The sequence below is a fragment of the Mesocricetus auratus genome, unplaced genomic scaffold, assembly GCF_017639785.1.
Source record: "Mesocricetus auratus isolate SY011 unplaced genomic scaffold, BCM_Maur_2.0 Super-Scaffold_100014, whole genome shotgun sequence".
In the NCBI taxonomy this organism is placed as follows: Eukaryota; Metazoa; Chordata; class Mammalia; order Rodentia; family Cricetidae; genus Mesocricetus; species Mesocricetus auratus.
The window spans coordinates 9813324-9882380 of record NW_024429197.1 but is presented as its reverse complement, the minus strand read 5'-3'; the positions used below and the strand labels follow the sequence as shown (position 1 = coordinate 9882380).

Genomic DNA, 69057 nt, shown 5'->3' with positions numbered 1-69057 from the left:
TGCCCACCCGCCATTCTCCAACAAGTGTCATCTCTATGTATCCCCCCACCCCCACCTCTAAATCAGGTCAAAGCTGATTACAAGAGTCCGCCCTAACTGCAATGGTAGGAAGCTCTCTATGCCTTTAGCTTCTCCAGATCCAGTGCCATCCCTGCAAACCCGAAACCAGGCGGCCCTGGTGGCAGCCCAGAGCTGCAGCCTGAACACCAACTATGTCACCTCCAGGGAGTCCTGTGTTCTCAGCACTGTAGATAACCTGAGAGGCCTCAATAAGTCCTCCCTATCCGGGGAGGCCAAGACATGCCAGAGTCCTCACGGCCCTGGCCCCACGGCTCCCTTAGAAGCTCTGAGCTGGTCAACTAAGAAGGCTTCAGGAAGGTCTTCTGAGAACCCAGTCAGTAAGTCTGATATGTGTGGAGGGAAAGGCCTGGAGGGGGTGGGGTCAGCTGAGGACCCCTGCCTATGACAATAAACCTGACTACTGGCAGGACAATGGTATTGCTGTGACTCTGACATCTTCCTCTTCCTCAGGCCTGACAGAGAAGATGTGACTCAGAGAGGGGCAGTACTGTTCAGGGTCACTGTAGACAGGGCCCAGAGGTCAGCTCTCCTTAGCTGGGATACAGTGAAAAGAGCACACACAGGCTCTCTCTGGCATGTGACCTTGAGAAGTCCCTTTTCCAGTCTATAAAGTGAGGACTTTAAATCAGCTCCTGGCTGGACGAGCCAGCACCCGTCTCTAGGTATGATTTAAATGAGCAAAATATCCTACCATGACTTATAGTGGGGAAAAAGAATCCTTCACCCCATTTTTAGCCTCCCCACAGCCTCCTGAAAAGCGGATATACCCACTTTACCACTGGCAGTGGCTGCAGCCAGGTCACTGAGTGGGGACGGAGGAATGGGGCCTGAAGGACATCTGGTCAGGAAGAAGCAGGTGGCACGTCCAGTCTGGCCCTTGAAGGCCCCATTTCTGGAAGCTGATGCCAGGCCTGCCCTCTTGGGGCTGCTAAAGAGTGTCACCTGCCTCCATCCCTGGCAGAGCCATCTTAGAGATACTGGGGGAGGGGGGCTGCTAGGTGAGCAGGTGATAAACATTCCATTCTGGTCATCTACGTAAGGCTACAAACACAGGTAGCAAAATTATTAGAAGCAGGAGAAAAACTGTGTCCTAGAAGCAGAGAGGCCTAAATACTATGGGACCAAATCTTCAACCTCTATGGGATTCTGTCTCCTCTAATGGGAAACGGGCTCAGAGGAGGAGAATCCGGGCATACAGCCCCTTGGCAACCCTCCTTCCATCCTGGGACCTTATTCTTCCCTCCCCAAGAGATGGAGCTGGGCAGGACTTGACTTACAGTCCCAAGGGACCCAGGAGAGACCACACAACCACAGGTGAGGGTGGCAGATGTTGCAATATGGCAGCAGGCTCCGGCTGGCTAAAGTTTGCCACCAAACCCCTTCCTGAAGCCCGACCCTCCACTAGTTCTGCTCTATAAGGGAGGTTGGCACTGCCATCTAACCCAGCATGAGGGAAGAAACCACGAAAAAAACCGTTCGGTTCTATCAGAGCCCCACAGACGCCAAACGCCCCAGAGATGGGAGGTCCCGGGCGCTGCACCCCTCGACACAGACACACTGTACTCCAGAAAGCACCAGTCCGCACCACCTCACCTCAGTCTCACTTTCAGGGTCCCTTGGCCCCCGACTGTCTCCTCCGAGTAGACGATGCCGTCCATCTAGCCAGCACCCGGACCCGTCGGTCGGTCCGACCGTCCTTCTGCCCGTCTCCGGAGCCCAGGGGTCCGGGGTTCTGAGGTCAGCGCTGGGGGGAGGCGGGGCCGCGGGGCGGGCTGCGGCGGAAGGGCGAGTCGGGCTCCGGGCAGTGGCCGCGCCGCAGCCGCCCGGCGCCCCAGGGCACGCAGCTTCCCAGGCCGAGGGCGGATGCCAGCAGCGCGGGGGGACGACCCCGGCGACCGCGGCGCGCACCCTTCTTGAGACGCGACCCGTGCGCCGCCAGGTAGAGCTCGGCCTGGGCCACTCCGCCGCTCAGGCGGCTCAGGCTCTCGGCGCGGTGCGCCAGGCGCAGCTCGGCAGCCAAGAAGACTCGGTGCAGCTGCAGCACCCGGCTCTCCAGCTCCGACACCAGGCGCCGGCGGCCCTCCACTTCCAGCAGCCGCCGCCGCGCTTCTGCCAGCTCCAGCGCGCGGCCCCCGGCCCCTGCCGCCGCGCCCGCTCCCCCGCCCGCGCCCCCCGCCGAGCCCGCGCCCCCGGGACCCCCACTAGCACCCTGGCGCCAGCGCTGCAGCTCCTGCCCCTCCGCCCGTGTCTCCGCCGCTTCGGGCAACGACGGTGACTGAGCGGGTGTCGGGGTCGAGGTCGGCGATGGGGGCGGGGGCTGGAGGGACGGCAGGGGCTCCCGGGGTGGCGGCGGGGGGGACCCCGGTTCTGCCGTCCCTTCCTGGGCCCCTGGGCCACAGGCGCTGATGCGGCAGCCCGGCATCCCCCGCCCCGCGGCGGCCCCGAGCTGTCGGTGCGCTGGGAGGAGAGACGCTGGGCACGAGACGAGGGAGAGGTGGCTGCAGAGCCCACACCCAGGCCGCACGCACCGCCCAGCAACTTATAACACGTGGGGCGGAGCGATGGGCAACACAGCCAATCGAGACTTGCTCGTCCTCAATCGGCCCTGCCCTCCACCAAGAAGCGGGTCCCCAAGAGCCTCAGGTTCCCGGTCCTTCTTCCAGGTTGGCCCTATTTGGACATCACACCAAGTTTTGGGTGGGTAAGTGGCGGTCACTTTCCTCGCCTGGACTCTCACAGCAGTAAACTTCCAAGTGATGCTTAAAAGTCATACATTTCAGTCTCCACCCAGAGGAGGGTTTGGACTGAGCGTCACCCCCGCACCCCTTCCTCGTCAGCATGACAGTGAGAGCCTGGCCTAGAACTCAGTGCTCAGGGTCTCCTGGGCCACAAGGCTCGCTAGGACTCCCTCTCCCATCATTTTGGGGTTGTGAGAGTGATTAAGGCAGAGGGACAACTGTCGTCCACAGAAGGTTGGAGATGACTGGATTGTTTGAACACCAGGAAGGCACTTAACTTGCAAAGCAAACACTACAGCCGCAGCTGCTGGGCCCTCCAACTTTCGTGGGGGCCCTTAAAGAACCCCAAGGTGTCCAAAATTATGTTCTAGCTCCAGCCCTGCCTGTGTGTGCACCTGCCAGCACACAAAACACCTCCCCCATTCCTTTTACGCGGAGGGGGAAACTCAGAAGAAGCCGCGATGCTCAAGGTCACTTTGTGGGATAGTGGTCAGAATCGAATAAGCTCAGCCATTCATCAGAGCCCTTTGAGATACTTGGAGTCCTCCCCTCCCCCAGGCGCTCGACTCTATATCTAGGATTTTAATCTTCCTGACTCTACCCAGTTTCTTTCCACCACAGCAGAAGTAGCCCTGCTGTTCTCACCTTGACCCAGACTCCAATGTATCTATTTGAATGTGCCATCGAAGATGGAAGGGGACCGTGGTGGGAGGGGGCACGATCCGGAGGACGGAAAAGCAGTTTTAAATCCCATTAGGAAGAACTGCAGCGGCCCCTGGGTTTCAGAGGACCTGCCAAAGGTGTGGCCGGCGCCATGAATCTCAAAGAATCTGGAGAGGAATCTGGGTAGAGGAGGAGGAAAGCCTCGGTCCCTCCTTTCCGCTGACCTTCTCTAAGTGCTTACAGGCGCCTTTTGATTGAGTTACTCAGGAACTGTGGGCATGACAACAAGTCTCCAGAGGCAGCTCACCGAGCCAGGGAGGAATCGGAGATAGATTCAGAGAAGAGAGCCGACTCAAAGGTAGAAAGGGGGTGTTTAGTGGACTGGAGTAGCCCTCAGAGGCGATGACTCCGATGAGGAGGGGCCAGGGGCCGGTCAGCTCAGTGAGTTCAGTAACAGGACCCAGGGCTGCCCGTTAATCGATGCCTCGGTATAGAGACTGGGGAGGGGGCGCAACACGGCAAAGTGGGGGAAGGGAAACCCAGGCCATGGGAACTCAGAGAATCAGAGGGTTCAGTGAGAGTGAGGGAGGCTCAGCAAGAACGAATGCCCTCCCTCCCCCATGGTGGCATCCTAAACATGGATGACTCTGCTTTTGAGAATAGCTTTGGGCCTCTCAGTGCAAAAGCACCTCACTCAGAGAAGCTTGACTGGTGTTTTCTGCATCAGGTAAATATCTGCTGCCAACTCCCCAGATGAATGGAGGAACGGATGTCTACTGCCCCCCAAGTCCCAATATCCCTCCCACCCATTCCTTTATGGTGACACAAGCCGGTAATTCCAGCATTTCCAAGGTGGAGGCAGGAGGATCAAGAGATGAAGGCCAACCTGAGCTACATGAAACCCTAGCTAAAGAGAGAAAGGCCAGGAATGGCAGCCCGTGCTCTTCCTTCTAGCTCTTGACAAGCAGAGGCAGAAGGATCTCTATGAGTTCCAGGCCAGCCTGATCTACGTGGTAAACTCCAGGGCAATCAGAACAAAACAGAAACTCTATCTCAAACAAACAATAAAGATGGAAAGAGAGTGAGGAGGGTATAATGATGGTGAGGCTATCTAAAAAACAAATAGTAATAAGGAATCATTATTTATCTAAAATTACATATAATACATATAAGTCTATGTGTATACACATACATACATCGTTTAAATAAAAATTTCCTACCTGGTCTGACAATGCTACCCCCAAGAGTCATAGACTATCTAACGAAACTCCCAATACTAAGCTGGAGAAGCCCCTTTTGGAGTTGTTGCTCAGGGTAGTCCAAATGACTCCTAAAACATTGTAGGCCATGGCCATTGCCCTTGGTTGCTTCCAGGGGTTGAAGGAAAGTCACTATTACCAAAGGCACTATGCACCATAGACACAGGACCCAAAGTGTCCAAACTAACCCTGACTGGAAATCCTCATCTCTGAGGACTAACTTTCATAGCACCAGAAGGTCCCATGCAAGCTCCTGGGAGGGAAGCAACCAATAGTCCTACCCAGCTGTGATGCCTATGAACTGTTAGCACTAAGGCTGCAGTCATGGCACACATATCTTGGCGGTAACCAATAGCTTTCTGGAAACCTAGCCAATTACCTCAAGGTAATGAGGTCCTAGATCTTGGGGAGGAGAATCTGCAACTGCCATTTTACTAAAAAACAAAAAAGCACAATTTCTGACTGCATATTCTAAATAGTTATCCTTATTCCCACAGATAAGTGTAGCTCCCACGCCTCATCAAAGGAACTTTGACAGAGACTATTATAGATGGGAACAAGGATGTCGTTGGTAGACAACATGATAGGAGGAATCTCACAGGGTCTCAAGCCCAGGCAACTATGGAGTGCTGAGAGAAATAGACTTCCCCAGAGAAAACCTCCCCAATTAGTTATCCAACACCAAGTGGTCAGCCTGAAATCATATAAATACAAGCACCATATACAAACTGAGCAGGTAGTATGTATATGTTTAGGAATATATGTATATGTGCATTATAGTTATAATATAATATGTTATATTATAAATGTATTATATAATACATAGTATGAGATATATAATATATATAAACAATTCAAGAAAAAGAGGCCATGAATTTGAGAGAGAGCAAAGGGGAGTCATGGGAGGTGTCAAAGGGAGGAAAGGGAAGGAGAGAAATGATGTAATTATATTTTAATTTCAAAATATAACTTTTTATTCATTTTATTTAAATAAAAACAATCTTATTTTACATACCAATCCCAGTTCCCTCTTCCTCCCATCCTCCCATACCCCCACAAACACCCCATACCACCCCCTCAAAATATAATATTAAAAAAATTCATTTTGAGTGTGAGACTGTCAAGAACCTGCCTTGGGGACCGCTGAGGTGACTCCACAGCTAAAGGCCCCATGTCCAAGCCGGACTGTGTGAGTTCCAGCCCTGGGAGCTTCATGAAGGAAGGAGAGAACTGAGTTGTCCTCTGGCCTCCACATGTGTGCAGTGACACACAGATACAAGCACACAAAATAAACAAAGTATAATAAAAACGTAACTTCTTTTTTTAAGGAAAAGAGCGGATGGGTGTTTGGGGAGCAAATCTGAACCCCACCATTGGTCAGATCCAGCAGATCTGGGTTCCTTCCAGAGATCTTGGGCATTGGTCTTTCTAAGAAGGAGCATATCTACTAGGGGCTGGAAGCGTGACTCAGCACTCAGGCTGGGTTCAATCCCCAGTACCACATAAAAATGAAAACAACAAGCCAGCTATGATGTCTCATGCCTGCTGTCCAGCCCGTGAGAGGTGGTCAAGAGGATGCAGAATGCAAGGTCGTCTTCAGTTACATAGCAAGTGCCAGGCCAGCCTGGGCTATAGGATACTGTCTCAAAATCCAAATAACCAGCTAACTCACTGGATGGATGGATGGAAGGATGGGTGGATGGATGAATGGTATATAGAAGATAGATAGATAGATAGATAGATAGATAGATAGATAGATAGATAGCAGATATTCACTGAATGAATCAGTGTTCTCTGTCTCTAGGAATCATCCTTTAGACTTGGAGGTCAGCATACTTTTCTTTCTAAAAGGAAGCCAAAGTCCCTCAAAGTCACCTAATTTTTAGCTGAGCACGGAGGCTCACAGATATAATCCTAGGGTGCAAGAGGCTTAGGCACTAAGAATGCCATGGGTCAGAGGCCAGTCTGGGCAACATACTGAGTTCTAGACCATTCTAGTCTATAGTATGAGACCTGTCCCAAAAAAGGTGAGGACCAGGGCCAGCCAGATGACTCATTAGCTAAAAGCACTTGCAGCACAAGACTGACAATATGAGTTGGATCCCCAGAACCCACAGAGGAATAAGAGAACTCCCTGTGTGACTCTTTCTCTCTCTCTCTTTCTTCTCTCTCTCTCTCTCTCTCTCTCTCTCTCTCTCACACACACACACACACACACACACAGATATGAAACTTGGGGCATTGTGCACATTAGGTAAGAGTTCTGCCACAGAGATATTCCACCATCCTAATAAACATTTGCTTGAATTGGGGAATGATGGAAGCAGGCACCACCAGAACAGAGACATCCCCTCTGCACTCATTCATTCATTCATTCATTTTCATGTTTTCTCTCCCTCACTCCTCAGTTCGATGACCTCTTCCTCTGGTGGGTTGACTGATAGGCTAGGAGGTACAGCCACACTGGGATGAGTCCTGCCCTGGTGGTTGCAGGGGACAGGACACACAGACAGGTGACTGGATGACAGTTCAGTACCATTTGTACCTGCATGGGAGAAACACAGGCTCCAGGAACACATTGCTCAATGAGGCCAGCTGGGAAGATGAGGTGCGGGAGGTGGTATTTCAACTGAGAACTGCAGGATGAGTCAACGTGAATAATGCAGAGATGCGGTGGGGGCAGATTCGGGGTAGGAATACCATGTGTAGACCAGTAGAGGGAGGGATGGCAACTCTCTATTTTCTTGCCATCTTGTTTAACTCTGCATGCTCGGGAGTGCACAGGGACCACAGCTGTTAGTACCTTCCTAGCCCAACAAGCTGGGTGCTTTGAGTGAGGGCTTGAGGATGCGGCTCAGTTGGGAGAGCGTTTGCCTAGCTAGCATGCCTGAGGTCCTGGGTTAGATCCCAGCCCCAAACACATTAACCAGGTATGCTGACACAGTCTGTAGTGCCAGAATTCAGGAGGTAATTCAAACCAGATCTACACTCTTTTTTTTTTTCCTTTGTCCTTTGAGATAAGAATAATGTCTCGCCAGGCATTGGTGGCGCACGCCTTTAATCCCAGCACTTAGGAGGCAGAGGCAGGTGGATCTCTGTGAGTTCGAGGCCAGCCTGGTCTACAAAGTGAGTTCCAGGACAGCCTCCAAAGCCACAGAGAAACCCTGTCTCGAAAAACCAAAAAAAAAAAAAAAAAAAGAATAATGTCTCACTGAAGGGTCACCATGCAACTCTGGTGACCTGGAACTTACTATAAAGACCATCAGGCTAGCTTTGAACTCACAAAGATCTGTCTGCCTCTGCCTCCCTAGTCCTGGGACTAAAGGCATGTGCCACCATACCCAACCTGAAAAAGTGACTTTTAATTTTTCAAAGCTCTAAGAAGTAAATTTTTATTTACTTACTTATTTACTTTGTGTGTGTGTGTGTGTGTGTGTGTGTGTGTGTGTGTGTGTGTGTGTCCCCTATGGGGAGGGGACTGTGAGAGATAGAGCAGGGAGTAGCCTGTGGTCCCAGTCAGGTACCTCAATCAGCTGAGCATGGGATAAGACAAGGGATGAAGGCCTGAGGCGTCCACTTCTACTCCAGCCTAGAAGATTCCAGTCCCAGCACAAAGCTCCAACCCCACCCCCCACCCCTTATGCATCTTCCTGGCAAGCTGGCCTGACACCCTGGAGGATGTGATGGCAGTTTAATAATTTAGCAGATGCAGATAAAGATAGCAGTTCTGAAAATAAGGCAGTCAGGTCCCAGCCTCCAGCCCCCCCTTGCCGGTATATGTCCCCAAGGTCTCTGGTTGCCCCCACACCTGTCAGCACCCCCACCTGCCAATAGACACTTCATCCTCCTTCTCACCCTCTTCCTTCCTCTCTCTCACCTGCTCTTTCTTTCCATCTCATATAGAGAGCTTTGGAATCCATTAAGGCTTAAAGGAATCCTGCCTTGGGTTTCATTCACATTTGCTTAAGCACTGCCTTCTCACGGGCCTCTGTTCCTGCATTGGTAATATGAGGCCTTTGGTTCCTAAGGGAGCAGGAGATGGTATTTGGACAGGAGACTGGATGTCTTCCCCAGCAAGCCACAAGTACACTGCCAATGTCATGTAGCCCACAGCCTGCAGTCTGCCTGCTGCTGCATCCGGAGAGCTCAGGCTTTCTTTGTTTCTAATCTCTTCTGTGATGAAAATTCTGCCCTACTTATTTTTCCTGGAATAAAAGGGTGTGACTTCACAATAGGCAGCAGGTGTCACATGCTTTTGATATCTTGTCACATTTCTGACAAGTAGACATGGTGTTCCTTCCCTCTACAGGCACTCAAGTCCCCCCGTAGGATCTCAGGTTTTCGCTTTTTTCTTTCTTTGTTTCTTTTCCTGGGGAGGGCATTGTTTTTTTTTTTTAATTACCTTTTTGTTTTGCATCCAACTTAGACTCACTGCATGCTAGGCTGAGCTACATCTGCAGGCAGAGTTCCAGGTTTCACATCACTAAAACAGCCTGGTATTGAAAGATAAACAGGACAAAGGGGTGATAAAATGCCTCCTATCATGTATTAATTCAACAGCCCAATTAAACACCTCCTGTATGAACAGCCACTGTGTGATTATAGGAGATCCCTGTTTGACAAATCTCATCTCAGAAGAGAAAAAAAATCCCAGGAAATGTGCCTTAAAGGATAATGAAATATCTGATACTTCCTGAATGTTTCTTCTGTGCCAGGAATGGCTCCCAGAGATGCTGTTGCCGGTGGCATTCTATAGGTAAATCCACAGAAGGACAGAGAGAGTGGTGAGTGTCACACCCCAGGAGTGTTGGAACCAACCCTCGGTGCTTCCCAGGGAAATCAGGAAGAAACTAGTGACTTGATAGAAAGGGAGTAGGTTAGGGCTTCCTCTACAAAGGTGACATTAGCTGAGACCTGAAGGATGATGATGGGCAAACTGGGGAGAGAAACTTCCTGGAGAAAAAGTAATAATACAAAGTGCGACGACCGTGCCGGGCGTTGGTGGCGCACGCCTTTATTCCCAGCACTCGGGAGGCAGAGGCAGGCAGATCTCTGTGAGTTCGAGGCCAGCCTGGTCTACAAAGTGAGTTCCAGGACAGCCTCCAAAGCCACAGAGAAACCCTGTCTCGGAAAACCAAAAAAAAAAAAGAAAGTGCGACGACCTTGGGGCAGGAAAGTCAGTGTGCTCATTCATCTGGTGAGCCTGCAGGAAGATGGGAGGACACACACACACACACACACACACACACACACACTGGGAGGACCCCCCCCTCCAAGCTCTGAAATGGAGCCTGAACTTCAGGTGACTTTGGGCAGGCAGAGCCATTAGGCTGGGGATTGACCGGATCTGATTCATTTCTAATAGATGAAGCTTTTGCTAGGTAGAGCGAAGAGACTGGACTGGAGGGGGCAAGGGAGGGCTGCGAGGGGGGAGGGAGATTACTGCAGTAATCCTCGGGAGAGAGGACAGCACCAGACCTAATGGCAAGGATGGAAGCGGATGGGTTAGGGTTCAGTTTGGAAAGAGAGGACTTGAGAACGGATTAGTGGGGCGGGGGCGGAGGAGGGGGGAAGGGGGGAGGGGGAGGGGGAGCGGGGGCTTGACCTCTGGTTTTGCCTGAAAAACAGCAGCTAGATTATGGTGTTCTCTTCAGAGAGGAGAACGGGGAGAAGCAGGTTTGGTGGAGAAATCAGGGTCAAGGATTTACGTTACAGCTGGCTGATGGGTTCCACAGGTAAAAGTGCCTGCTTGCTATGCAAGCCCTATGGCTCAAGTTCAACCCCGAGAACCCATGTGAAGGCGGAAGGAAAGCGCCACTCCGTGATTGACCTCTGACCTCCACGTGGACATGCGCCCTGAATGACCCTATCCCTGGCAGGTAGGGAGTAGTCTGTGTCAAAGACTAAGTTGTGGAATACTGGGGTGGGGTAGCAGGAAGCAGCACGGAGCTGTGTAGGAGGGGCTGGGATGAGGCGGCTCTCACTGTAATCTCTGCACTGGTTACAACCAGACACGGGTTAGTGTAGCTGGTTATGTTTTACTCTTTTTGCTCTTTAGCGGCCTGCCACCCAGATCCCAAACAAATACACATGGAGAGAACTTACTTACTTGTGAATGCCTGGCCTTAGCTTGGCTTATTTCTTGCCAGCTTTTCTTAACTTAAATTATCCCCTCTACCTTTTTTTTTTTTTTTTTTTTTTTTTTGGTTTTTCGAGACAGGGTTTCTCTGTGGCTTTGGAGGCTGTCCTGGAACTCACTCTGTAGACCAGGCTGGCCTCGAACTCACAGAGATCCGCCTGCCTCTGCCTCCCAAGTGCTGGGATTAAAGGTGTGCGCCACCAACGCCCGGCCCCCTCTACCTTTTGACCTCTGGACTTTTACCTTTTTCTGTTTCTGTATATCTTCCTTTACTTACTCCGTGGCTGGCTGTGTTGTTGGGTGGTTGGCCCCCTCTTTTCTCTATCCCTGATCTTTTCTTCCCAGAGTCTCCTATTTATTCTCTCTGCCTGGCAGCCCCGCCTAGCCTTTCTCCTGCCTTGCTGTGGCCGTTCAGCTCTTTATTAGACCAATCAGGTGTTTCAGACAGGCAAAGTAACAGCTTCACAGAGTTAAGCAAATGCAATACAAAAGAATGCAACACATCTTTGCATCATTAAGCAAATGTTCCACAGCATAAACAATTGTAATACATCTTAAAATGATATTCCACACCAGGTGGTGGTGGCACACACCTTTAATCACAGCACTCTGAAGGCAAAGGCAGGTGGATCTCTATGAGTTCAAGGCCAACCTGGTCTACAGAATGAGTTCCAGGACAGTCAGAGCTGTCTTGGGAAAAAAAAAAAGAAGAAAGAAAAGAAAAGGAGAGAAGAAGGGAAAGAGAGAGAGAGAGAGAGAGAGAGAGAGAGAGAAGGAAATGCATCTGCAGCTAGACTCTGCACAAAGATAGAGGAACCTGTGGGAAGCCCCAGCTGGAAATCCATGAGGAGTAGGTGACAGGTAGGTGTACAGATTGGGTGGGGCCGGCCAGATGGCTCAGTGGATAAGGGCTGTCATCTCCAACCAAGCCTGACTCCCTGAGTTCAATCTCCAGAGCCTACCTAGTGGAAGAGAAGTGACTCCTGAAGGTGTCCCCTGACATTATGTGTGCCATTGCACTGCATGTGTGTGACACAATCAAATAAATATGATTTACAATAAAAAAAAGATTTGTGGAGCTGGGCGGTGGTGGCGCACACCTTTAATCCCAGCACTCGGGAGGCAGAGGCACTGTGAGTTCGAGGTCGAGGTCAGCCTGGTCTACAAAGCTGCACAGAGAAATCCTGTGTCTGGTGTGGAGATCTAAGTTCGGGTGGTATCAACATACAGATGGTACTTAAAGCTATAGGGTAGGATGGTGGCCGAAGGAGAAATGAGATAAGGGGACTGGAATGACAAAAGCCTAAGGCACTGTGCAGTGAGGTCAGGGGGGGTGCAGAAAGCAGCGGGGCCTGTGCTGGAGCGGCCAGGGCATAGTGGTGCACATCTGCAATCCCAGCACTGAGGAAGGAGGCAGGAAGATGTCAAGTCTGTGGTCAGCCTGGACTACATAGTGAGTTCAAGGCCAGCCTAGGCTACTTAGTGAGACCATGTCTCAAACTGAAAACACAAAATAAAACTTGTAGAAAACTGTTCACAGAGGCTGGGTGGTGGTGACACACACCTTTAATCCCAGTCCTCCAGAGGCCGAGGCAGGTGAGGGCTACACACAGAGAAACTCTGTCTCAAAACAAACAAAAAAATCAAAAAAGCAGAAAAATCAAACAAACCAAAGCTGTTCACAGATGTGGCCATCTTAAACTCTCAGCCACTGTATCTGTCAGAGACCTGCTCAAAACTGGACCCATTACCTTTCCTTCACAGAGGGAGAGAGGGATTTGGGAAGCTCTGCCTCTCTCTGAGGCTGTACAGACATTTTCTTCAGTGGTGTAGTTGCTCATAAGTCTCCCTGTTCCTACAAGTAACCCCTCCTGGTTGCTCCTATAAGCACCTCTAATTAAATGCAATGATTTACCAGACTCAACTATGATGGAATTGCCTCTTTGAACAAGTACACATTTGTTCATCTCCCCAAGCAAAGTTCACACAACAGAAACAAACACACACACCGCCGCCACCTCCTCACCTGCACCCTACAGAAAAACCCAAGTACCACTTCCTCACTCAGTGAACCCTTCCACACAAAGCACTGTGTCCCTAAGCTGCCAAAACAGTGATGGCTGGGAAAACAAGCCAGAGCTGAGGAAATGGACCACAGATGCCGTAGGTGGCACCAATTGCTGTCCTGTGAGGACAGCCATGAGGAGCCTCCTTAAGGCGACATTGGACCTAAAGCTTTATCTGACTGATTAACAAAATGAAAGCCCAGAATATTCCATTCACTTAGCTCCAGGTTGCCTGGACAAGACAAATAATGTGAGGCCTTGTAACCCCTTCTGTTGCCCTGGGTTCCCAAATTTCACTCTGTCCTCCTCACCCATCACTGCTGCTGGGATTCAGCTCAGCCAAGTCACCCCCTCAAAGCTCTGTGTGTCCCCTAACGACTTCTCTTTTCTTACATGTACCCTGTGAGGACCCAGCATCAGTAAGACGCCAACTGCGACACTTTGGCCAGTGACATTGGATAGGCTTCTGCGTTCTATGCCTTGCCATCTGCCTGAAATGCCTGACAGGCAGCTGATGATGGTGCCAGCCCACAGCTCTACTACCCCTGCCATCTGCTTTTAGGTCTGGCATTTGAGGCCTCCTCTGAGGCTGGCTGAGCCAGCTTCTCTTGACGTCTGATGCTGATTCAGACTCTATCGTGACAGGGCGCAGAGACCAGGCTCCACTCGCTTCACTCCGTGCGTCCTCCTCACTTACACGGCTGCAGGCTTCCAGTGGCGGTGGTGAGCTGGGGAGCGCTGTGGGAAAGAGCAGTACAAGGCTGTGAACCGTGCCTTAGGGCTGCTGGTGACTGGAGTAAAAAGCTAGGAGTACCTCGGTACACGCATGGGATCAATCAGGCTAAACGACTCAGGTGAAGTTTTCTTTTTTTTTTTTTTTTTTTTTTATTTGACAGGGTCTCACTATGTAGCCCTGGCTTTCCTGGATCCTGCTATGTAGACCAGGCTGACCTGGAATTCTCAGAGATCCGGCTGCGTCTGCCTCCCAAGCGCTGGGATTAAAGGCCACCATCCCTGGCTGAAAGGTTCTGAAGCAAGAGTGAGGCCAGGGAGATGTTTGGTGGATAAAACACTCAGCCTGGAAGCATTAAGAATTGAATTCGAGGGGACTGGAGAGATGGCTCAGAGGTTAAGAGCACTGACTGCTCTTCCAGGGGTCCTGAGTTCAATTTCCAGCAACCACATGGTGGCTCACAACCATCTACAATTCAATCTGGTACCCTCTTCTGGCATGTAGGCAGAACACTGTATATGTAATAAATAAATAAATCTTAAAAAAAAAAGACTTGAATTCGAATCTCCAGAACCCATATACAGCAGAGTGTGCTAGTACGTGCCTGTGACTTGTGCTCCTGCCAAGGGATGCTGGGTCACCTGGGAGACTGACCCATGGGATGGACACAGAACTTCTGAGAACAGCGCCCTCTGTCATGGGAGGGGGAGCCTTAGAGGGGCCCTTAACTGGGAGTCTGCTAAATACACTCTGGATGGAGCTTTATAGGGACCTGGGTGGTCCCTTACCCCTGCAGCTTCTGTTTAGAAACCCACACACACCTGTGCCTTCCTGCCATTTCTTCCTGCAATGTCTTCTGGGAGGAAGAAGTCACCGCCCCTCTCACTCTCCCTCACTCCTGTGGTGAGAGGGGAAGTAGGGACAAGGGAATCCCCTGAGGCTCACAGGACAGCTAGCCTGGCGGGCACTCCGCAAACCGCGAAGAGACCCTGCCTCAAACACCATGGAAGGCAAAGATAGACACACATACACTTGCGTTTGTGTAAGTATGAATCAATACATACTCTAAATGAGTATCCGGCCCCTGTCAGTAGTTTGGTAAGACAGTCCAGGCTAGTCCTTTCTTTGTTTTGTTTTGTGTTTTACGCAGTGCTGGGGATGCAGCCCAAGGCCTCCCCTGTTCCAGGCAGATGCTCTACCACTGGGCAGCATTCTTAGGTCCACACTTCCCTTACGAGGTAGTTATCTGTGTCTTACAAAGGTAAGTGTGTGGTTAACCCATCATTTTAGTTATTTGTTTTGGTTCTGGAAACAGTCACAGGTTGGCAAGGATGACCTTGAACTCCAGATTCTCCTCCCTCTGCTTCCCACATTTTAGAATTATAGACTTGTGCCACCATGCCTGGCCTAGATTTTATTTTCAGCTGAGACAGCAAAATAGGTTGCTTATTTACTTGTTAAAATAGTTTTTCATAGCCGGGCGTTGGTGGTGCATGCCTTTAATCCCAGCACTCCGGAGGCAGAGGCAGGTGGATCTCTGTGAGTTCGAGGCCAGCCTGGTCTACAGAGCGAGTTCGAGGACAGCCTCCAAAGCTAAAGAGAAACCCTGTCTCGAAAAACCAAAAAAAAAAAGTTTTTCATTTTTTAAATTTATGTGTATGTGTGTGCTTATGAGTACCATGTAACCATGCCTGTCTTCAGGGGCCGGAGGACACCAGCTCACAAAAAAATCACACAGAGACTTCTTATTAATTATGAAAGCTGGGCCTTATCTTAGGCTTGTTTCTTACTAACTCTTATAAACTTAAATTATCCCATTTCTATTAATCTACATGCCGCCACATTACCTCTCCCCCTGCATGTCCTGCTTCCTCCCCATCTCCTCTGGCATCTCTCGCGCACCTAGATTCTCCTCTCTTCCTCTCTCTGGCAGAAGTCTGGCCTAACCTCCTCCTGCCTAGCTGTTGACCATCAGCTCTTTATTAAACCAATCAGAAGGTGTCTTGGCAAAGACACATCTTCGCAATGTACAAAAAGATCGTCCCACACAGACTGGAGTTGCAGGTGCCTGTGAGCCACCTGACGTGGGTGCTGGGAAACGAACCTGGGTCTCTGGAAGAGCAGCAAGTGGTCTTAACCACTGAGACATCTCTCCAGCCTGCAAAAGTTCTCTTTTGACTACCACATGTGTGTCAGCACACATATATGCACACATGCACACACTCACATACATACAAAACAAATGTGCTTTTAAAAAACGAAGGCTTAAGGGGAAATAAGAGGATGTATCTGCTAACCAAAATGAAGAGTTCAAGGGGAGCACAGCGTACAGTTGGTGTGAGGTGCTCAACCCTTGCAGCACCCATCAGGTTTCTCTTGGTTTCCCAGCTCTCCTTGCTGGTGGCCTCATGCACAGACGCCTCCCTTGTGCCCACAAGTGCAAGGAGCATGTAGCTAGTTTATGATCCATTTAGTCAGCAGCCCCTAGGCAGAGGGTTTCTCTTGCCCATTAGTTTCAGAGAACATCTTCATATAGCTTCATTGGCCAGGACAGCATGACAGCATCAAAAGCAGGACAAACGGGGCCAGGACATATCTAAATTTTGAGCCCCAGCACTCAGGAGGTGGAGGCAGGAGGATCAGAAGTTCAAGGTCATCCTCAGCCACACAATGAGTAGGCCAGTCTGGGATACAGGAAGCTAACCCTCTGTGCTGTGGTAAACACCTTCACCAGAAGCTGCTTATGGAAGGAGAGTCAACGCTGGGTTAAGATTTTGGGGGGCGAGTTTCACGGTGGAAAGCGTGGCAGAAAGTGACAGGCGTGACCTCTGGAACAGAAAGCAGAGTGCTCACATCTTTCGGGGGTCAGAGAAGTGATGAGACACTCTCACTCTGTAGGCTGACCTGGAACTCACTCTGTAGACCAAGTTGGCCTCACACTCACAGAGATCCGCCTGCCTTGGCCTCCCTAGAGCTGGGGTTACAGATGTATACGACCTTTTTTCCTCTCCTCAGAACTCTCACCTTTTGACTTTACAGCTTCTGCGTGGCATGCCTGGATGGGCAGCATTGCTGTTCTTGTACCTTGGGCCTGTAATGAAGTAAAAGAGGATGATTTCTGCACAGGCTCTGCAATGTAGAGACAACTGATATGAGAGGCTACCAAGAGGCTACAGACAGGGTAGCATGCACACAGTGTCTGGGAACCAGGACAAAGCCTGCCGCTCAAAACAGCACCTAACTTACATGTAGGTGGACTTTTTCTGTCCCACTGGCCAGCTCCCAAATAACCACACAGAGACTTATTATTAATTATAGATCAGTTGCTAGCTTAGGCTTGTTTCTAACTAGCTTTTATAACTTAAATTAACTCATTTCTATAAATTTACATTCTGTCTCACGCCTTTATTACCTTTACTCTGTACTGCCCATACTGCTTCCTGTCTGTCTGGTGACTCTCTGCATCTCCACCCGTCTGCTTCCCAGCATCCTCTGTGCCTGAAACCCCTACCTAGCTATTGGCTGTTCAGCATTATATTAAACCAATCTGAGTGGCAAATCGTCACAGTGTACAAAAAAGTTATTCTATAGCACATAAAGTCATGAATTGACTGGAGAATGGTCAGTGGCTAAGGATGTATAGTGCTCTTGCAGAGGACCAGAGTTCAGTTCCCAGCACCCATGTTGGTTGGTGGCTCAAAAACACCTGTAAGTCAAGCTCTGGGGTATCCAGTGCCCTCTTCTGGTCTCTATGAGCAACTGCACTCACACATGCACATATACCCCCACATACATATACACGCTATTTAACATTTTTTTAATTTTTTTTTTTTGGTTTTTCGAGACAGGGTTTCTCTGTATTGTTTTGGAGACTGTCCTGGAACTAGCTCTGTAGACCAGGCTGGCCTCGAACTCACAGAGATCCTCCTGCCTCTGCCTCCCGAGTGCTGGGATTAAAGGCGTGCGTCACCACCACCTGGCTATTATTTTAATATTTTAAAATTTCTTAAAATCCGGGCTGGAGAGATGACTCAGAGGTTAAGAGCACTGACTGCTCTTCCAGAGGTCCTGAGTTCAATTCCCAGCAACCACATGGTGGCTCACAGCCATCTATAATGAGATCTGGTGTCCTCTTCTGGCTTGCAGACAGACATGGAGGCAGGCTGTTGTATTCACAATAAACAAATAAATCTTTTTAAAAATTTATTAAAGTTTATTTAGGGTGCATAGTGTTTTGCTTACGTGTGCATCTGTGTGCCATGTGCCCAGCAGAGGCTAGAAGAGGGCTTTGGAATCACAGACAGTTGTGATCTGCCATATGGGTGCTGGGAATTGAACCCAGGACCTCTGGAACAGCAGCCAGTGCTCTTAACCACTGAGGCATCTCCCCAGACCTTAAAAATACTATATAATTTTCTGTGTTTTGCCCACATGTATGTATGTATGTACTCCATGTGCATGCATTGGGCCCATGAAGGTCAAAAAAGGCATACAATTCATACCTGGAGTTATGAAGCCTTGTAAGATACTATGTGGGTGCTGGGAACCAAACCTGGGTCCTCTGCAAGAGCAACCATTGAGTCATCGCTCCAGTTCCAACATTTTAAAATATCTTTTTAATTTTTTGAGACAGGGTTTCCCTGCGGCTTTGGAGGCTGTCCTGGAACTAGCTCTGTAGACCAGGCTGGTCTCGAACTCACAAAGATCTGCCTGCCTCTGCCTCCCAAGTGCTGGGATTAAAGGCATGTGCCAGCAACACCCAGCTAAAATATCTTTTTAAAACACCCATGGAATACTTATTTCTAGATTTTGCTTTGTTTTTATTTGGGTTCTTTGTTTTGTGAGTGAGTATTTTGGGTGTTTTTGTTGTTGTTCATTGGTTTGACTTGGTTTGGTTTGGTTTGGTTTGGATTGGTTTGAGACAAGCTCTCATTATTTAACCCTGACTGATCCGGCATGAAGACGATCAGGCTGGGCTTCCACTGGCAGTAATCTGTCCGCCTCTACCTCTTGGGTATCCCGGTATTACAGGTATGTGTCACCATACTGGGCTTTATTTCTGAACTTTCTCTGTAATATCGTAATTGACCACATGTAACTGAAATTGTAGAAAATGAAGCCGCAAGCAGGGAAAGGCTAGTGTGCTACCACTTACGGACCCTTCAGAAGTACCGTGAAGTTCCGTGGTTTAACCAAATTCACAAATCCATTAAGGAGTAGAGCTGCGCGATCCAGGGCCCTCTGGCTTCAGAGTTCACACTGTAAACAATGTGCTATCTCAGCAGTAGCTGAACCCAACCGCTATGGGAAGAACCGAGGTTCAAAGCCTGTGTTCACACAGTAGCTGCAAAGGTGCACACCGACAATTCCAGCTCAGGGCCTGTGAGCCAAGTCTGGGCATTTCCACTGTTCTGTGCTGCCCCCTAGTGCTGCTATGGCAGAGTACAGCAGAAGCAGGCCGCCCTCCAGGGAAGGAGGCCTGATTGTGATGCCCAGTCATCCACAGTCCCCTGGCCCCCAAAGTTGCTGTGTGTCAGCTTCAAAACAGTCGTCCGGCCGGGCGTTGGTGGCGCACGCCTTTAATCCCAGCACTTGGGAGGCAGAGGCAGGCGGATCACTGTGAGTTCGAGACCAGCCTGGTCTACCGAGCGAGTTCCAGGACAGCCTCCAAAGCCACAGGGAAACCCTGTCTCGAAAAACCAAAAAAAAAAAAAAAAAAAAAAAAAAAACAGTCGTCCGTCTGTACAGTTGTAAGGTGCTTGACTGCCTCACGACGACCCTCAAACCCAACAGGTACAACCTAAGCTAGCATCGTTACACCTGAAGCTCTCTGTCCATCCAGTCGCACAAACCCAGGCGCCTGAGCTACAGACCAGAGAAGGTGACCGGAAAAGCAAGCGTAGCAGAGCAACAGTGGTGAAAAGTGAGGGTCAGGACAACCGCCTCAGGTCAAAGTCATCAGGCCAAAGGAGGGCAGGGGGCCCTGGTTACCGTAGGCTGGATGGGATGGGAGAGACCCGGCAGGTCGAGGACATACCCAGAACACACAGAGCTCTGGATTCCATTCCAGACGCTGTGAAGAAAAAAGAAACGCGATTTCAGTGCTGTGGTGTAGAACGCTCGGCAAGCACATACAAGGCCCAGGGTTTGGGCTCTAATACTAGAAAAGAATTCTTTTAATTAAAACAGAAAAGATGCTTTCGTTAGGTAGAGTGCTCGCCTCCAGGCGTGAAGTCTTGGTTCCATTCCAGCACAGCACACTACAGGTGGGTCTTTAACCCAGGCACTCAGGGGGTGATAACTCAAGGCTATCCTCAACCAACAGGGAGTCTGAGGCCAGCTTAGCGTACATGGAACTCTGTCTCAAAAGCACAAAAAATAAACAACAGCAAACAAAAAAAGGTGTTTGTTTTATAAACTAAAAAACATTTGGCCGACAGCCTCGAAAACAATACAGAGAAAACCTGTCTCATGAAAACCAAAAAAAAAAAAAAAAAAAAAAATTGGGGATAGAGAGACGGCTCAGTGGTTAAGAGCACTGACTGCTCTTCCAGGGGACCTTGGCCCAATTCCCAGCACCTACATGGCAGCTCACAACTGTCTGTAACTTCAATTCCAGGGGATCTGACACCCTCACACAACATATATGTGCAGGCAAAACACCGAAGCACATAACATAAAAATAAATAAATAAATCACTCCAGAAGAAAGTTCATCCGGGACCTTCCCCCAGAAATCTGTTTTTTTTTTTTTTTTTTTTTTTTTTTTTTGGTTTTTCGAGACAGGGTTTCTCTGTATTGTTTTGGAGGCTGTCCTGGAACTCACTCTGTAGACCAGGCTGACCTTGAACTCACAGAAATCCGCCTGCCTCTGCCTCCCGAATGCTGGGATTAAAGGTGTGCGCCACCAACACCCGGCGTGTTCTTTTCTTTGTCTTGTTGAATTCTAGACCAATGAGACACTGTTTTGTTTCCAGAATGTCCTCTTTTGTTTTACTTTAATGAGAATTAAAAATTGTGCATATTCTTTTAGTTTTTGTTTGTTTATTCTCATTTTCTATAGTTTTTGAAACGGAGTCTCATTGTATAGTTCAGGCTGGCCTTGAGCTCACTATACAGCTAGACCTACCCTCAGACCTTTCCAGCTCTCCACACACCCAGCTTAAACCATTTTCAGTCATTTTGGTGTGTGTGTGTGTGTGTGTGTGGTGTGTGTGTGTCGTGTATGTGTGTGTGCGCGCGCGTGTGCAGAGGCCAGAGGAGATTTGAACTGGGCCTCAGACTAGTGCAACGAGTGCTCTACCCACTGAGTTGTCACCCCAGACCCCTTAAAACACTGAAGCATCAATTTAACTGCAATAATTACATCTGTAGTATTACACAATCTCTATTTCAAAAATGTTTTCATCATTCAAGAAGAACTCTGCACCTATGAGGCAATAGTTGCCTGTGACCTCCAATCCAGCAGGGAGTCACATCTACTCTTTCTGCTTCTGTGAAGCTGACTATGTTTAGTATTTCACATATCCATTTTATTTTATTTTATTTTACACAATACTAGGAATTGAACACAGGGCCTGATACACTTTAGACAAATACTCTACTTCTGAGTTGTATACATAGACTTCAATAATTTTTTTATCTTTTTTTTTAAGTTTAAATTAGAAACAAGCTTGCTTCACATGTCAATCCCAGCTCCCTCTCCTTCCCCTCCTCCCTCACCCCCCCAGCCCTTCAACAACCACCCAACCCCCCACCAAATCCCTACTCGGCTCCCCAGGAAGGATGAGGCCCTCCATGGGGAAGACTTCAATATTTTATATTGGTAGAATCATACAGTGTTTGTCTTTTTTTTTCAAGACAGGGTTTCTCTGTGTAGCAGCTCTGGTTGTCCTGGAATTCAATTTGTAGGTCTTGAACTCAGAGATCCTCCTGCCTCTGCCTCCCATGTGCTGGGGTTAAAGGCATACACTGCCACTGCCAGACTCCAGCAGTTGTGATAGTCAGTCTCGGGGATGGGAGACCTGTCCTCTGTGGATGGCACCATCCCCTGGCTGGGATCCTGAACTGTGTTTTTAAAAAGAGGAAAAAGAGGGCTGAGCTCTCAGACAAAGTGACTTGAGCTTCTACTTGCATAACTTCACTGTGGTGAACTGTAACCAGGAGCATAAAATACGCCCTTTCTCTTATGTTGCTTTTCTTAGGTTTTCTCATTTGTTTGTTGCTTTACTTTTTTAATCACAGCAACAGGAAAAATAATTGAAACAGCACTCCATGAGGGAAATAACATCACCCCTGCTCTTTTGTCTCACTAGAAAGCTGAGGCTGACCATAAACCCATGATCTTCCTGCTTTACCCCCTGAGTACTAGGGTTAGAAGTGTATGCTACCACACTCAGTAATTTTCTCATTTGAAAGATTATTTACTTGGGCTGGAGAGATGGCTAAGGGGTTAAGAGAACTGCCCATTAGCCAGGTGGTGGTGGTACATTCCTTAAACCCCAACACTCGGGAGGCAGAGACAGGCGGATCTCTGTGAGTTCGAGGCCAGTCTGGTCTACAAAGTGAGTTCCAGGACAGCCTCCAAAGCTACAGAGAAACCCTGTCTAGAAAAAAACAAAACAAAACAAACAAACAAAAAAAAGCACTGCCCGTTCTTCCAGAGGTCCTGAGTTCAATTCCCAGCAACCACGTGGTGGCTCACAACCATCTGTAATGTAGTCTGGTGCCCTCTTCTGGCCTGTATGCATAATAAATAAATAAATCTTTAAAAAGAAAAATTATTTACTTAGCTGGGCATGGCAATGCACACTTATGGTAGTCAGAAGTAGGATTTAATTTCCACGTAGAATGACAAAACCTTTAAAGGGATTTTAGAAACTAAAGAACAGAGAGAAGCATGGCTTCTTTTTTAAAAAAATGTATTTATTATGTATACAATCTTCTGCTTGCATGCCAGCAGAAGGCACCAGACCTCATTCAAGATGGTTTTGAGCCACCATGTGGTTGCTGGGAATTGAACTCAGGACCTCTAGAAGAACGGTCAGTGCTCTTAATTGCTGAGCCATCTCTCCAGCCCAAAGCACGGCTTCTTGATAGCAGCATTTTTCTCAGGTGAGCTCTGTTTTCTAGAGACAAGCAGAGACTCACATGGCTCACTTAAGGGAGTCTTCCTGACTCAGCATAAAGAAAAAAAAGTTTTTTAAGAGGCTCTGGTAACAATTGAAAGGTGTGTCCGTGCAGCTGGAAGTGGCAGTGATCATATCTCCAAGGTGGCAGCTTTTGCTGGATGTCAGCATAGACTGAGGCCATGAGCTAAAGTCACACTTACGCCCACCATCTTGGAAAAACTGCAGTTTAAACAGCCATGGTTTTTAACAGATAAGACACGTGGCCAGAAAAACATAAAGATTTACAGTAAAGTCAGACTTGGATTAAGAAAAACCTCTAAAGGTTTACAGTGTGTTTAAAAATATATGTAGGATTGAGAGAGAAAAAGAAACGGCATAGCGATAAATAAATAGAGAAGCTGGTTGTGGTGGCGCACACCGGTAGGATTTGCTCCAGAGGCAGAGGCAGGCAGATTTCCAGAGATACCCTGTCTGAGAGAAAACAAATAAAAGTCAAAGAAATAGTGTAATAATAGATAAATAGATAAGCCACGTAAAGATGGAAAATACACAGAGAGTCTGGATACTGTATGCTATTGTGTTTTTCAGTTTTTTTGTTTGCTAAGGAAGGAACAACTACTAAAGTACACTTGATTATAAATGCTGCTGAATTAATTCAACTTATATTTTTTGAAAATGCCTTGACTTCAAAATTTAAGTATAAGGATATGTTACTTTGGAAAAGATATTTTATTTCTGTTTCCACAGAAAATGGAAAGCTATGGATTCCTTCTGTGGTTTGATGCACCAAGACCCCCGGAAGCAGTGGGCCAGGTGTTCCAACAATTAAGACAGCTAAGATGATGCAGCCTTACAGACCCCAAAAATAAGGACTCACACAGGTTTCTGAGTTTTGTCATGATCCCCATGGTATGAACAGCGCCCCCATCCAGCAGGAAGCAGTTTGGAATGAGCAACGTTCAAATACCCATATTGTTTATAAATCTTTGTTTTCATTTAAGTGGGGTTGCTTATAATTGGTTAATGATCACAGCCAATCTCTTTTTAATGGTAAAAGGGGGATTATGGTATGGAAACGAATACTTATTATGGGTATAGTTTTTCATTTATTGATACAAATTCAAGGTCAATTTTGTGATATGTATATTTCTCCTCTTGTTTAAGTATTGTGTTTATACTGATCTTTTAAAATGTAATACATAATTAAATACAGATTATAGATAGTTACTTATAATAGTCAGAACTTATAGTTAGGCAGGTTAGGTTTTCTAGATATATAGAGATGTATTTGAGATAGATAGTCTTCAAACCTTTCAAAGGCCTCCAGAAAATGGCATTTAAAATGGTTTAGGGTTTTTCTTGACAATGAGAAATGTCTGCTCCTGGCAGCATCAATTACATCTGAGAGGAAGATGGGCATCAAAGAAACTCGTTATGGAGTTTGCTTTCAACATGGCAAGTTAGCCATTTGGGCAAGAAATGCTCTTGCCTAGAGTGTTTGACTGTTGCTGTATAAACTGGACATGCAGGACCCACAGAAAAGTGACTGCTGAACTCAGTCTTACAGGGTTCCTGCTTCATGGAAGAGTCTGCCAGACTTTCTGCAGGACACAGAAAATGACTGATGGACTGCCAATGCAGATGGACAGCTTGAAATTTCCTGCTTTACTGAGAAGTCTTCCAGACACACTGTGGCCTATGGGCTGAAGATGGATGCCCCAACATTACAGAGGAACTTTGAGTGACTGTCCAGGTAGCAAGATGTCTCTGTCAATTCTAGTGTTTATATATTATCCTTCTGTGGTCTGGTCTTTGATAGAGTTGAAGGCAGATAGTTATAATCATAGTTTTCCTTAGTTATGATAAAAGATAAGTTACATATAAGACTTTAGACTCACAAAGATAGGATAGATAATACTTTCTTTAAATCTTACTAAATGTTAATGGACAAAATATTGTAACTATGTTCTTACTTGATAACTGTTCTGTTACATATAATTTGACTATGTTAAAGTTAAAATCTTTCAGGCCGGGCATTGGTGGCACACGCCTTTAATCCCAGCACTCGGGAGGCAGAGGCAGGCGGATCTCTGTGAGTTCGAGGCCAGTCTGGTCTACAAAGTGAGTTCCAGGACAGCCTCCAAAGCTACAGAGAAACCCTGTCTCGAAAAACCAAAAAAAAAAAAAAAAAAAAAAAAAAAGAAAAACCAAAAAAAAAAAAGTTAAAATATTTCTTTTTATTTAGACGGAAAAGAGGCGATGATGGGGAAGTCCTATGTATATGTCAATAAAGCACTGTTGGCCAATAGGGAAGCAAGATAGGTGGGACTAGGAGTTGAGGAGGATTCTGGGAAAGAGAGACTCAGGCACAGACAATGTAGCCCACCAGAGAAGTAAGATGTCCGGACCCTTTTCTCCGGTAAGAGAAATAGTTAGATTAACAATTATGGGTTAGCCAGTAAGAAACAAGCAAACATTCAACAGCTTCATAATTAATATAGCCTCGGGTGTGTTCATTTGGGACTGATGTGGCTCTGGAACCAGGCTGGCAGGAAGGCTGCACTCTACACACACTTTTAATCCCAACACTTGGAAGGCAGAGGCAAGTGGAATTCTGAGAGTTTGAGGCCAGCAGGGACTGCATAGTAAGACTCTGTCTCAAAAAAACAACAATGGGGCTTGAGAGATGACTCAGGGGTTAAGAACATTGGCTGTTCAATTCCCAGCATCCACATGGCAGCTTACAACTGTCTGTAACTCCATTTCCAGAGGATCTGACACCCTCACACAGACCTACATGCAGGCAAAACACTAGTCAATGCTCACAAAATTAAAAAAAATAATAAAAAAGCTAAAAAAAAGAGAGGGGCTAGAGAGATGGCTGAGTTAAGAGCACATACTGCTCTTCCAGAGGACCCACACCCAGGTAAGGCAGCTCACAACTGCCTGTAAACTATAGTTTCAGGAGAATCCAACTCATCTGGCTTTTGTGGGCATCTGCGTTCACATGCACATATTTACACACACACACACACAATTAAAAACAGCTTTAAAAATTTTAAACCACCACCAACAAAATTCATGTACCTACTGATTTATTCATTTAAGGGGTATGCCATGAGCATATGTAGTAGTCAGAGGACAACATACTTCCATGGATCTCTTCCCATGATTGGAACCAAGGTCATTAGGCTTGGCCGCAAGCACCATTACCCACTGAACCTTCTCATCTGCCCCATGGCTCTTAATTGTTTTGTTGATTTATGAAATAGGTTGGATTATGAATTTTTTGTTTTTTAAGTCAAAATAGTCCAGATACCAGCAACATCATATGATTCAGGCTAATATTATGCCTAAACAACGTGATCTTGGTTGGCTTGGGGCTACATGAAAAGGACCCCTCTTATATGGAATCATCCAGGACTGGCCTGTTAGGCACACACTAGCACATGCCTCTGGTCTCCATTTGTCCCCTGTGCTCTGTAAAGATTTCTCCAAATTTTCCTCATCTCCTGTTAGTGCTGTTTGTATTTCCATTTTGAGGCTACCAGGAACCATGGTTTTTGCTTGGTTTGAGATAATATAGTCCCTTGTAGCCCATGATGGTTTTGAACTCCTGATCTTGCTGGAATGATGAGCTGTGGCAACACATCTTGTTGAGGGTTTCTTTCTCTTCTCCCCTCTTCTCTCCTCTTCTCTTCTCTCCTCTTTTTTCTTTTTCTTTTTTTTTTTTGTGTGTTTTGTTTGTTGACTGATTTTTTTTTTCGAGACAGAGTTTCTCTGTGTAGCCCCTTATGTCCTGGAACTCACGCTGTGGACCAGGCTGGCCTTGAATCCACAGAGTGAAGTACCTCCCAAGTGCTGGGATCAAGGCTGTGCCATCAGCAGCCAATGAGCTGGACATTTCTCCCAGACCCTTGTACACTTCCTCCTGGCACAGCACAGCAAGATCGTCTTGTAAAGTACCCGGAACAGGCCTTACTGGTCTTAGAGTACACGGAAGTACCGTGCACACCATGGGACTCATTTTCTTAGTTCCAAATGAGAGTACACTGCGCCCCTTGCCCCAGAAGGAAATGTGGATGTCTGTGGTGGGAAGGTCTGTCGTCAGGGAGCAGCACACCTGTGTGTATTTGCCCCAGTGATCTCCTGGATCTGTCATCTCCTACGTGTCTGTTAGCTTTTTTCCTCCTCCCCAGTTAACAGAGGTTATCTTCTGTTTTTTTTTCTTTCTATTGTTTGTTTTTTAAGACATGTTGTCTCAGTGTAACAGCCCTAGCTGTCCTGAAACTCGCTGTGTAGACAAGGCTGGCCTCTGCCTTCCTTATGCTGGGATTAAAGGGATGTGTCACCACTGCTTTGCAGTTTTTTTTGTTTGAAACAGGGTCTCTCTACATAGCCCTGCATATCCTGGGACTCACTACATAGACCAGGCTGACCTGGAACACACAGAGCCTCTGGAGTGTTGGGGGGCTAAAGGCATGCACCACTATGCCCCCACAGAGGTAGCAGGCATGCCTCCTTATGTCTTGGTTTTGGTCTGGTTTTTGTGACAAAGTGTTCCCAAGTTCTGGGATTACAAGAGTACACCATCACATCTGGCTAGAGAAGTTCCATTATCTACAGAGAGGAAATTGAAAGACAGAAAGCACCTTGCTCACAGAGTGTCTCCCTTCTATGCATAGTTTCTACATCAGCAATGGCGTGTGTGTGTGTGTGTGTGTGTGTGTGTGTGTGTGTGTGTGTCTGTCTGTGTGTGTGTGTCTGTGTGTGTGACTCACAGCTACTTCCCACATTCCTTTTTCTCCTGTCAGTGGTATTTGTGTGGTTCCAGTTTGCAGCTACCATGAACAAGACTTGTCAGTTGAAGGTTAGTGGAAGATTGAACAATACGATGCAAGTGAGGGGTTTAGCATGGACCGTAAAGACCCTCTGCAGTCACGTCTGCAGTCCAGTTATGGAGCAGGTGTCAGGGGAGAGTAAGCCTCGACTTCATGCCACCCAGTACGGTTAGTTACCTCTTATGGGGCCTTCCTGGGGAAAGCAGCAGCCACCATGCTTTTTGGTCTCTGGGGACCTCACCTCCCATGTGTGTCTCAGGGCCATACAGCCTGACGACTCCTTCACTCTACTCAGGACACAAGGCCTCTGCAGTGAGGTAGGTGCTAATTCAGTGGCTCATTTGCATACACTGATGAACTGACCAGCCACCTGGGAGCCCCTAGCTCTGTCCCAGAGCAAAGAAAGAAAGCAGAGCCCATGTTGGGTGTGGCAGCACATGCCTGGAATCCCAGCACTCCCGACATGACAACAAGGCCAGCCTTGGCTACATAGTGAGTTGGAGGCTAGCCTGGGACACATGAGACACCATCTCAGAAAACCTAAACATTCTGTTGCCACGCCCTTCTACACACTCGTGGTCTAGTCTGATCTCGAAGCTAAGCAGGATAGGATCTGGTTATAGTTGGATGGGGAGACCTAACTAAGCGGGGCTGGAAAGGTTGCTCTTCCAAGTCCCAAGCACCCAAGTACAATTCTCTCGTACTAACTGTAACTCCCATGCCCGCTTCTGCTCCTCACCCCTGCGGGCACCAGGGATACAAGTGGCACACAGATGTACATGCATGAAGGCAAGAAACCCACACACATGAAAAAACTTTAATGTAAAAAAGAAACCTAAATAAGTGAGTATGCCGACAGACCCACAACAGATCACTGTCTACCTATTCAAACAGTGAAGATTATTTGCTGAGCGTCTGGTATATGCCAGACCCTGTACTAGGGAAACAAGACCAGACCTTACCTTCAAGGTCAGACGCTAAAAAGAGGAGACAGAAGACAAGAAAGAAACAACCTGCTGAGGACAGAGAATTATTCCACATAATAGAGCTAGGGACTCAAGGGTCAGGGACAGCTTCCCAGCAGCCATGCTCTTTGAGTAGGAGTTTTGAAGGCCGGTAAGGCACTCCAGGGCCTTTCAGAGACTTCCAGGAGCTGGACTACAGAGCAGAAGGGCCCTGAGCACGGCTGCTTGGCTGCCCTTCTCCGGGCCTCACTCTCCTGGCCTAGGCCGGGGCTGGGCGGGGCCTCGGCCAGGTGCGCGGCCGCGCTTCGCGGAGCCGGGAAGTGTGTCCCCAGCGGCGACCCGTGCCGCGCTCCCGCGAGACGCTCACCTGCGATCCAGGTGAGTGCCGAGAGGGGCGGGGGAAGGGCTGACTGGAGGCGGCTCACCTGGCGGGGCAGGTAAGTCCGGAGCGGACCCGCGGGGGCGCGGAGCGGTGCAGCCCCGAGTAGGTGACCCTGGAGGCCGCTCTTGGACGGCAGCGGGACGCGGGCCTGGCTCCTCGGGATCCGACGCCCACTTCCGGGGTGCGCGGGCCGGGCCGGGCCGCGGCGGCCCGAATGGGCGCGGGGCTGGACGGGCCGGGAGGCCTGGGGGCCGGGGCCGGGCACCTCGGAGCCGAGGCCGGGCACCTCGGAGCGGTGGCTGGAACCGTAAGTGGAACAGCCTTGGGACGCGCAGGCAATGGTGTTTGCCGCGGCGACAGAGGCGGTCGCGCCCCGACGGCAATGCGTACCCGGCCGCCTGGACTCGGTGCCTGCAGAGGAGGGCGGCTGAGGCTGTGCCTGGGGGAGTGGGGATGCCCGTGCCCTGCGCGCGAGATGAGCTGACCACGGCTTGGGGACCCGAAGCTTGCTTGGGCAGAGGCTGGTGCAGCCCGTCCGTCCTGTGGACGCAGGGAGAGGGCCCACAGAGAGCCCCGAGTGTGTGTGTGTGTGTGTGTGTGTGTGTGTGTGTTTGCGGGGACTGGCAGAAAGGCAAAGGCAGTGAGCAGTCAGTCCTGGGGCCACCAGACCCTGGAGCATCCTTGTGATGCCTTCGAATGCCCAGTGACCGAGCCCATCTTCTCAGGCTCTCGCTAAACACCAATACCTCAGTGCAGCGCTAAAAACACATTAATCTCTCCCATTTTGGGAGATGAGGTTTTCAAATGTTATTTGTATTTTATTTCACTTAATTTTTATGTATTTTTAAAATTATATTTAATTAATAAATTATATATTTAGTTTTTTGCTTTTGAGACGGGGTCTCATGTGGCTCAGACTCCTAATCATCCTGTCTTGTGCAGGAATTACGGACATGGGCCACCTCACTAATCTAAAGTGAACCTATTTAAAGAAGAGGAAACTGGAGCCAAGAGTCTTGTTCCAAGCTAAAATAGAGGCGAGAACTGGTACCACTAAATTAAGTGACCCGTGTTAATGGATTGGATTGGAGCAGGGACCGTGGTAGGGAAAGGAAGATGAAGCCTGGAGTGAATGGGCTGTTTGAAGGGACAGACACTCTCATACCACGAGTAGGGAGGCTGATTGTTGGTTGTTTGGTTTTGAGACAGGGTTTCTCTTGATAGCCCAGGCTGAAGATGGACTTAAGGGAATCTGCCTGCCTGGGTCTCTCTGGTGCTGGGATTACCTTCGTGAGCCACCCTCCCTGGTTTCTCCTAGGCTTTGCTCCCTTTCTCTCCATTCTTCCCTGACTGGAGATGTGGCACCGAACAAGGTGCCTGGGCTGAAGAGCCTAGCCCACTACAGCAAATCCTGTTCTTCCCAGCTTGCCCTATCCCCTCCCTTCTCTGAGCTTCAGAGTCCTGGGCTGTGGAGTGAAGATGAATTATTCACATGGTAGTTGTAAGAACTAAGTAATGAGAAAGGTCTCTGGCTAGAGCCCATTCACTGCTGTTCCCTCAGTCAGCACAGAGCTGGTAAATGTGTTGGATATGAATGCAATCTACAGTAGTCAGTCCTAAATCCTTGGTGGGGGAGAAAGAGACAGTGACCCAGCCCAATGTCAATAACCACAATATTCCCATAGACCCTCAAAGTTCAGCTTGGTGTCAATGAACAGCGTGTGGATGCTGGGGTGGATGGTTTGGGACTCCAGATGCAACCCCTCAAAGCTCCTGCTAGAAGCTTTAACTGGCCCTTTCCTCTCAAGTTGACAGAGGGATGGGGTACAGGAGGAGAGAAGCCCTCTTGAGGACTTGGATGAGGAGTGGATAAGGGTCTGAGCCAGGCCAGTGAGTACAAATAGAAGTGTGTCTGTAGGGGCATAGCTCTATTGGTAGAGCACCTTGGATGCATGAGACCCGGAGTTAGAGCCCCAGCTCTGCATGAACCAGCACTTGTGAAGACAGGAGAATCAATAGGTCACTCTTATACTGAGCTACACAGTGAGTTCGAGGCCAGTTCTCAAGAAACAGGTATGGCTTTGGACACTTAACCTTTCTGCTTTAGTATTGTGGAATAATACTAAGAATGCCTCAAGAATGAATAAATCTATTACAGGCAGTATGCTTAAAGTAATGTAGGCTGTCAATAATTACTTTCACTGGAATGTAAGCTCTTGAGACTAGGGGGTTAGTCTGTTTTACCACTGTGTCCATAGAGTTTAGGATGCACAGTAGGTCCTCAGTACTTGTTGAATGACTGAGTCCATGCCCAACCTCATGTCGATCAAATCAGGACATTTAGTTATCTCCCTCTGGATTATGGAGAACATTTTGTTTTGTTGAGGTGGGGTCTTGCTATCTAGTATATGTTGGTCTCAAAGTCATGACCCTCTTGCCTCAACCTTCGTGATACAAGGATGACTGGTGTGGGCCACCACATTCAGTTGTGAAAAACTTTTAAGATTACTTATTACAATTTCAGTTTGTATATCCCCCCCCTCTTTTTTTTTTTTTTTTTGGTTTTTCAAGACAGGGCTTCTCTGTATTGTTTTGGATGCTGTCCTGGAACTAACTCTGTAGACCAGGCTGACCTTGAACTCACGGAGATCCGCCTGCCTCTGCCTCCCGAGTGCTGGGATTTAACCATTTCTTTATTTAATAGAGCAGCAGGGTAGGAGGTTTTCCTAGGGGAAAATACCTCCTTCAGTTTATAGACTTCCAAAGATGGGATCCCACATAGGCACACACCATTCCCTAAGAGTTCTGGCTCCTGCTCTGGTCTACCTGGAGTCCAAGTCCTTTTCTTTCCATCCAATTCAATTGTCTTGGCCCTACCATAAAGTCAGTTAGAATGGATCTGTGCCATGATAACACCTTCCAGACTGACCCTGTTCTAGGCCTTGAGGCAGACCTTTAGGGTCAAAGTCCCTGGGGAATTAGGCTTATTCTGAAACTGGATACAAGGCTGACCCAGTCATCAAGAGATCTCAGCAGGCCTTGTGGGGGGTGCCTTTAATCTCAGCAGTCAGGAGGCAGAGACAGCTGGATCTCTGAGTTCAAAGCCAGCCTGGTCTACAGTGAGAGAGAGACAGAGACAGAGAGACAGAGAGAGAGAGAGAGAGAGAGAGAGAGAGAGAGAGAGAGAGAGACAGAGAGAGAGAGAGAGAGAGAGAGAGACAGAGAGAGAGAGAGAGAGAGAGAGAGAGAGAGAGAGAGAGAGAGAGAGAGAGAGAGAGAAATCACACTTTCTGACCACATAGAGCAAGGTCTAGAGAAGGAGAGCTGAGTGGGTCCCAGAGAAGGCTGTAAAGTTTCAGGAAGAAATAACTTCTGTGTCCTCATCCAGCACAATGAATATTCATTGCCTCCCTGTCTGCCTGTACACGAGCTCTCCAGGCATTTGCTGGTTGGCTAGTTTAAACCATTGATGATCACACTGCAGATATGTGTCCCTTAGTCTGCTTCCTAAACAGAGATAGTAGGCTATTCTGTTTCTCATAGAAATGTGTATATCTGGTGGAATTGGATAGATGGTTCAGCTGGCATACCTTTAATTCCAGTGCTCAGGAGGTAGAGTCAGGCAGATCTCTAAGTTCGAGGCCAGCCCAGTCAATTTAGCAAGGACAGCTAGGGCTACATAGGGAGACCCTGTCTCAAAATAAATAATATATACACACCTCAGGAGGCAGGAGGTAGAGGCAAGTGGATCCTTGAGGCCAGTCTGATTTAGAGTGAGTTTGTTTCAGGATAGCCAGGGCTACAAGGAGAAACCCTGACTTGAAAAATCAAAATAAATATAAAGTTATATATATATTGCATATAAACATGGCGTTTTCTACTTTCACTAGTTATTCACATTATCCAAGTTCCCAGTTGTTCGCCTGACCCCTGGCCCACACTCTCTGAAGCTGGCTGTCCGCCCTTTCCTCAAGTCCACATCCCAGTTCTGTGTTAGAGGCTGGAATCTTCACAATGTGTCCTCCTTATAATTTGATGTCATTTTATTTCACTGTTGGTGACATTGCCTTTGATCATTTGGTTAAAGAGCACCTGGGTGGTCTCTCCAGTCTTGTGGGGTTTAAAATTGTCACTGGCTGCATCATATAGAAGAGACCAGAACAGGAGTGCTGTTGGCATTTGGTGTTTGGGGAGGTGGTACTATTTTCCCATGATATGCAGTATTTGTTTTTGGTTTTTTGGGACTAAAAACAATAAATAATACCTGTTTCTCTTGTGTAGCCATGGCTGTTCTGGAACTTACTCTGTAGGCCACACTGCCCTCAAACTCAGAGATCTGCCTGCTTCTGCCTCCCTAGTGCTAGGATTAAAGGTGTGTGCCTCCACGCCTAGCCCTAAGCACACAATTTATAAGCACAAGAATGGGAATTAGAAGACAGATCCTGGTGTCTCCAACCTTGTTCCTTTCATATCACTAGTTCTTAGGACTCTGTAGTGATTAAATCAGGGGTACAAGGGTAGTGTCAGCATCTCAAAAAAGGCTAGAGCTCCTAGGTCAAATGTTAACAGCACTGGCTGCTCTTCCAGAAGTCCTGATTTCCATTCCTAGCACACACATGGTGACTTAAAATACAGACTAAGGTTTAATCCCAGCACTAGGGAGGTAGAGGCAGGCGGATCTCTGTGAGTTCGAGGCCAGCCTGGTTTACAGAGCGAGTTCCAGGACAGCCTCCAAAGCCACAGAGAAACCCTGTCTCGAAAAACCAAAAAAATAAAAATAAAAAAAAATACTTTGTGTGTTCGAGGCCAGGCTGGACCGATAGCCTCCGAAACAATACAGAGAAACCCTGTCTCGGAAAAAAAAAAAAAGGCCGGGGCGTTGGTGGCGCACACCTTTAATCCCAGCACTTGGGAGGCAGAGGCAGGCGGATCTCTGTGAGTTCGAGACCAGCCTGGTCTACAGAGCGAGTTCCAGGACAGCCTCCAAAGCCACAGAGAAACCCTGTCTCAAAAAACCAAAAATAAATAAATAAATAAATAAATAAATAAATAAATAAATAAAATAAAATACAGACTAAGGACAGTTACTGCCCAGCAAAGGCTTAACTGTGGTTAAGGTCCTCCTGAGTATGGCACTCCATCATCCCTTGGAGCCTCTGGATTTACTCAATCCCACATGCTTCATCCTTAGGAGGTTTTTGTTTGTTTTGTTTGTTTTGAGATAGTGTCTTACTAGATAACCCTGGCTGAACTAGGACCCTCTATATAGACCAGGTTGTCTTCAGATTCATAGAGATCACTTGTTTCCACCTGACCCTATGCCATGCTGGCATTAAAATTGTGAGCACCCCCAGGTGGTGGTGACACACACCTTTAATCACAACACTTGAGGCAGAGGCAGGTGGATCTCTGCAAGTTCTGGGATAGCCAGGACTACAGAGAGAAGCCCTGTCTTGAAAAAAAAACACACAGAAACAAAAAACTGAGCACCACGCCTGGCTAGGTGTTTTTTGTTTGTTTGTTTGTTTGGATAGAATCTCATGTACTGGGCTGGCTAGCCTGGAACTCACTTTGTAGTGCAGGATGACACCTTCACCTCCCAAATACTAGGTTTTCAGACAGGTATTATTGCACTCAGTTTGTCTTAGAAGCTTTTCTAGAAACTGAACCATGAAGATCATTTATCTTTGATTTTGCCTTGCCTGACACATGGCCAGGCTCAGTGTTCATCAAAAACAGTCGTAGTTCTGAGATACCCAGCAAAGAGGAATGAAGATCAGTGCTATTTTACGACAGAGCTGTTTTCTTTGAAGGTGTACACGTATGGAAGTCATAGGACAGTTTTTTGTTTGTTTGTTTGTTTGTTTGTTTGTTTGTTTTGGTTTTTCGAGACAGGGTTTCTCTGTGGCTTTGGAGGCTGTCCTGGAACTCGCTCTGTAGACCAGGCTGGTCTCGAACTCACAGAGATCCGCCTGCCTCTGTCTCCCAAGTGCTGGGATTAAAGGTGTGTGCCACCAACGCCCGGCTCATAGGACAGTTTTTAAGGGTTGGTTCTCACCTTCCACCTTGTTGAAGCAGGGTCTCTTATTTCTGCTGCTGTGCTATGCTGTGGTGTGCACTCCAGGCAGGCCGGCCTGTGATCTTCCAGGCAGTTCTTTCTTTCCCGTCTCATTGTAGGAGTGCTGGGATTACAGATGGTTGTCACCACAGCCAGCTTCCCACTTGGGTTCTTTGGTTGTCAGTGCGCTCACCCAGTGAGCCATCCCCGAAGTCCATGAGGGTTATTTTTGTGGCAAGGAACCAAGACTGCTTATTGTTGCCAGGCAAGGTAGTACAGTCCTTTAGTCCCAGGACTTGAGAAGGGAGTAGAAGGGCCAGGAGTTTAGAGCAGTTTTGGCTACCTAGCAAATTTGAGGCCAGAATGGCTACATGAGACCCCATTGTCTTAACAAAACCAACCCTTCCCTCTCCGAAAAGAACAGAGACCTGTTTCATGCCAAATGTTTCTTGGAGGGCAAATCTGAATAAGAGAGACCGGTGCCTAGGATGAAGGGTGGGAAGGAAGGAAGGATAGTGGTGATGATCATGGCCAGGCAGACAGAAAGGTATCTGTTGAGCAGAGGCTCTGCACGGGGCTCAGTGATGGCCGGGAAGTGGGACCAGGAAGTGAGGTCCCCATCGAGCTTTCCTGTTCCTTCTTTGTGGTAAAATATACATCAAAATTTTCACTTTAATCTTTCACGTGCCATTTTTAGCACACCATCCTGTGGCATTAAATACGTACATCTACATGCTTTGCAGCACTATGACGCCTTCCCAGCTGAGTCCTGTACGCATTCCACATAACTCCCATGCTCCTCTGCTTCAGCCCCTGGTACCCACCATTCTATTTTCTATGTCTGTTAAATTTGTAGTTGTAGCTATTTCATATAAGCTAGACTATAGAATGTTTGTTCTTTCTTGTATAGCTTATTTCATTTAGAATGTCTTCAAAGTTCATTCATGTCAAAGCACAAAAGAATTTCATTCTTTTTAAGATATCCCCAAAATGTTTCATTTTTATGAGTCCATTCACCCAGTGATTTACTTTTTTAATTTTTGAACCTTTATTTTTATTTGATGTACATGTTTTGCCTGCATGTGTGTCTGTATACCCATGTGCATTGTGGCCGCCAGAAGAGGATGGCAGATCCCCTTGGACTGCACTTGCAGAAGAGGGCATTGGATCCCCTAGGACTGGAGTTAAAGAAGGTAGTGAGCTACCATGCTTGGAATTGAACCCCCAGTCCTCTGGAAGAACTGCCAGTGCTCTTAACCATGAGCCATCTCTCCAGCCCTCATATACACATAATTTTAAAAAAAAGGACTGGACCGGGTGGTGGTGGCGCACACCTTTAATCCCAGCACTCAGGAGGCAGAGGCAGGTGGATCTCTGAGTCTGAGGCCAGCCTGGTCTACAGAGTGAGTTCCAGGAGAGCAGAAACTGTTACACAGAGAAACCCTGTCTCAGGAGAAAAAAAAAAAAGACTGGAAAGATGGCTGGGTAAGAACAGGTGTTATTCTTCCTGAGGACCTAGATTGGATTCCTAGCACCCATGACATAGCTCAAAACCTCAGTTCCAATAGCTCCTACGACACATGGTACACACACATATATACAGCAAAATGTTCACACAAATCTAAAAAAGATTTTTAAAAAGTTATTTGTGTATGTGTGTGGAGTGGGGAGAGGTTCCCTGTGAGTGCAGTGTGGGCAGAAGAGAGTGTTACAGCCCTCGAACTAGAGTTACAGGAAAGGTTATGGACCTGTCAAACAGTAACACATTCTTAACTGCTGAGCCATCTGTCCAGCCCGTTTTTATGTTTTTTGTTTGCTGTACTGGGGATGAACTTAGGTTCTCCTTTATGTTATGTAGGCCGTCTGTGCTACATTCCCAACCTGTGTGTTTAAATTTGAAGAAGTATTGTTTCCCACAATACTGACAGCATTTCAGATCCCCACTAGCAAAGTCCAGTTGCTCTGCACCCCACTGACACTTGTAATCTTCTGTTTTGTTTTCAATAATAGCCATTTATTGAGAAGTCCAGAGATTTTAAAGCCTAAGTTATACCACAAAGAGAACTTTCTCTTTGGGGCAAGAAGAGCTCAGCATTCAAGTGTTTACGGGATGCTTCATCTGTCCTCATCACAGACTTCCCAGAAGTCTAAAGCTCTTCAGGTCAGCCCAGAAGCTAGTCCCTGACCTCTGCTTCTGACCTCCTGGCTTCTCCTCTGCAGGTGCCTGGCTAAAGCAAGCCATGCTCTGAGCCATGCCCAGGCCGGGACAGCCTCGCCCATCATCTGGGCCTCCACGGTTGGGTCCCTGGGAGAGGCCAGCAGAGTTATGCCTGGAAACCAATGATGAGCGCTCCCAACCCCCACCAGGCCGCCGCACCCGCAGGCCAGACCCCAAGGACCCTGGCCACCACGGGCCAGAAAGTATCACCTTCATTTCAGGCTCTGCAGAGCCAGCAGCCGAGACCCCAACCTGCTGCCTCCTCTGGCGCCCTTGGGGGTGGGACTGGTGCAGGGCTGCTTTCTGCTTTCGCCGCTGCAGGGATTGCCTGCAGCGCTGTGGGGCTTGTGTGCGGGGCTGCAGCCCCTGCTTATCTGCTGGGGACCCCACTGAGAGATCTGCCGAAGCCACCTGGGTCAAGGAGCACAATGGTGTGCCACCCAGCCCGGACCGTGCACCCCCCAGCCGTCGGGATGGCCAGCGGCTCAAGTCCAGCATGGGCAGCAGCTTCAGCTACCCTGACGTTAAGCTCAAGGGCATTCCGGTCTACCCCTACCGCCATGCCACCTCACCAGTCCCTGACGCAGACTCCTGCTGCAAGGAGCCCCTGCCCGAGCCTCCTCCAATGCGGCACAGCCTGCCTAGCACCCTCCCCAGCAGCCCCCGCGGCTCCGAGGAGTATTACTCCTTCCACGAGTCGGACCTGGATCTGCCCGAGATGGGCAGTGGCTCCATGTCGAGCAGGGAAATTGACGTGCTTATTTTCAAGAAGCTGACAGAGCTGTTCAGTGTACACCAGATTGATGAGCTGGCCAAGTGCACGTCGGACACTGTGTTCCTGGAGAAGACCAGCAAGATCTCAGACTTGATCAGCAGCATCACACAGGATTACCACTTGGATGAGCAGGACGCTGAGGGCCGCCTGGTGCGTGGCATCATCCGCATTAGTACCCGCAAAAGCCGCTCCCGCCCACAGACCTCCGAGGGGCGCTCGGCCCGCTCTACAGCCCCTGCTACTGCCCCCGACAGTGGCCATGAGACCATGGTGGGCTCTGGCCTCAGCCAGGATGGTAAGTGGGCCCAAGAAGGGAAGCTCTGGCTTACAGGAGGGTTGGGCTGGGTTCTTAACCGGCTGAGAATTGTAGGGAGCATGCAGACTTTGGCCATTGCACTGTTCCCAGTATTTATTTACTTACTTAGTGCATCTGTCAGGCTCCTTCTTCCCCCTAGTACTACTTGACAGAGCAGCTCCCAAGCCTGGCCTAGATCAGGGCCCAAAACTCAAGAATTTTTTTTTAAGATTTTTATTTATTTATTACTTATTACATATACAGTGTTCTGCCTACATCCCAGAAGAGGGTATCAGATTGAATTGTACATGGTTGTGAGCCACCATGTGGTTGCTGGGAGTTGAACTCTGGACCTCTAGAAGAGCAGTCAGTGCTCTTAACCTCTGAGCCATCTCTCCAGCCCCAAAACTCAAGAATTTGGACCTCTGCCTTCAACAAGAAAGGCTAGTGATAGGATTTCATGCTTGTATTTCTAGAACTCTAGAGGCTGAAGTAAAAGGTCTGTCAAGTGTTACAGGCCAACCTGGGCTACAGAAACCTTGTTTCAAAAACAAAACAAAACCAAGAATTTGCACCACTTACCTGGCCTAGCCAAAGTCCCAGCTGCCCCCACACTCCCTTGTTCTAAGCATTTCTCTAGCCTGTGTACAGTAAGCAGCCCTCTTCACTTACCTACAAGAAATAGGGACTGAGCTTTATAAAATATGATAATGACCACTGCTTACTCATCCTCCCTCCCTAGAACTGACAGTGCAGATCTCCCAGGAGACGACCGCAGATGCCATCGCCAGGAAGCTGAGGCCATATGGAGCCCCAGGTGTGGTCCTGACCTGACCAGAGGGTGGGGAGCTGCACTAGGGCCCTTCAGATGACCTTCCAGCTTCCTCTGGGGTGGGTGAGGGTGGGATCAGAAACGAGAAAAGGCCTGAACAACCACACCCACTGCAACCTTGGAAGCTGGCTTGAAGCGAGGTCCCCAGAGTAGAGGCAGAAGTGATGGGGGAGTAAGGTGGAGAGAAAGCCGTCCAGCTTCAAAAACTCCTTTATGGTTCCTGCTGCTATCCTCTGGGCCTTCACCACCCCTAGGAGCAAGTCATTATTCTTTTACAGACTGCTAGGGTTTGAATATCAGGAGTGGGCTGCAAAGGCTATAACGGCTGAGCATGCTTAAGCCCTGCTCTGTCCCGTGTCAGTGGGCTTCTCCCTGCCTGTAGGCCTGGCTGAGCTCCTTCCCCTCTCTGAGCCTCTGCTTCCTCTCCAACCAGGGTACCCAGTCAGCCAAGACTCGTCCTTCCAGGGCACGGACACAGACTCTTCAGGGGCACCCCTGCTTCAGGTGTACTGCTAACCCACACTGGTCCAGCAGACACACACCCCCTTGGAAGAAGCACAGCCAGGAGTTGAAGAACCAGGACCCCTTTGTGAGGAGGCCAGATCCTGAGCCCAGAAACAGTGACCTCTGGCTTCTGCTTTCATTGAATGATATAGACCATGTACATTTCACAGGGCCGTGGTGCCTGTCCTCTGCCTCTCCAGCTGGACTGACCACTGCCTGGGCCTGCTTCTTCCTTTGGCCTGAAAGCAAATCCTTGGGAAGTCACTTCCCAGGTCCATTCCCATGGCACCCTAAGCAATCATGGAAGCTACATAGGTTGGGCTGGGGACACATGGCCTCTATATGTGATTATCTGGGAAATGCCCACTTGTTACATTGCTGAGCAGCTCATACTGGATCTTGGCTGTTCTATATTGTTAGCATGACCATAGTTGCAAGTACACACACATGCCTGGTCATCAGGGTTAGTTAAATGGGTCCTCCTGTGCCATTTACCCCAACTACTGTTCAGCATTATGGAGAAGAACAAGGCTGGAGCAAGACAGGCTAGCTTCACTTCCAAACAAAAAACAAAAAGGAACACTGGCGGCTTCGTCTGGACTGCCATTCCCCCAGTACATTGCTTCTGGCCACCCCTCAGTCTTAAGTACCTCATCACTTGTCAGTGACCTCTCACTCTTACTGGCAACTTGAGGGAGCCTGGTGTTCAAAGACATTGGGGGGCTGAGCTCCCTGAGTCAAAAGCAGGCTCCCCTCGTTTGGGCACAGGGCTAGCTCCATCCAGGGCCCTTCCTCAGCTGCTCTTTACAGGTGCTGGCTTGGGAACAGTTCTGTAATCACAGCTACTTGAGAGGGTGAAGCCACAAGTACAGGATCCACTGGGTTAGTGGGTTTAAAGTCAATTCCTTACCATGGAGTTAAGGCCCCATTTTAAGTTTCAGCTAGCCCAGTGACCACAGGCTAGCATGGGGAGCTAGTTTCCAGCTTCCTTTAACGACCTTGTTTACTGTCTGTTCATTTATCTAATTTCCTAAGAGATACAACAGATGGTCCCCTGGGGCTGTGACCACAGGACCCCAGCAGAGCTATAACAATCAAACTGGCCCTTTTCCTGGGAGCTGCTGTGTTACCCAGGTTTAGGCATAAGTAGAATAACCAGGTAGAGTTGTACTGTGGTGTTGCCTAGCATGTATGTGGGGTCCTGGCTTTATCTCCACCTTTGCAAGAGAAAAGGGGTGTGTGTTCACCTGTAATTCCACCTAGGAAACTGACAAAAGGGCCACTGAGTTCAAGGCTAACCAGGGATACATATCAAGATTCTGCCTCAAAAGGGGTGCAGCACCCACATAGTGGCTCATACCATCCCTAACTTCAGTTCCAGACAATCTGACGCCCTCTTCTGCTATAGGCACCAGCCACGTACATGGTGCATATATATACATACAAGAAAACACATTAATCTGTTTTTTTTTTTTTTTAAGGAAAAGATTACGGACAGGGGAAACCAGAGTAAGAATGTTAACAGTCCCTAAACTCTAGCCTTGGCCTAGAAGCCAATTTCCCAACAGCTCTGTGAAGTACTGTTTGCACTCCCAGAAAAGGGTTATCAAAACATCTGGATACTTACTTTAGCCTACACTCAGTGACCCCCCCTACCCTCTGGAGGAAGCAGATGTGGACAGAAATGTCTCCTTGGCCCTTTACTGTATAGATGCTGGCTCTGAAGAGGAGCAAGTCAGGGACAAACGGTGGGGTCCACTGGACTGCACCCCACTTACCCAGCTCCCACCCTCAGGCAGTGTCACCCCAGCTGTTACTCTTCTGCCTCTGCACACCATGCAGTCTAAATACTTGACTCTGGAACTGAGCTCCTGGTGACGTCTAAGCACAGCTGCTTTAGAGGTGCAGCAAAGGTCTGGGTCCCTTTGGGAATCTGTGGCCAGAATCACCTTCGCTCAGAACCACACATGTGTCAGGTTGAGACAGCTCAGACTGGCAAGTCTGGTAATCTGAATTCCATCCCTGGAGCCCACATAAATATGGAGAACACTGACCCACAAAGTTGACTTCATACATGTGCTGTATGTAGCATGTCTACACTAGCATGTTCACACACACAATAACAAAACAGGGCCAAGTGGTTGGGGTGCACGCCTTCAATCCCAGAATGAGGGAGACAGAGGCAGGTGTATCTGAGTTTGAGGCCAGCCTGGTCTACAAAGTGAGTTCCAGGAAATCCCAGGATACAGAGAAGCCCTGTCTCATAATAAATAAATACATAAAACCTGTGTCACAGTCCTCCCTATGTCATGGGGGTGGGGAGGGGCTGAGAACCAGAGTCAGGAACCTGGCCTGGTAGTTAGAATTCTACACAACAGAATCTGGGCTGGAAACCAAAACCCCAGCTCCCTGCAGCAGTCAGGGAGGGGCTAAAGGGAGGACACAAGCGAAGCAGGATAAAGAGCTTTAATGTGTAACAGGCCAAATCGGGAGAAGACCCCAAGACCCTGCCCATCTCCGGTGAAACCCCGGAGCTCACATGCCTGGGAGGTCCCATGCCTGTCCCAGCCCTAAGGTTCCAAGGTCCCAGGAAAAGGTGGGAAAGGAAGTTTAGGGGCTCAATCCCAAGAGTTCAGGAAGGCAAACATAGGAGCTAGTTGAATTTGGCTTTGGAGAAATCCATCTCTGGGTGCTGATCCATGAACCTGGGAAGGAGAAACATTAAGAGTGAAGGGGAGCTGTCCACTCTGAGCTAGCCTACTATTTCCAGTCCTGACATTGGGCCTAACCTCCTCAGAACCCTGAAAACATTGGGGCTAAGCCACATGGGGCCTCAGCTGAAAGCCTGTTTGGGCCCTTGACGCTGGCACCAGTTTCCAGTAGGTGGCAATGACCTCCTCTTACCTATTGCTTCCTACTCTTAAGTAGCCTTGTCCTGGAGGTGACCCTGACAGGTGGTCAGAGTAGGCAAGGCAAGGCCACAGAACCTTGAACTTGGCTGGTTTGTGCTGGATGGGGCAGGGCAGTCTAGAGTCCCATGGCGCACTGTCATGTGGTGAGATCTTGCTTCTCTGACCCCCAGACGGGTTTTATTTATACAAGCAAGATATCGCCACACTGTCGTCACCCAGAGCAATCCTCCCTGACCCTGAGTTACTTACTTCTTCAGGATTTCCTGTTTCTTCTGTTCATCAGAGGTGGGCAAGCCCATGGACTTCTGCCTTTGGTCGTACATCATTTTTTCCACCATGCTGCGAGTCTCACTGTCCAGGTCTGACAGCTAGAGAGAGGCAGGGAGACGGACGAATGGACCACCTAGCCCCTCAAGTTCCACAACAAACTTCCTGGGCAACCAGAACTCACCTTGGAGTTCTCAGGGTTAATCTTCTTGGTATTGATTTCGGGGTCACTGGTAACCAGGCGGTTCCACCATTCCATCTTATTGATCTGAGAGGAGGAAGCCATCCATGGGGAAAGAAAGCTCTGTGACCCAGGAATTACACCTCAACCCTTTTAGAACTGAACTCTCTCCCATCCACATCTTGTATCCAAGCCCCATGCAGGCCTGCGCTGGGAGCAGGGTACAGGAGAACAGGACCCCTCTCCACCCAGCAGCCGGGGAAGACACAGAGGCCAGCAGTTACCAATCAATGCAGCAGGGCAAGACTGTGCAATGGCCGCTCGCTGTGGCGGAGAGGCTAGAGTAACAGGTATTAGCAGTGAACAAGAAGGAGCGGGGAAGAGCAGAGAACAAGAAAGGAGGGACGCCAAGGGCACAGCGGTGAGTGAGCGGCAGCCCAGTCACCTGTGCCAGGGGAAGCTGTCCTTGGACTCTTGGCCCTTTCCAAAAGCCACCTTTATTTACTCCAGTAAATACCCTTCCTCTAGGAAGGCAATGGAGGAGACAATGTGGGCTCTATGAGAACAGCGCCTGGCACGAGGCAGGTATTCATGTGTGGAACTGAACCCACGTGCAAGCATGATGGGAAGAGGCTTGACATACAAGACCTGACTCTACCTGCCCTAAGCGAGTCACACAGCTGAATCGAAGCTTTTCCTGACTACGAAGCAAGGGCAGAGTGAGGAGTAAGTCCCCAAGGCCTAGTAACACAGTAGCGGAAGTCAGCAGGTCTCTCCCCAGCCAGCCCCGGGCTGGGCAGGGCCCCTCATACCTTCTCCAGATGCACCGTCACCACCTTGCCATCCTCGATGAGCCACGAGCTCTCCTCCACCTTTACTTCATTGTACAGTTCCCCGTCAATCATCGGTGGCTGTCCTCTGAGGCCCACCCGGAGGTGCCGCCGCTGGATGTCCACCACCACGTCCTTCCCCTTCAGCCGGAAGCTGACTCGGAAGGGCACCGCCAGGTCTAGCTCCGACAGGGTCTGGGTCCAGCGGTAGTTGGGCAGGTCAGCCCCATTGCCTAGGTTGGGCTTCAGCTTCCCTTTGTCCTTCTCATCTTCTTCCTCTTCCTCCTCCTCAGCATCCTGCTCATAGTCAGAGGTGCTCAGTGACTTACCGGACAGACCAGACTTCCACCACGTCAGGCCCAGAACTGCCACTGGACACAACACCCACACGACAGCAGACCTAAGCATCGCACACCCACACACCCCGGGTCACTGGGAGCCAAAGGTAAAAACAGATTCTGGTCTCTGCCAGGGGGGCTCAAAATGTATCCTGTGAGAAGGGATATGGCGGAGCTGACTGCCCCACCCCTCAGTCCACCCTGCATGGTGCCCTCTGACTTGTGAGAATTTTCAGATATATTTTAAGTATGCGAGTGTTTTGCCTACATGTAGGCATGTGCGCCGTGTCCATGCCTGGCACCACAGAGCACAGAAGAGTGCACCTAACTGAAGTTGGAGATGGTTGTGAGCTACCATGTGGGTGCTGAGGACCAAACCTGGGACCTTTGCAAAAGCAACAAGTGCTCCTAACCACTTTTCAGCCCACTTGTGGGTTTTCTTGTCCCAGTCTTAAGGCCAGTCGTAAAAAAAAAAAAAAAAAAAAAAAAATTCTTACTATCATTGACAATCTCTCTCTACAAAACCCTGGCTGACCTGAAACTCAGATCCGCCTGCCCCTGCCTCCTGAGTGCTAAGGTTAAAGGCGTGTGCCACTATGCCTGGGTTGAAAAAAACATTATTTTAATTTCTTCTGAAATAGGTTCTCACTATTATAGCCCATATTTACACCAATTTTTCTGCCTTCGCTCCCTAAGTGCTGAGGTTCCTGGTGTGGACCACCACACTAGATCTGTGTTTTCCCTCTCTTTGGAAAGAGTCCTCAAGGCTGGGGACAGGGGAGGGTGAGGAGGGAATTCCGTGGGAGGGAGGAAGCTCAGCCCCCGCTAGTCTATCTTACCTGTTTCCCTGGTGAGTCGAGGCTGCCATTCTTGAGCTGGACATCATGATTCTCTGCATGCTTTTTCTGTGACAAAGGAGCACAGGTGAGCAGATCCCTGCTTCCCAGGACCGATGCAGTCAGGGGTGGGGGCAGGAGGGGCGCCCAGCTCACCTGATCAATCTCCAGCTGCAGTCTCTCTGCCTCCTCATCAGTTAGCTCCTTGATCTGTGGCCCAGGGGGCTCTGCCTTGGCCTCCTTGGCCAGCCTGGCTGCCCGCTCTGCCTTCTCCTGACGCTCAGTCTCCTGCCGAGCTCGCTTCTCTCTCCGAGCCTTCTGTGCCAGCTGGTTGTGGTGGTTAAAGGTCTGCGTGATGAGCTGGGGAAGACAGTGAAACATCAGGACAGGGCTTTGTCTCCTGCCCACCTCTGCCTTGCAACTGGTGCCAGGTACACAGTTGAGCACTGGTAAGGACGGTGCTGGTACGGCTTCTGTTACAACCAGAGCTCAGGCTCAGTCCCCTTAGGAAGCCTACCCTAGTAGCCAGGTCTACACGTCTGCTCCCTGGCTGTCGGCACTCAAAGTCACACCCAGAATCAGCAAAGGAAGAGTCTATTTTGCTTCCTAAACAGAGAGCTTCCAATTTCAAGTCCTTCCATGTCCACTGAGCAAGTCTCCCATGATACTTCAACCCCAGGACCTACTAGAGGCCTGCCCTCCCTGCCACCCAGGATTTGCAACCCCCACCTGCTACAGGTCTGAAGAATGACCCAGAGTCATCCTCATCTCTCTGTCTAAACAAACAGTCTTGGCAAATGCTATTCTCACCTAGAATGAGCTCTTTGTCTTACTGGCCAGTCTCCAGGACCAGCTCAAACGACTCTAGCCGACTCTGAACAGAGCACTGGCTACTCTTCTAGAGGATCCCAGCTCAATTCCCAGCACCCACATGACAGCTCATAGTTGTCTGTAACAACTGTTCCAGGAAATCTGATTCCCACATGCAGGCAAAACACCAATACATATAAAATAAAAATAAGTTAATTACTTCTTTAAAAGAGTAATAACAGAAGTGAAAGAAACGAGGCACTCAGAGGCCGTGCTGCTGTGGAAAGAAACAGCAGGTCATCATGAAGCAACAGCAGCAGAGGCTGTTCCACCAGAGGGCTTTGCCCCCAGTTTCTCATCATGGGGACCTTGAACTCAAGCCATTTGACAATCACTGGCCAAGGAGGGACAGGAACCAGAGGGCCCTCCCCTCTTCCAGCCCCATAAATCATGTCACAATCCATTTGTCCTATTACTTCCTAGGCACTGGAGGTTAAAAGAGGTTCAAAGAGCCACCAGGCAAAGTCAAAGCCAACAAGAACAGCCTCTGACCCTTCTTCCCAGCCCCTCCCACCAAAGGGCAGGCTAGAGGTGGCCTACGCAGAGGCTGTGGAGGCTGCGAGTCAAGCTTTAGTCACCAACACATGGTTAGGAGCCACAGGTTGGCAGGTGGGACAGAGTAAGGTATTCTGAGCCTGGTTGGTTGACCACAGGTGTTTTCTTAACAGATGATGGGGACAAGAATGGTTCCTAGTCTGGAAGGGCACACTGCAGAGCCACTTATGCAGAACCCAAGGGCATGAGAGCCTGACCCTGCCCGCCCTCAGGTTAGTAACGCTTGACAAGCAGTGCAGCACAAAGGATGCATCTGGTCAGGGATGCTCAGGGAGAGCATCCTGTTGATTCTGTCTTTTGGCCCTGCCTACCCCATCTTTCTCCCTTTCCCAGATTGTGTTGGGGTGGCATACCTGGCCCCTGCCCTCTCTCAACTAACAAGTGGCCCCACAGGCCCCAGAGTTCTCACAAGGAGATGCCTAGAGTTGGGATGGAAGAGACACAGAGCTGGCAGCCCTCACCTAAGAAACAGGCAGAACCAACTTGGCTTCTCTCCAATAAAGAGCTGAATTTCCAATAGCTAGGCAGGAGAGAAAATGCAGGAATTCTGGGGAAAGAGAGAACTCTAGGAAGGAGAGGCAGGGAGATGCCAGGGAAACTCTGAAGAAGTTGGACACATGGTACAGAGCAGCAGTGACCAAGCCACGTGACAGAACGTAGATTAATACCGACAGGTTAATTTAAGTTAGTTATAAGAGCTAGTTGGGGGGGGGGGGGGCCTGGAGAGATGGCTCACTGGTTAAGAGCACTGGCTGCTCTTCCAGGGGTCCTGAGTTCAATTCCCAGCAACCACATGGTGGCTTACAACCATCTGCAATTCAATCTGTCTGGTACCCTCTTCTGGCATGTAGGCAGAACACTGTATATGTAATAAATAAATAAAATCTTAAAAAAAAAAAGAGCTAGTTGGGGAAAAGCCTAAGCTAAGGCCAAGCTTTCATAATGAATAAGTCTCTGTGTCCTTACTTGGGGGCTGGCAATCCAAAGATAACCCGACAAGGAAGCTTGCTACACTCCTACACTCCACAAACCAGTAGCCCAGCATCTTTCTCCTCCTAGGAAGCTTCTCATTGAGTCATCCAAGTAATCAAGGTCAGAGCAAAGAGTCACCTATGAAGACCCTCCTGGTACCACCTCACACAGAATGGCCCATCACTTCCCAGCAAGGAGCCTATGTGCTCAGCCTCTGCCCAGGCCCTTCTATCTGGCCTGCAAAGCCAGCATGTGTGCTTCATGCAACTTTGTCTTTGAGTAATTTCCACAGCGATACATTTTTTTAAACTTTTTTTTTTAGATTTATTTATTTATTACACATACAGTGTTCCGCCAGTAGAGGGCACCAAATTGAATTGTAGATGGTTGTGAGCCACCATGTGGTTGCTGAGAATTGAAGTCAGGACCTCTGGAAGAGCAGTCAGTGCTCTTAACCTCTGAGCCATCTCTCCAGCCCCACAGCGATACATTTGCTACAGTTGCTTCCTTTACTTGGGACAGCCCCGTCCCATTCAGGCAGCTTTCAGGTCACCTTCTGTTTCTTCCCAAGTCAAATCCCCTGTCCTGTGAAGAACAAGGCCCCTGACCTGCATCTAACCCTGCCATCAGCACCTTCCTCACCTGAGTGGCATCCTGAGGGTTGTGCCCCATGCAGCCCCAGGCCCTCCAGAACCAGATGCTGCCTCTTTTTATTTATTTATTTATTTATTTATTTATTTATTTATTTATTTATTATTAATACAACATCTTGCCTCCATGTATGCCTGCAGGCCAGAAGAGGGCACCAGATCTCATTACGGATGGTTATGAGCCACCATGTGGTTGCTGGGAATTGAACTCAGAACCTCTGGAAGAGCAGTCAGTGCTCTTAACCTCTGAGCCATCTCTCCAGCCCACTGCCTCTCTTTGTAGCATCACAATCACAACTACTTTTCTAAATGTAGACGAATTTTCAAACACTTTTTTTCTTTCCCTGTGTGGCTTTGGAGCCTGTCCTGGAACTAGCTCTTATAGACCAGGCTGGTGTCGAACTTACAGATGTCCACCTGCCTCTACCTCCCAAGTGCTGGGACTAAAGGCATGCGCCAATGCCACCACCACCACCCGGCAGTACAAAACACCTTGTATTAAGCAGCTAACTAGGAAGTATATCTGTTCAAACACTTACAGAATTTAAAGAATTTTTGTAAAGACTCAATGGTATAACCAGGCATAGTGGCTCCATTCCTGTAATCCCAGCACTGGGAGGCAGAAGAGGGAAGATGGAGTCTGAGGCCACTGGGTTTCTCATATCTAGACTTTGACTGGGGTGGAGGTGGGAATACACAAAGGGCATAGCACTTACCTAGCAAGGCGTCAGCCTAAGGGTTAGTCCCCAGTACCACACACAAAAGCAATTAGATGACAACTGATTACCCTTTATGGACAGCCAAAGACAAACAAAAAGGAAGTAGGGGTGGCTCACATAAGCAAGCTAGGTAGAGGGAATCAAAGAAGCAAGGTGACAATAGCATGACAAACTCCCAAGATGGAAGCTGACAGCAGTTTACATGGGGCCTGGGACAAGGGCTGATAGGCAGTCTCACACTAGGATCAAAAGCCAAAATGGCCTGTGTCCTTTGACACAGATTTCCCTCTTGATTCACTTGGTAATAACCCTGGAACATGCTTACTCAAGTCCATGAGTTTTAACAGTAGAGAAAAAACCCACCTCAAGAATCACCTTGGAAATGCACTAGTAATTATTCTGAAAGCAGGAGTATGGGCCCTTCCTGCATAGAAGCAAAGATGGGAAGCTTCTCCAAATAAAGGAAAGAGGTAGAACATCATTGGTGATAGGTACAGGCATGACAGACAGCCGACAGCGCAGGAGAGAAAGCACTCAGGGTTCTGGACTTCCTGTCTACCCACAGTGCAGTTCTAGGGAAGAACACTTCAGCCACAAGAAGGACGTGAGCTAACGTAAGAAACCAAGTCTTTGTCACAGGCTCCCGACACAAAGCTCTAAGTCCTTGGTATTTCTGGACGGAAGGACGAATCTTGTGTTGGACTGAGAAACCCTGTCTGTGAGAATCAGGACTGGTTGGTTGCTAGAAGACTCATCGAGATCTGAGGCTGGATCTTACAAGCCATTCCCCAGTGGAGAGAACCTGCAGACTGAAGGATCAGCAGCCAATGACTGGGCAGTCAATCACAGCCACACATGAAATCCCTAAACACTGGAGCCGGGACCGTTCCCAGTCGCTGAACATGAAGATCCTGGGAAGAAAGCAACTCAGTGCATGGAGGCGCCACACCCTCAATCCTGCCACATGCTCTGCTTCTGTGTGTGTGTGTGTGAGGGAGGGAGGGAGGGAGGGAGGCAGGGAGGGAGGGAGGGAGGGAGGGAGGGAGGGAGGGGAAGAGAGAGGGAGAAAGAGAGGAGGGGGGAGAGAGAGAAGGAGAACTGACCTAGAACTAACAACAACTACTACTACTATTACTACTACTACTACTCTCAAACTCACAGATATCCTCCTGCCTCTGCCTCCTGAGTGCATCCCACTACCTCTCATAATAAAAGTCAGTAGAAGAAACACTCTCCCCAAGCTCTCTTTCTAAATGAGCTCTTAGCAAACCTAAGTTTCGATAAGTCCTGGACTTGAATGGTGTGTCAAAGGATTGGGCTTTTAGTTTAAGATCTCATACTGGGCCGGGCGTTGGTGGTGCACGCCTTTAATCCCAGCACTTGGGAAGCAGAGGCTTCGAGGCCAGCCTGGTCTACAGAGTGAGTTCCAGGACAGCCTCCAAAGCCACAGAGAAACCCTGTCTCGAAAAACCAAAAAAAAAAAAAAAAAGATCTCATACTGGGCATGGTGGCGCATGCCTTTAATCCCAGCACTCAGAAGGCAAAAGCAGGTGGATCACTGTGAGTTCGAGACAAGCCTGGTCTACAGAGAGTTCCAGGATAGTCAGGGCTATACAGAGAAACCTTGTCTGGAAAAACAAAAACAAGTTAAAAAAAAAAACCCTTAATTATTTATGCACATGTGCATCTCTGAGCTGGTATACACAACTGAGTCCAAGTGGGCAAGAAGACTAGGAGAGGGCATCAGATCCCACGAAGCTGGCTACATGCAGTTGTGAGCCATCTGATGTGGGTGGTGGGAGCAGCTGCAGCCAGCCCTCCTACTACAGAGCCTTCCCTCAAAGCCCCACCCACCTCCTGATTGTTCTGAATGCTTGTTACCAGAAATGGAGGTGGGCAAGCAACTCTTTCCTGTCTTGCCCAGAAATGGAATGCTGGGCACAGTGACTCCATTTTTACACCCGAGGTGCCACCAGGCTCTTTGCCATAGTAGATGCACCACCTGACACCCCCGCTGCTATGCCCAGTGACTCCAATCTTTGTCACTTTTCAAGTGTACCAGCTGGTCTCAAACCTGCCACCCCCTGCCCCAGCCTCCACAGTAACCTTGTGTAGCAACATCACACACAGCTTTTCTTATCTTTCTGATGGAAGCTGTTTGAATGAGTCCGAGGTAGGAGTTCATCGTAACTTGGAGGAAAGGGGTAGTAATATAGCCCAGGGTGACTATATAGCCAAGGATGGCCCTGAGCCACCATCTCCCAAGTGCTGAAATGACAGGCCTGGGCAGCTGTGATTTTTTTTAATTTTTGCTTTCTTTTTTGAGATGGTGACTCATACCATAGATCTGAATTCACTGTGTAGCACTGGCTGGCCTCAAATTGTAGTATCTGTCCACTTACCTCCAGCCAGATAATTGATAAAACCCTGTGGGGGTGGAGAGCGATTCAGGGACAGAAGGCAAGCCTACAACAGATGGTCTCTGTGGTGTTTCTACAGTCCAGCTCAGGACTTTGCAGAGTGTACAACACCCGTGAGTAAACTTCCTCACCCCTAAAATGGGGCTGGCTGACACCCGTGAAACTGCAAGAGCAGAGCAAAGGACCCTTCCAGGAGTGGGTCCTCGGTGAGAGCTCACTTCCCAGCCCCTTCCTGCTAGCACTCTGCTCCTGCTTAGACAAGCCAGGCCAGGCTGGTCTTCCCAGCAACAGACACACCCAAGGAAAAGGAGTCCCCAGCACTGACCTTCTCTGCCATCCCCTCTTCTCCTCCAACGAAAAAGTCCGTTTTGCGTCGAAGGAAGCTGAAGAAGGTGTTCACGAGCTGAAAGACAGAGGGGGAAGCTAAGGCCTGGGGCTCAGGACGGGGCCCTCAGCAAGAGACGATGTTCTGGTTTAGGAGAGTCTGAATGAGTCTTTACCTCCGAACCTCCCACCCAACAGCCAGCGTCCCCGCCAATATTCAGGAAGCTGAAGCAGGAGGATCATGGGTTTACTTACGGTCAGGCTCAGCTCTCAAGTGAGACTGTCTCAAAAGAGCAGAGGGTGATTTTATTCGCCCAGTGTTGTTTTAGGTTTTTCCTGCTGCTGTTACTAAAAGCAAAAACAGAAAACCTGGGGGCTGGAGAGATGGCTCAGTGGTAAAAGCACTGACTGCTCTTCCAGAGGACCCAGGTTCAATTCCCAGCACCCACATGGCAGCTCACAACTGTCTGTAAATAACTCCAAGATCTGACACCCTCACACAGAAATACATGCAGGCAAAACACCAATGCACATAAAATAAAAAAAATTTTAAATGGAAAACCTGAGAAAAGGGAGTGGTGGTGACACAAGCCTTTGATGCCAGCACTCGGGAAGCAGAGTCAGGCGGGTCTCACTGAGTTCGAGGCCAATCAGGACAGCTAGGGATGTTACACAGACAAATGGGGGGGCATGACATGGGATGTCGGGACACCACAGAAAATCACTGTAAGGGAGAAAGGGTCTATTTTGGTTTATAGCCCAGGGTTTGGTACATCACAGACTGAAGAAATGGTCACATGGTATCCTCCATAAGCTGAGCACAATGAATGCTGGGACTTTCTCTATTTACACAGTAAACCCTTGGCAGCGAGCATCTGGCACAGAAAGGGAGATGGGCTAGAGGATGGCAGACTCTTCCTGCACAAGACTCAGGAGCCATGGCTCAGAGTACAGATGGTTACCAGCTCATGATGGTAGGCACCTTAGGGTTTACTTAGACTTCACCTTGGTACAACAGCAACATGCGCCAAGTAGAAATTGAATCTGTTTGGTCGTCCCTGGACTATGTGTACAGACGACGCCTTGCAATCCTAGGCAGCCGATACTCCCCACAAAAGCAAACCACCGGTTCTCTGCATTGCACCATGTTGCTAAGCTCTGATGTTCAGAAGGTTCACTGTTATCATTGGACTGTTCACTTACATTTTCAGCTTTTTGTAGTTGTTTTGAGATAGGGTTTCTCTGTGCAGCTCTAGCTGTCCAGGAACTCACTCTGTAGACCAGGCTGGTCTCAAACTCAAAGATCCACCTGCCTCTGCCTCCTGAGTGCTGGGATTAAAAACTTGTGCCACCACTGGCAGCGGTGTTTGTCTTTCTTATATGACTTATTTTTTCTTAGCATAATGTCTTCCAGGTTCGTTTATGGTTCTAAATTTGACATGAGAATTTAACCCACTGTATGTAATCCCTACTTCTAGGCACTTTAAAATAGAAAGTGAACTCACTCCCAAATCCATCTTATGTCGGTTTAGGAAATGGAGAGAAGGAGGTTGTTCACATTTGCAGATTTGACACACTCTGCCCCTTCAAGGGATTCAGAAGTCCCTGATCAACACAAGCACCTAGAGAAAAAGACTTGGAATGTGTAGTGACTGGTTTTATGTCAACTTGACACAAGCTAAAGTCATATGAAGAGGAAGCCTCTGTTGACAAAATGCCTACCATGTGCTGGGATTAAAGGCACACCTGACTCCAAATAATGTATTTTTAAAGCAAGTTCTCTTTGTACATCAGTAACTTTATGAAGGCAAGGCCTGGTCTCTGTCTGTGTCTGCATCCCCAGGACCCAGTCTTCTGTGTCTGGTACAAGATAATGACAAATACATGATGAACAAATCTTATTTTTATGAACTTGGTCTTTCCCTTCGAAGTACTACTTTCCTAAAACTCAAGAAAACTAGGCGCACATCTGAATCTCAGCACTTGGAAGAAAGAGGCATGCGGATGATCCTAAATTATAAGTCCACCTTGGTCTATATAACAAATTCTGGGCAAGCCAGGGGTACATAGCAAGACCCTGACTCAAAAAACAAAAGCAAAACCCGAGACCTGGGATTCCTAAATTTCACCTCACAGGCTAGATACCTGAGGCTAGACCATGCGGGACGCTTAACCTAGTAGAAGGCAACTGAGAAGACGTCTACAGGTCTCCAGTTCACTTCCCCGATTCAAGCTTAAAGAGGCCACGTGCTGACCTCACCCCGGTTCTCACCACCCCACGCAGTACGCGATAGGTGGTAGCTAGGCTCCGCTTCAGGTTAGGATGGAAATCACGTCTGGGAGAGGCGGTCCAGAGATGCTCTAGGGAGTAATCATTAAAAGGCAAGCGGAAGCCCGCGTGGAGCACAGAATGGATGCGGAAGCTCTGGGGTCACTCTGGGACAACGAGATTGCTCTTGGGGGCCAGGTGCAGGGCGCTGAGGGCCTGGGAGTGAGACTTCGCTCGCGGGGTGGGCGGACCGGAAGCTGGGGCGCGAGGACAATCTGCGAGGCCTCGGGGACCCGCGCGGCCGGGGTGGGGGAGGTCTCGGGGAACCACGGCAGAGGAGGGCTGGGGCGCGGGGCCACGCCGCTTACCTCCTGCACGCCGCCCTCGTGCTGCTGCGCCATGGCCAGCAGCATGCCGTCGAAGCGCTCTTCCTCCTGTTCCCCGCCCATCGCGCTGCACTCCCGAGCTCTGCACTCGCGCTCGGCGATGCCCGCGCTCGGCACGGTTCGCGTCGGGCCCAACGGTTCCCCTGGCCGGCCTTCCGCAGCGGAGCCGGAAACACGCACTGTCCCGGCCGCCGGGTCTCCGCCCTTCCCTGCTCTCTTCCCGCCTCCCAGCCCATCGGTGGCCATTGTGCTCCCGGAACACAGCCCGCTTCACCGGTCATTGGCTAACGGGAGGAGCAAATCAACAGGCGCGACCCTAAAGTGGTGGGCGGGACTTGCGGCCGCAGAGTTTGGTTTGAGTTGCTATGGTCACCGGATACCTGGGAGCCTTCTAGAAAGCTCTGAGCTGGAAGTTAAGAGAAGTTTTGATCAAGCAGTACCTTCTGCTGTCTTTTCCTACCAGCGACAGTTGAGACCCAGGAAGAAAGCACTCACCAAAGGGACAACCTACTCCATCATACTGGACCAGGCTTTTGGAAGAGCGCACAAAACTGTAGTTTGCATAGAGCCCCAGGTTTAGAAACCGTTTGCACTTGGATTAATGCTCTTCCCCTACTGTCTGGAAATTCTTAGCTTTTCTGTTCTTTTTTTTTTTTTTTTTTTTTTTTTTGGTGGTGGGAGTGATGGTGATGTCTTACTTTGATTTGCCATGACAGGGACGGTGTATTGGAGGTAAGGACGAACTTGTACTTCTGGTTCACCTGCCTTCATCTCCAAGCGCTGAGATTGCCCATGTGCATCACTTTAAGAGCCCTCCACCCCACGTGTGCATTTATTTTTCACTTCATAAACCTGGAAGTGCTATACTGCTGGAAGATTATCACCAAACATTTACTGAGAACCTGGCTGTATCTCCGTCCGTGGAATAGGGACTCCAGAGTGTTGAACCTCAGCTAAACACTCCGAAAGGAGCAGGACACATCTCCCTTGACAGACTCAGGTCTCTGAAGGCTGACCTGTGTCGTCTGTCAGTTAGAAGCTGTACTGGTTTATGTGAACTTGACACAAGCTAGAGTCGTCAGATAGGAGGGAGCCTCAATTGACAAAATGCCTCCATGAGATCCCACAAAAGGCAGGGGTGGTATGGGGGGGGGTGGCGCATGCCTTTAATCCCAGCACTCGGGAGGCAGAGGCAGGCGGATCTCTGTGAGTTCGAGACCAGCCTGGTCTACAAGAGCCAGTTCCAGGACAGCCTCCAAAGCCACAGAGAAACCCTGTCTCGAAAAAAAAAATCCCACAGAGGTAAACCTTAATTATCGAGTGTTGGGGGAGGGCCCAGCCCATTGAGGGTGACACCATCCTGGGCAGGGAGTCCTGAGTTCCATAGAAAGTAGGTTGAGCAGTCCATGAGGAGCAAGCCAGTAAGCAGCTCTCCTCCATGGCCTCTGCATCAGCTCCTGCCTCCAGGTTCCTGCCATCTCCCCCTCTGAGAGTCCCATTATTCTCTCTAACCCCCCTTGCTCTGGTTGAGCATATAAGCCTGTGGTGATATATTATGATTTATTAAAGCTTGCCTGAAGGTTCAGAAAGCAAAGCTAGTCACAAGTCATAGAAGTCTGGGCAATGGTGATACACACATTTGATCCCAGCAGCCATACTAGCAAACCATAGAACCAGGCAGTGGTGGCACACACCTTTTAATCCCAGGACTCAGGATACAGGCAGATGGATCTCTCTGAGTTCAAGGCTACCCTGACCTACACAAGAGTGAAGAGTAGCAGAGCTCACTCCTTTGATCCCAGAAGTAGAGAGGTGGAGACAGGAGTGATCTGCTGAGCAGAGAAAGGAATATTGTCACGTCTGCTGCTCGGCCTGTGTCCGAGAACGTGCGGAGGGTGTCGGGGATTGACAACACAGAGACTTGTTGAATGATGTAAAGAAAACTTTAAGCAGGCCCCAAAAAGGCTCAAGAAAACTTCCTAAGAAAGGCTCCCACCAGAGAAGTTTCTGCTCTCTCCTCTCCCCTGGCTGGTTCTGCTCTGACACCAGAGGTGGATGTGTGTGGGTTTGAAGGTGCGGTTAGTCTTTGGACAAGGTCGAGGTCAGGGCAGTTTCCGTGGGAAGGCCTTTTTCAGGAACTTATTGCCCCTGGCATTGTATCCTTTTTAGTAAACATGTTTTTACTAAACATTGTCTTACAGCTGCCTACTCCCAGGCAGAAGGGGAAGTGGGTCTCTACTCAAGGTCTGGTGTTCCCACAATTCACCCCTTTTTATTTTCAAATGAGGCACTCCTGGCTTAGGTCAAGTAGGGTCACCCTCCCTTTCCCGTCTTTGGGGGACCTTGAACCCCTGTCTTAGGTGGGAGGGGTCTTCCCCACAGGTTGCCCGTCGTCGGAGACGCCCCAACCTTAAATCATCTGTAACCAACCTTCATGGCTATCGGGATTGCCATGGGCTAAGCTAAGCAATACTTGGTTACGGATCTCTTGCCTCTGGAACAAGGCACATTTGAGCTCGGCATAAAGCCAGAATGCCAACTGCCACTGCCACCATTTCCAGGACCCCCATTGACATAGCGCCTCACCATCACCATACCCATCACCAGATCTGGGCCATAACATTCTACCAGCCTTCATCTGTTACAAGGGTAACATGCACGTGATTTACATTCTGTTACAAGGGTAACCTGCATGTGATTTACATTTACAATTTGATAAAGTTTACAATCGTTTCAAGATCTGCTCAGGAAAGCATTTAGAAAGTGCACTTGCACAGATACATTGGGCACAATCATTGATGTTATACATGTAGCATTATGAAAAATATGAACAATAGTTGTCGCATTAGGACAAGTTGCATTTCTCCAGAAAAATACACTGGCCTAGTCGTGATTCCAGAAACAGGAACCATCAAGTCTGATATTTCAAGTGACCATGTCCTGTTCAAATACTGAAAAGAGGCTTTTGCCACTCATCATAGTCCATACCAATGTCCAAATGCTTTAAATGGGTCCTTTTTTCTCTGTTGGCTTCACGATGAAAACTCATGGGTCCGGAAGGTTGATGCAGCAGGTCTGTTGAGAAACTGGACATCTCGAACCGACTGTTTTCTTTCTTTCTTGGGCTCTAGATTCGATGACATCAAGGGTCAGGAACACTGATTTAGGAGATCTCAAACTGGCTTAGGTAGGCTCCCATGGTCTCAGGTCCAGTTTTTCTCTGCTCCATGCATTTCACTAAATGGTCTGACAGCTGCCAAAGCTTTATTCTTTTCCTGCAAGAAAACACAAACATGCCCTCGACCCCAAATTAGGGTCTTCTCCACTGTCTAGTGCATGGATGTCTCCATTTGACCTGAGCAATGGTTACTCAAGTTCCATCATGCCAGAATCTGTCTGAAGCTCACTGGCATTCACATTATAAAAATTTTAAATGAGGAATGTATTATTTGATGAGTCATGTGGGGACTGGGGGCATTATTCCCCCTTTTATATTTTCTAAAAAAAAATTTTTTTGGAACTGTTGAAGCTGGACCATAACAGTAGAAGGATTTCTCTACCCTCCTTGGTTAACTATCTAGGTAAATTGGAATTACTACTTAGATTATTTGTAGATGTCCATTAAAAATGACATATCCATTAAATATTTCCCAAAAACTTTTGAAAATCACTCAAAGATTATAAACTATACTGTGTCCAAATAACTTTTGAAAATTATTTGAAGTCTGTGAGCAGTCTTTCCCAATCTAACCTGTAGAACTCTCACTAGCTGACAAAGCCTCATTTGCATCTTAAATTTTTCTGTTAAAACATTAACAGACTGGCTGGATGTTCCTTTTGGCTATATATAAAGCAATCTAGGTAGCTTCTGAACTGTTTTTGAAGGGATTTAAGTATCCTTTTAATCATATAAGCAGTTCACACTCACGCATTCACAATCACATTTCATACATACCGGTGTGGCCACACCATACATTCAGAACATACATGCATCTTTCAGTCATTCTTTTTCCCTAGGTCATGATTAGTCTGTTGCAATGAAGCTTCCTTAATTGAAATCTATGTAAAAGAACAACTCCAGCTAATCCTTGAACTAAAAAGGTTAAAAAGTCCTATATGTTCTTTATCATTCCTCCATTTGAGCTACAGTCATGGGGTACAGCTGTACCTACTCCTTGTAACTCTGTAGATGCAAGGTGGAGAGGCCAGGCTTTTGGCCAAAAGTTTTTAGAGATGACTCACAAAATAGAATTTAAATGCAAACAAAATTTTTCATTTCATATACCTTTGTCCTTTTCTTTTTCTTTACTTAATACCAGTACCTCTTTACTGTTACCAATTTTTTTTGAGTCAGGGTTTCTCTGTATTGTTTGAGGCTGTCAGTCCAGCCTGGCCTCAAACTCACACAGATCTGCCTGCCTCTGCCTCCCAAGTGCTGGGATTAAAGGCATGTGCCGCCAACGCCCGGTCGGTCGGTCTCTCTATTTAACATTATGCTGGGTTTTTTTTTTTTGTTTTTTTCTCTCAATCCTACTTATATTTTTAAACACACTGTAAACCTTTAGAGGTTTTTCTTCATCCGAGTCTGACTTTACTGTAAATCTTTATGTTTTTCTGACCATGTGTCTTATCTGTTAAAACCGTGGCTGTTTATACTGCAGTTTTTCTAAGATAGCGGGCATAAGCATGACTCCAGACTATCTCCTCGGTCTATGCTGACATCCAGCAAAAGCTGCTGGCTTGGAGACATGGTCACTGCCACTGCCAGATGCAGGGGTCATATACAAGTTGGTTTTGGGGCCCTGGGGTGGGGCCCTCTTCCAGTTTCCCTGATTATTATTAGTAGGAAGGAAATTTCCCTCCCAGTCAGTTTTAGAGTAGCAGTTATTGGCCCAATGATATCCCCTTCGACAACGGGGGCATAAACCAGGTCTCTTGAGACCTGTAGTACTATTTTCAGGGCGCTCTCTACGGAAGTGTCCCTCTCTACCGCAGCTGAAACATGTTTTTCTCCCTCCCAGAGTAGGTCTTTCTTTCCCCACTTGGGGCCGAATAGCAGCAGCTAACACTTGGCCCTGGATGAAGTTCCCATCAATGTCACTACAGATCTGGATGTAGTCATTTAGACTTTTATTACGATAGGGGCGAAGGGCTTCCTTACAATACTTATTTGCGTTTTCAAATGCCATCTGCTTGATGACTGGCATCGCAGGCCCAATGCCCCCAAATATTCTTTCTGCTACCTGACTGAGACGGTCTACGAAGTCTTGAAAAGGTTCAGAGGGTCCTTGAAGGACTTTGGACAGATGATCCCCTTCTTCCTTGGAAGGCAATGCTTTCCAAGCCCCTTGGGCCGCTGCTGCCACTTGGGCATAGACTGCGATGTCATATTGCATTTGTTGCTGAATGGTGGCGTATTGACCACTCCCGGTAAGCATCTCCACATTTCTCTGGGGCTGTCTGGCCTGTGCATTTCTTTGGACTGTCTGGCTGCATCTTTCCTGAAACTCACCTCTCCAAATCAAATAATCTCCCCCCGACAGAGCTGCTCTGCAAAGCTGCTGCCAATCGCCAGGTGTCAAATTAAGAGACGCAAAAGATTCCATTAAGGAAAGTGTAAAGGGAGCCTGTGCTCCATAATTTAAAGTTGCCTCTTTAAGTTGTTTTATATCCTTAAAATTTTAAGGGTTATGACGCTGAATGACCTGTCCAGAATTGTTCGGATCTGGAACTTCCATTACTGGGGCCACCACCGGGCAGCATTGTACCCCTCCTCTGGGTCTTCCCTCCAGGTCCGAGAAGGACTGGGTTATCTCATAGGAGGAGTCCCTTTTTTCAGAGTATGGAGAAGGGTTTCTCTCCCTGTCCTGTCTTTCCTTAATTCGAATCTTTTTTAGTGCTTTTTTAAGGGCCGTGATCTCAGCAAGTAACCGTTCCTTTTCAGACTGTGACAAGTCTGAGTCTGAGCTACTTCCATTTTCTAGATCTGATAGAGAAGGATATAACCGATTCTGACTGGAGCCCTTTTTGGGTTTTGCCCGGAGACCTCTACCCGTTTTTTTGTTGTTACTAAGAGACTCCCCCTCATCCTCACTAACAATGGAGCCTCTAGTTTCAGTCACGGTCTCTTCCTCACTCTCTGCCCCTGAACTCAAGGAGGCTTGAGTCTCAGTCTCTTGTAACTCTAAAAAAGCCTCTTTTGTGTCCTGAACTACCTGGCGGTGACGAACCTTATCTGTCAAAAGTGCTCCCTTCACTAATCTCCATAAGGAGAATGTCGTAGGGGGCAAGGACTCAGATCCCTCTTTTCGTAAAAGTCTGTGAAGATCACAGCGAACCTCCTCCCAATCTGGAATATTTAAGCTTCCCCCAGTAGTGAACCATGGACTGGCTCGTTCGATGGATTTTAGAAAGCCTTCTAGGGTTTTAGACTTGACTGCAGTCCCATGTCCTTTAAGTAGCTTTTTTAGTTGATACTGTAATGATTCTAGCTTCCCGGAACTATTCCCCATAGTTTCTTAACACCGTCCAGTTACCTCGCTTTCACGATCTCGGATTGTGGAGGCAGCGCCACAATCAACTCCAAGGTATCAGGGAAAGAAGGATCAGACGTCCATTTGTTTGTACTAAGAGAATGCATGTGCTGCCTTTATTGCCAGGAGAGTGTGTCTGTGTGTGTGTGTCTTCATTGCAAGTGCTAAGAAGTCTCTCCCTTGTAGGAGGGAGGAGCTTTTTATACAGGTTTACAGCACAGTAGAAAAAACCCCAGGTAGGAGAGATCTTGTTTTCCTCCTGCTGGATGTTGATGTCAGAGGGTCAAGGCCAGGGCAGTAAGCCAGGACTAGAAAACAGAAAGCACTTGGACTGGAAAACAAGTTGCACTTGTAGGCTGACCAGCAACTCACAGAGACCCCATGGGGCTGGGGCCCAACATCTCCCCCCTTCTTTATATATATAAATTAGCACCTATCTCAGGTGACTAGGACGTTAATGCCAATTTATAAACAATATTTGGGAATGTGGGCGTCGTTCTTTCCAAACTACTTCCTGCTGTTCAGGGGCGTTGAAATACCATGGGGATCAGGACAAAAAAACAAAAACAAAAAAACAAACCCAGAACCCTGTTGAAGTTCTTGTTTTTGTGGTCTGTAAGGCTGCATCATCTCAGCTGTTTTAGGTGTTGGATCACCTGGGCCACTGCTTCAGGTGGTCTTGCTTCATCAAACCATACTAGTCTGGAAGGAACCCACAGCTTTTTATGTTCTGTGGAAACAAAAGCAGAAATTCTTTTCCCAAGTAACCTGTCCTTATATTTAAATTTAGAAGTCAAAGCATTTTCAAAACATGCAAGTTGGATTAATTTAGCAACATTAATAATCAAATGTCTTTTAGCAGTTTTTGTTCCTTTCTTAGCAATTAAACAATTTAAAGACAACACAACTGTACACAGTATCCAGACTCTCTGTGTATTTTTCATTTCATGCACTTTTAACATTTCCTTTTCTTTTACTTAATACCAGTACCTCATTTATTAACTATTACCAATTTTTAGTTTACCCACTTTTAATCCATCCTCCAACTGAGGATGATCTCTCAGGTTCCCCTTTCTTTCCTGACCTTGGTGTCAGGCGAAGGCCTGGAGATTTAATCCAATCCATCCTCCAACCTAGGGTGATCTCTCAGGCTCCCCTTTCTTTCCTGACCTTGGTGTCAGGTGAAGGCCTGGAGATTTAATCCAATCCACCCTCCAACTGAGGGCAATCTCTCAGGGTCCCCTTACTTTCCCAACCTTTGTTGGGTGAAGGCCTGGAGATTTAATCCAATTAATTTTACTGTTAGAAGTTGAGGTACCTGTTTTTGATTCTTTATCGAGTCTCTCCTTTTCGAGTCTTCCATCTGGCCAATCTTTCCCAGTCTTTCCAAGTCTCTCTGGATCTCGGTGGAACCTCCAATTGTCACGTCTGCTGCTCGGCCTGTGTCCGAGAACGTGCGGAGGGTGTCGGGGATTGACAACACAGAGACTTGTTCAATGATGTAAAGAAAACTTTAAGCAGGCCCCAAAAAGGCTCAAGAAAACTTCCTAAGAAAGGCTCCCACCAGAGAAGTTTCTGCTCTCTCCTCTCCCCTGGCTGGTTCTGCTCTGACACCAGAGGTGGATGTGTGTGGGTTTGAAGATGCGGTTAGTCTTTGGACAAGGTCGAGGTCAGGGCAGTTTCCGTGGGAAGGCCTTTTTCAGGAACTTATTGCCCCTGGCATTGTATCCTTTTTAGTAAACATGTTTCTACTAAACATTGTCTTACAGCTGCCTACTCCCAGGCAGAAGGGGAAGTGGGTCTCTGCTCAAGGTCTGGTGTTCTCACAGAATATAAGGCAGGAGGAGACAGAACTCAGAGCTTTTGTCTCTGAGGATTCATGGAGATAGCATTGTCTCTGGAGATTCATGGAGACAGGACAGCCCTTTCTGCTTGAGGTAGAGGTAACAGAAAATGGTTGGCTGCTTTGCTTCTCTGGTCTCCAACTTGAAGATTGAACCCCAATATCTGTCTCTGGGTCTTAAATTGTTCATGTTACAGAAGCCAGGACCTTGCACATGGTAGGCACGCTCCCTCCATTAACTACACTCCCATGCCAGAATCAGACTGGAGTACTGGCTGATTCTAGGAACTAGGAAGACTGATGTCTTTTTTATTATTTTACTTATGTTTTTTATATAAATTAGAAACATGCTTCACATGTCGATCCCAGCCATCTCTCCAGCCCAACTGGTGTCTTTTATAGCAGAAAACAAAGGTATATTCACAGAACAATGTAGCAGATTAAAAGGACATAGACGCCGGGCGTTGGTGGCGCATGCCTTTAATCCCAGCACTAGGGAGGCAGAGGCAGGGGGATCTCTGTAAGTTCGAGGCCAGCTTCCAAAACAATACAGAGAAACCTGTCTTGAAAAACCAAAAAAAAAAATCCAAAAAATTCAAGCTTGAATATAACCTCAAGACCACGTGAGGACCTCACCCGGTTCTGCATTCCATCTGTTTGTTCTCTCACTCTTACGTTCCTTGCCACACCTGGTTGTCTATCCTTTTCCTAAGGAGGCCTGGACTGAGGTATATGTCACTACAGTGAAAGCAGGCTGTCTGCATGTCTAAAAGGAGCGAGCGGGATGCCAGCTTCATAGCCTACACAGGCCCTCGCTCTGTCAACACTACAGACACCAAGGCTCACAGAACCCTGGAGGGCAGCTGACAGTCAGTCACACTGTGACTGGGAAGCGTGGAGCCAAGACCAGATGCCAGGGCTCCTCATCCGGAGCACCAGGTTGCCCAAGAGTGTGGCGACAGCAAGCCTGCTGGGCAAGGCTAGCCAAGGTCAGGAACCTGACACAACCGAGGGCCTCCCCTTTCCCTCATACCTCGCCTCTAACCACTGCAGACAACTGTCTGGGACAGAAGAGCCATGTGCTAGCAGAGATGTGTCTTCAGTCGCACCGTAGGTGGACCACACCTGCAGACCAGGCAGGGGCGGGTGAGAGCAGCTGCTAGCCACCTGTGCCGGGAAACTCACACTTCAGCTGCACGTTTGATTGGGGGTAGATGGGACAAACAAGGATGACTTTGAGGCCAGACATATCTGTGCTCTGTCCCTTCCAGTTGGAGTGACTGAGCAGGTCACTTCACCTATCGTGTCTCCGGGAAGTCCTCAACGTTCCAGTGGAAAGTGACCCATATGTAGTGGGTCCTCAGTAAATGGAAGTCTTGAAGTGTCACAGTCTTGCAAGCGCCAGCAGGCCCAGCCCCTCGAGCTATAGGAACGCAGACTGGGAGCAGGGGGCTCTGGAATGGTCTTCCTCCAAAGGGGCCCCTGCGCTGGAGTCACAGGAGGGGGGCTTCCTAAACTGTACAATGAGCAAAGTCCCCGGGGGACCTGGCTCCCTTCCCTGCAGCCTGTTCCTTACCGACAACAGGAGCAGAGCCCCAAGGTTAGGCAAACACAGCAGCGATAAGGTACTTCCAGGCTGGGTCATGCATTCAAGGCCTTAGCTGGCTTTCTCTGGCTGGCTCCTTGGCTCAGTGAGAACCCTGGTCTTGTGTGCATGAAAGTGGCCTCCAATAGAAACAGCAGTCACAGCCACTGGCTGGTTGAGCACCTGAGACCTTGGTGCCCTGGACAGCTTAGGTTAATGACCTTGTTTATTTATACACTTGAGTCATCTGATAAAGGGCAGCCAGGCAGTGGGCAGGTGGCCCTGTGCTCCACAATGGCCAGTTCATTGACTAAAGTGATAGCAAGGCCACGTGGAGTTCCAGTGCCCTTCCCCCTCCATTTCCTCACCAGTCCCGCCAGGGTCATTGTGTGTCTATGGGTTTTTTTTTTTTTTTCAATGAACATGACTTCTGGAGTCAAGGTTGCATGGTCATTCCCCCCTCCCACCCATGGAGGATATAAATAGCACCCAGCGTACAGAGGGCCAGATAGCTGGGAAGAAACAGGAACAAGACACCAACCATGAACTCCAGCCAGTCTGGGGGCTGCCCCTGCCAGGGCTCTGCAGGCCGCCCCGCTATTCTGTACGCACTTCTAAGTCCCAGCCTCAGGGCCAGGCCCATTGCCGCTTCTCCAAGCCACTGCCTGTGCCAGCAGCACCGTCCTGTTCGCCTGAGGGCTCCCCACCGCACCTGCCGGGAAGCCTTGGATGTCCTGGCCAAGACAGTAGCATTCCTCAGGAACCTGCCTTCCTTCTGCCACCTGCCCCAGGAGGATCAGCGACTGCTGCTGGGGGTCTGCTGGGGCCCTCTCTTCCTGCTTGGGCTGGCTCAAGATACTGTGACCTTTGAGGTGGCTGAGGCTCCAGTGCCCAGTATACTTAAAAAAATCCTCCTGGAGGAAGCCAGCAGCGGTACCCAGGGTTCCCAGCTACCAGACAGGCCACAGCCCTCGCTGGCTGCTGTTCAATGGCTCCAGCGCTGTCTGGAGTCTTTCGGGAGCCTTGAGCTTGGTCCCAAGGAGTATGCCTACTTGAAAGGAACCATCCTCTTCAACCCAGGTGAGCTCCTGGACACTCCTGGATGGGGGCCAAGCTGGGTGGGGACAGGACCCAGCCAGGAAAAGAATCATTGTCTCTTTACATCCTTGTCAGCCTCAAACAGATATCTCCCAGGAGAGACATAGAGAGGCTAAGCAACTACTGGAAGGCTGCACAGTAAGGCAGAAGCAGAACGGGCCTGGGAATATAGTCAAGCTAGTGCAGAGACTGGTGTTTGCCACTGGGCCGGAAGGGGAGAGGCGGTAAGGCCAATATGACCATGCGGGAGCCACATCTTCAAGGGCAGGCTGCACGGTGAGGTTCTGAAGGTCAAAGTCCTCCACGGGTTCAGAGCGGCCACACAAAAGGAATGGAAGGGAAGGTTGTGATCACTCCCTGGGTGGAGAACAGCGATGGGGTGGGGTGAAAGGCCCTGAGGAGAAGAGGGAGTTTCACCATGGAACCCTGGCTGGTCTAGAACTCACTATTGAAAGCAAGTTGACCTCAAACTAAGACCATGCCTGGCATGGGAAAATAGTCTTTGTAGCTTTGAGGAAGTCAAGAGGCAGGCCCTGAAAGTTAAAGCTTAATGCCAAATGGCAGAAATGGTACCAAAGGGTCACATGCATTTCCCATATGTCAGGACTTAGTCTGAGGGTTTTGTAGATAGTGATTTGGTTAAACCTCACAGCAATTGTGGGCAACAGGTACGGTCATTATCCCCACTTGACAGATGAAGAAACTAAGGCACAAAGATTTAAACTGCTTATCTAAGGTCACTCAGAAAGATTAAACTATTTATCCAAGGTCACCCAGCTAACAAGTGGCAGGGCTGGGATTCAAATTCAGTCAGCCTGGTTCTGGTTCTTTTTTGATTTGGGTTTTTTGTTTTGTTTTTTTGAGACACGGTTTCTCTATGTAACAGCTCTGGCAGTCCTGGAACTAGCTCTTCTAGACCAGGCTGGCCTTGAACTCACAGAGATCTGCCTGCCCCTGCCTCCCGAGTGCTGGGATTAAAGGTGTGTACCACCACTCCCCCAGCCTTGTTGTGTTTTTGTTTTTGTTTTTTTTTTTTGTGGTTTTTCGAGACAGGGTTTCTCTGTGGCTTTGGAGGCTGTCCTGGAACTAGCTCTTGTAGACCAGGCTGGTCTCGAACTCATAGAGATCCGCCTGCCTCTGCCTCCCGAGTGCTGGGATTAAAGGCATGTGCCACCACCGCCCGGCTGTTTCAAAACGTATTTTTAAAGATTTATTTAGTCAGAGCCGGGCGTTGGTGGTGCACGCCTTTAATCCCAGCACTCGGGAGGCAGAGGCAGGTGGATCTCTGTGAGTTCGAGGCCAGCCTGGTCTACAAGAGCTAGTTCCAGGACAGCCTCCAAAGCCAAAGAGAAACCCTGTCTCGAAAAACCAAAAAAAAGAAAACAAGATTTATTTAATCAGGTGTACACCTTTAATTCCATAGGCAGAAGCAGGTGGATCTCTGTGAGTTCAAGACCAGCCTGGTCAAGTTCCAGGAGAGTCAGGGCTACACAGAGAAACTCTGTCTCAAAACATAAAATAAGAAAGAGGTTTATTTATATATTATTTTATGTGTATAAGTTTTTGCCTGTATGTATGTGTGTCATTTGGTGGAAGATCACAGAAGCAAGAAGAGGGTGTCAGGAGTTGTGAGCCACAATGTAGGTGGGAACTGGACCCAGATACTCGGTCAAAGCAGTAAGTGCTCTTAACCACTGAGCCATCTCTCTACCCCGTATGTCTTAGTCATTATATCCACATAAATGGAGTAAAATGAAGGAGATGGTGATTGAAACCTCCAAAGTAGTAGAGTGGGCCAAGGCATGTAACTCATTAGTAAAGTATTACCTCCCAAGCTACAGGCCCTGAATTTGATACATAGCATCACCAAACAATTAGGTCTCTTTATCTTTAAGGGCTGGAATGTAGTTCAGTGGTACAACTCTTCCCTGGCATGTTAAAGGAACCAGCAATGTACAGCCCAATTGTAAAATGCCTGCTTAGCATGCCCTAGTATGCATAAGACCCTGCATTGCACCCCAGCCTATGAGGGGAGGGAACATTCTCACACCCTGGGCTAGCCTCTGTGGAGTAGTTGCTCACCAGCCCTCTTCTCCCTCTCTGCCATAGATGTGCCAGGCCTCCATGCCTCTCGCCACATCTCCCACCTGCAGCAGGAGGCTCACTGGGCCTTGTGTGAAGTCCTGGAGCCCTGGAACCCAGCTAACCAAGGCCGCCTGGCCCGAATCCTCCTCATGGCCTCCACTCTCAAGAACATTTCCTGCAGCCTTCTGGTCGACCTCTTCTTCCGCCCAATCATTGGAGATGTTGACATCGCTGAGCTGCTGGAAGACATGTTTTGGCTGAGGTGACCTGCAGAGTGGGTCCAGTGCTTCCAAAGGGGAGCTCAACTCCCCAGGAGCAGCCCTCACCTCAGCCATGCCCCCAGCTTGGACTTCCTTGGTTTGGACACAGCGTACTAACTGCTTAATAGGTCCTTAATGGCCCCCAAAGTCTCTGGGCCAGGGGCAGAGATGGGAGCATGAATGAGGCTGTACTTCAAGCCAGAATTCCTCCTGACTTTGTATAGAACTAAATTAAGTTATTGATTTTTGTAATAAAAGGTATGACCTGCTGACACTGCAGTTGCCTATGGAAGGGCCCAGCCAGTCTCCAGGGTGCTCTCTACTCTTGCCAGAGGGAACTCCTGGAATGGAAGCAGAGACCAGCTCCTTAACGTTCCAGAGAGGGATGGTGACCTCAGTGCTGGAGACTAGGTTTATTTTACAACTGAATGAGAAGCCGCCAAAAAGCATTCTCTTACTACCTGCCACCTTCTTGCCCTTCTCCCTGAGCAGAGGGACTTTCTGTCCTTGTCTCCAGAGCCTCCATTGTCCTCTCTCAGGTTACTGTCCCCTAGAGGCTGTCTCTCTCTCACCTCCGGGGAATTGGGATTGCAGCTAATCACAGAAACACCCATTCCCAAAATAGACAAGACCACTTTGCTTTCAATAATTTTTGACCCTCGGAGCCCCCACTTCTTGTATTGACAGAAGATAATGGTTCATGACTCTCCCAGCACCAGGGAACAAAGCAGCCAGGGCTGCCCTGGAAACAGCTTAGGGGTTACAGACAGACAGAAGTTTAACATATGGCGTGGTCACCATAGTTGTCAAAGTCTGAAACCATTGTGTCCTGAGTCCCTGAGTTCCCTTCCATTGTCCCCTGCTCTGCCCCTCAGAGGGTCATTCCCATTGTCCTAGTCACCTAGGTTGTGCTTGACCAGGCCACAGACTCCAGTCCTGCTCCATTCAGAGCCTGTCTAGGGTCTGTGTTGATTGGTTAATGTCTGTTTGTTGGATCTGTTGACCCTGTTACCTTGGATGGGGTGACTGACCTGAAGGGTGAGCAGGAGGAAACATAACTGCACAATTGCCTACAGGGCTTTCAGATGACTCCTGTGCTGAGCAGGCTCCACCCCTTCACCCTCACAGTCTGGATCCATCTCCTGGGGCCAAGTTAATTATTGCTTAGAGAGAGGTCATTCTTTCAGGAGCAACAGCCTAGGAATCACCAGGCAGGCCTGGCTCTAAAGCTCCCAGCTTAGGACTGTGCCTCCTCCCCATTATAGATACCCAGTGCCAGCACCAAAAACACCCCTGTGCCTTCCCACAACCCTCTTAATAATAGAACCACACAGCTCAGATGCCACAACCAGGATTCACAGAACTCAGGTATACAACCCAGGGTCACCCACACAGACAGGTCTCTCTCTCTCTCTCTCTCTCTCTCTCTCTCTCTCTCTCTCTCT

The 69057-nt window shown here is 48.7% G+C and overlaps 5 protein-coding genes across 10 annotated transcripts in view; 2 read left to right on the top strand and 3 right to left on the bottom strand.

Annotated features, from left to right (window-relative positions):
- The window catches only part of Trnp1 (TMF1 regulated nuclear protein 1), a 6819-nt gene extending 4143 nt beyond the window's left edge, over positions 1–2676 (bottom strand). The window contains exon 1 of the mRNA XM_040756409.1: positions 1675–2676. Coding sequence (XP_040612343.1) covers positions 1820–2503 — 684 coding nt within the window. The 5' untranslated portion in view covers positions 2504–2676 and the 3' untranslated portion in view covers positions 1675–1819. The remainder of the gene's footprint in view (positions 1–1674) is intronic.
- Positions 2677–13176: 10500 nt separating this feature from the next.
- LOC121144069 (translation initiation factor IF-2-like) lies at positions 13177–31318 on the bottom strand. The gene is made up of 5 exons (XM_040757417.1): positions 31286–31318; positions 29041–29537; positions 19671–19752; positions 16704–16770; positions 13177–13684 (listed from the first exon to the last, which is right to left on the bottom strand). The coding sequence occupies exons 1-5, from the start codon at positions 31316–31318 to the stop codon at positions 13299–13301; spliced, it is 1065 nt and encodes a 354-aa protein (XP_040613351.1). The 3' UTR covers positions 13177–13298.
- Kdf1 (keratinocyte differentiation factor 1) lies at positions 28885–40069 on the top strand. Of its 6 annotated transcripts, none has more exons than XM_021232679.2 (4): positions 28885–28993; positions 37066–38343; positions 39086–39160; positions 39609–40069. In XM_021232679.2, the coding sequence occupies exons 2-4, from the start codon at positions 37308–37310 to the stop codon at positions 39689–39691; spliced, it is 1194 nt and encodes a 397-aa protein (XP_021088338.1). In that variant the 5' UTR covers positions 28885–28993; positions 37066–37307; the 3' UTR covers positions 39692–40069. The 6 variants fall into 6 exon arrangements, with proteins under 6 accessions (XP_021088338.1, XP_005079615.1, XP_012975682.1 ...); XM_005079558.4 differs by having other exon boundaries at positions 28886–28993; positions 37276–38343; XM_013120228.3 differs by lacking the exon at positions 28885–28993 and adding an exon at positions 28999–29052.
- A 2061-nt stretch (positions 40070–42130) lies between these two features.
- Positions 42131–54382, bottom strand: Nudc (nuclear distribution C, dynein complex regulator). The gene is made up of 8 exons (XM_005079559.4): positions 54191–54382; positions 51555–51632; positions 45200–45403; positions 45047–45112; positions 43852–44166; positions 43043–43126; positions 42841–42959; positions 42131–42384 (listed from the first exon to the last, which is right to left on the bottom strand). Exons 1-8 carry the CDS (start codon positions 54269–54271, stop codon positions 42333–42335), a joined length of 999 nt encoding a protein of 332 aa, XP_005079616.1. The 5' UTR covers positions 54272–54382; the 3' UTR covers positions 42131–42332.
- Positions 54383–64693: 10311 nt separating this feature from the next.
- Nr0b2 (nuclear receptor subfamily 0 group B member 2) lies at positions 64694–67884 on the top strand. Its single transcript, XM_005079560.4, has 2 exons — positions 64694–65249; positions 67377–67884. Exons 1-2 carry the CDS (start codon positions 64712–64714, stop codon positions 67616–67618), a joined length of 780 nt encoding a protein of 259 aa, XP_005079617.1. The 5' UTR covers positions 64694–64711; the 3' UTR covers positions 67619–67884.
- The last annotated feature ends 1173 nt before the right edge of the window (positions 67885–69057 follow it).

What these genes read in the sequence shown, in the direction of transcription:
- Nudc (XM_005079559.4), bottom strand. Translation starts at nt 54,271, where the DNA reads ATGGGCGGGGAACAGGAGGAAGAGCGCTTCGACGGCATGCTGCTGGCC. An exon ending in ACGAGGGCGGCGTGCAGGAG is followed by an intron (nt 51,633 to 54,190) that starts GTAAGCGGCGTG and finishes TCTGTCTTTCAG; the next exon opens with CTCGTGAACACCTTCTTCAG. An exon ending in TGACGGTGCATCTGGAGAAG is followed by an intron (nt 43,127 to 43,851) that starts GTATGAGGGGCC and finishes TCCTCCTCTCAG; the next exon opens with ATCAATAAGATGGAATGGTG.
- LOC121144069 (XM_040757417.1), bottom strand. Translation starts at nt 31,318, where the DNA reads ATGAGGTTGGGCATGGACTCAGTCATTCAACAA. An exon ending in GGACTTACCTGCCCCGCCAG is followed by an intron (nt 19,753 to 29,040) that starts GTGAGCCGCCTC and finishes TTTTCTTCACAG; the next exon opens with CGTCTGGAATGGAATCCAGA. An exon ending in CCCATCCCATCCAGCCTACG is followed by an intron (nt 16,771 to 19,670) that starts GTAACCAGGGCC and finishes ACTTCATTACAG; the next exon opens with GCCCAAGGTACAAGAACAGC.
- Nr0b2 (XM_005079560.4), top strand. Translation starts at nt 64,712, where the DNA reads ATGAACTCCAGCCAGTCTGGGGGCTGCCCCTGCCAGGGCTCTGCAGGC. An exon ending in AACCATCCTCTTCAACCCAG is followed by an intron (nt 65,250 to 67,376) that starts GTGAGCTCCTGG and finishes TCTCTGCCATAG; the next exon opens with ATGTGCCAGGCCTCCATGCC.
- Kdf1 (XM_021232679.2), top strand. Translation starts at nt 37,308, where the DNA reads ATGCCCAGGCCGGGACAGCCTCGCCCATCATCTGGGCCTCCACGGTTG. An exon ending in CTCTGGCCTCAGCCAGGATG is followed by an intron (nt 38,344 to 39,085) that starts GTAAGTGGGCCC and finishes CTCCCTCCCTAG; the next exon opens with AACTGACAGTGCAGATCTCC. An exon ending in GAGGCCATATGGAGCCCCAG is followed by an intron (nt 39,161 to 39,608) that starts GTGTGGTCCTGA and finishes CTCTCCAACCAG; the next exon opens with GGTACCCAGTCAGCCAAGAC.